General features: G+C 42.8%; 1 protein-coding gene across 1 annotated transcript; it reads right to left on the bottom strand.

Moving 5' to 3' along the window:
- Positions 1 to 31,248: 31,248 nt before the first annotated feature.
- Positions 31,249 to 33,815, bottom strand: LOC135710257 (uncharacterized). Its single transcript, XM_065232776.1, has 4 exons — positions 33,456 to 33,815; positions 32,522 to 33,377; positions 31,868 to 32,316; positions 31,249 to 31,809 (listed from the first exon to the last, which is right to left on the bottom strand). The coding sequence occupies exons 1-4, from the start codon at positions 33,813 to 33,815 to the stop codon at positions 31,249 to 31,251; spliced, it is 2,226 nt and encodes a 741-aa protein (XP_065088848.1).
- Between the last annotated feature and the right edge of the window lie 38,274 nt (positions 33,816 to 72,089).

The raw sequence follows: 72,089 nt of genomic DNA, 5'->3' as shown, positions 1-72,089 counted from the left end.
GTGTCACAACAAGCTGAAAGTCATCGTGGAGGGACTTTTCCCACAGCATGACCCAACGAACTGGCCACCTACACCATATGGCGAGGTAGATGAAGACAACGTTGAACAAGTCTCCAACGAGGAACTCATAGCAGCAGCGAAAGGGTTGAAAGCGAATAAAGCTCCCGGCCCGGATGGAATTCCCAACGTGGCGTTGAAGGCGGCGATCCAGACGTTCCCGGACATGTTCAGGATGGTGCTGCAGAAATGTCTGGACGATGGTCAGTTCCCTGATAGGTGGAAGGTACAAAAGCTTGTGCTGTTGTCGAAGCCCGGAAAACCGCCGGGGGATCCTGCATCGTATAGGCCAATATGCTTGCTGGATACTGTAGGAAAGCTCTTAGAGAGGATCATCCTCAACAGGCTGACGAAATGCACGGAGAGTGAACACGGATTGTCGGAGAGACAGTTTGGATTCCGGAAAGGGAGATCGACGGTGGATGCAATTCGGATAGTGATTGACAGAGCCGAGAAAGCTTCCAAACAGAAGCGGAGAGGAAATCGATACTGCGCCGTGATTACGATCGATGTCAAGAATGCATTCAATAGCGCCAGCTGGGAGGCCATCGCCAAGGCGCTCCATAGAATGAGGGTTCCAGGCTACCTCTGCAGGATTCTAAGTAGTTATTTCCAGAACCGGGTCCTTGTCTACGTGACAGACACGGGCAGAAATCGCTTAGAATCACGGCGGGGGTTCCCCAAGGCTCCATTCTAGGTCCCACGCTGTGGAACGGAATGTACAATGGCGTGCTGACGCTCAAGCTGCCCAAAGGAGTTGAGATCGTTGGCTTTGCGGACGATGTCGTCTTGACGGTAACCGGTGAGACGCTGGAAGAAGTGGAAATGTTGGCGGCTGAGGCGATAGATACGATTGGTAACTGGATGCAAGGAGCGAAGCTGCAGATAGCCCACCACAAAACAGAAGTGATGTTGGTCAGTAACTGCAAAGCAGTGCAGCGGGCAGAAATTACCGTTGGAGAGCACACCATTGCTTCGAAGCGCATGCTTAAGTATCTGGGAGTGATGATCGACGACCGGCTAAACTTTAATAGCCACATCGAATATGCTTGCGAGAAGGCGACGAAGGTCATCAACGCAATAGCCAGAATCATGCCGAACAATTCTGGTCCAAGCAGCAGCAAGAGACGTCTTCTGGCTAGTGTTTCCTCATCAATACTAAGGTACGGAGGTCCAGCCTGGATTGAAGCGCTGAAAACGAAGCAGAACCAAAGGAAATTGAGCAGTACGTTCCGGCTCATGGCCATGCGAGTCGTGAGTGCGTACAGAACCATTTCGATGGAGGCAGTATGCGTTATCGCCGGTATGATCCCAATCGGCATCACCTTGGCGGAGGACTACGAGTGCTATATGACGAGAGAAACCAGAGGAGTACGAAAAATGGTGAGAACGGAGTCGATGGCTAAGTGGCAGCAGGAGTGGGATACAGCAGAGAACGGTAGATGGACACACAGGCTAATACCGACTCTTTCGACCTGGGTGAACAGGAAGCATGGAGAAGTCAACTTCCACTTGACGCAGTTCCTGTCTGGTCATGGCTGCTTCAGGAAGTACCTGCATCGGTTCGGACACACAATGTCACCCTTCTGTCCGGAGTGTGGGAATGTGGAAGAATCACCAGAGCACGTGGTCTTCGAATGTCCTAGATTTGATGATGTGCGAGAGGATATGCTCGCCCTTAGCACGGAGAATGTCGTCGAAGAAATGTGTCGAGAGGAGGGCACCTTTAACGCCGTCAGCAGAGCAGTAACGCAGATCATGTCAGCGCTGCAGCGAAAATGGCGGGAAGACCAACTAGAAAGTAGTAATGTGCTCACACAAGTGCGAACTGAAAGCCGAAGCCGGGAGAACTCTCCGTCAGAGTAGGCTGTATCCACCACCAGGGATAACCGAGTAGAACGTGACGCTGGGAGATAAATGGCTCACAAATTGGAGAGACGATCAGCGAACTGGAAGCGCCAATTAGCTGAGGTAAAGTGAGGTGCGTAATGCACGGCCCCCTCCGAAGTAATACGACAAGTGGTTCCGGGGGAAAAGGGCAAGGCGTCTAAGGAGGTTTTAGTGCGGTAAGAATCCCACACACCGTGTCACCGCGACTGTGCGCCCAGTCGTCGAGCGGTGGCACGATGGCCTTTTTGAAGGTTTCCTCCTTGCCAAAAAAAAAAAAAAAAAAAAAAAAAAACACACACACACACACACACACACACACACACACACACACAGGCATGTTCCGATGTAAGAAGGGTAAAAAATCAAGATCATAGGTATAAAAATGAAACTACAATGTGTTGAATCGGAACCTACCTAACTAATAAAAACCAAAGATTTAAGTAAGCTAAAGGAGAAAAAAAATTATGCAACTCTCTAATAAGGAAAATCCCCAAAGGCTTGGTAGCCATCATAATAAAGTAATGAACTTGGGTTGTTAGCGGAATACACTGATAAAGACAGCACATTGTAGTCGAAATACGTATCTGTCATGGACACCAACATTAATTAAGTGGAATTAAATGGAAGCTAACCTTTTTTGCTGTTTTATTTAGCATTCCGCTAACAACCCAATTTCATTACTTTATTAATTTTCTCGGTATTCTTTTTGGAATTATCTTGGAGCTATCTGCAGAATTCACTAGAAATCATTCGCAGAATTTTCTTGGAATACTCCCCTTTCAGAATTCTCCTAAGAGCTCTTTTGAAATTCTTCTCAGGAGCCCACTGGAATTATAATGGGAACTCTTCATGATTTTTTCTCAGAACACCTTGGAACTGAAATTCCTTTAGATTTTCAGAAATTTTTTCTGAAGTGAACTAAAAATTATTCTCGGAATTCGCTTGAAATTTTGCTCAAAATTTAATTTTCTCGGTATTATGTTCAAAATTATCTCGTAACTATCTGCATAATGCACTAGAAATTATCCGCAGAATTTCCTTGAATTTTCCCCAGAATTATTTTGGAACTGTCTTAAGAATTCAATATCCTTGAGGTTCTTCTCGGAATATTTTGGACCTTTTTTTCTCAAAACACCTTGGAATTGAAATTTCCCTGAAGTTTCAGAAAAATTTCCTCTGCATTCACCAGAACTTCTTTTTAAGAATGAGCTTGAAATTATCCTCGAAACTCCTTTGAAATTTTCCTCAACACCCCTTTGGAATTTCATTCAAAAATTGATTCTCTCGGTATTTTTTCGAAATTATCTTGGAACTATATGCAGGATTCACTAGAAATTATTCGCAGAATTTTTATAGAATCATCCCCAGAAATCTTTTCTTTTAAAACTGTCCTCAGACTTCAATACCCTTGAGCTTTTTCTCGGAAGTCAAGTTTAAGTTGTTCGTCCATTCACCAAAACGTTGTAGTTTTTCTACCAGAAATTTTCAATAAAGCTTGCCCCTCCATTCACCAGAACTGTGCAATTTTAACACCAGGAATTTTCAATTCAGCTTGCCTCTCCATGCAGCAGATTGTTGCAAATCTTACACCAGAAATTTTCAATGCAACTTGCCCCAAGAAAATTTTACACCAGAAAATTTCATTGACCAGAACGATGCCAATTTTCCACCGTTAATGTTAAATAAAAATTGCTTCTCCAATCTTCTGATTGGTGCAGATTTCCTTTTTTCCATTTTCCACCAGACATTTTCAATATAGCTTGCTTTTCCTATCATCAGAAGGTTGCAGGTTTTCCATCAAATCAAGCTGGCCCCTATTTTCAGATTTTTCATCATAAATTTTCAGTAAAGCAGCTTCCCATCCAATCATGAGAATGGTGCAAATTTACACCAGAAATTATAATAAAAGTTTGTTTCTCTATTCAGCAGGAGGATGCAATTTTAAGACCAAAAATTTTCCCAAAAGCTTGCCCATCCGTTCACCAGAGCGGTGCAGATTTTCCACCAGAAATTTTCAATATAGCTTAATTTTAAATAAAGCTTGTGCCTTCATTTACCAGACCAGTGCAAGTTTTCCACCAGAAATGTTCTGTTCATTTCATTTGTCAGAGCGATGCAAATTTTGCACCAGAAATTTTCAATAAAGTAAGCTCCTCCATTCGCCAGAACGGTGCACCAAAAAATGTCAGTGAAGTTTGTTTCACCATGCATCTGTGTGGTGCAATTTTCAGGCTTTGCCTCTTCATGTACCAAAATGGTGCAAATTTTCCACCATAAATTTTCTAGAGGCTTGCATTTATTAGAACGATGCAAATTGTGCACCAGAAAAATGAATAAACCTTGCTTCTACATTCACCGCAGTGTAGCGAACTTTCCACCAGAAATTTTCAGTTAAATGTGCACCTCCAAATTTTTAGCATGATTCAATTTTTCCACCAGAGTGATTCATTTTGATTAGTCCCTCCATGCACCTCCTTGCTGATATTTTTACACCAGAAATATTCAATTAAAAGCTTTTTCTTCTATTTACAACCACAGAGGTGAATTTTTTCAACCTTAAATTTACCCTAGGGTTAAAACTCCATGAACCACCTTGAAAAATAAAAATTACACCAGAATTTGTTTATATTGACCAAAAATTGTCATTGAAGTTTGTCCCTTCATGCACCATTGTGGTACAATTTCCAGGCACCATTTCAAAGGAATTGCAGCAATGAAAGGTTTTCAGTGCCCTTATATTATGAAATGATCTTATTTCAACTTCAAATCAAGTTATCAAGAAATCAAGATATTTTATATCATAATTTTGTAAATGTGAAAATAAAAATCTTATTTATAAAAGGGGGGAGGCAATTGCCTCACCTTGCCCCACCCTGTGCCCGCCAGTACCTGTTGGCTAAAGCCCTTATCTTTTGAACTTGCCAGATCACTAAATTAGAACAAATGTGTTAAGCTGTGTGTAAAAAAACAACCCGGCATTTTTTACATTTTCACCAGATAATGTGCATGACGATTACGTGTTACAAATGTGAATATTCAATTCAAATTAAATGACAACTGCTAGAAAATAGCTTGAAGTTACAAGTTAAGGAAGAATTAAAATTATTAAAACTAGATTTTTAGTTTTCTAAAAGTGTAAACAATATATATTTTTTTTTTGTAAAAATCATATGTAGACTTTGCTCATTAAAATTGATATTTATGTTTTGAGTATTTTACATAACAAATTATATAAAAATTATCAGAAATTGTTTTGTGAGTATATGTTACAAAATATAAACGTTTTTATTGAAAAGCTCTACGATTTTTTTTAAATTTTTAAGTATTCTTAATTTTAAACATTTCAAATTTCAAGTTTTATTTCGGCTCCTTAAAAAAAAATTGCAAAAGGTTATTTTGAGATATTCAGATTGTTATCATTGTTTTTATTTATTCAGAGATTGGTATTTTATGACCATTTACATGGTTCGCTTGTCTCGCCATCGAAATTTCGATCACTTGCTACTTAGGTGAATCGAAACCAGCCGCGCTTTGTCGTCTCCACCACCTCCAAAATCGTCTCAATAAGGAACCCGCCATGAGGCTTGTCCCCCCGAGCGAGATCAAGCCACCCCAGTCTCACTAAATACTTACCTCATCATGCCGTTCACGTCCACTAAAGTCCGTGTAGTATTCGACGGATCCACCAAAACATCCACTGGTTATTCCCGAAATGACGTCATTCGGTATCGGAAGTATCAAATAGTCCTTGTGGCAGACTTAGCCAAAATGTACCGTCAAGTCTTGCCCCACCTAGAAGATACCCCACGGGTCCGAATGGTCTGGCGCTTTAATTCCAACTAACCGATTTCCATCTACAAGCTGCTAACGGTAACCTACGAATTGGCCCCATCGTCATTTCTTGCTACGCGTACCCTACAGCAACTTGCTTCGGACGCAGGAGATTCGTACCCACTCGGTGGGCCCGCGTTGAAGAAAGGATTCTACGTTGATGACTATCCGCCTACGCAACGAGCAAGACGAGCTACTAGCCAAGGGTGGCTTTGAGCTTAGGAAGTGGGCACCAAACAACCAAACCGTACTGGAAGGACTCGATGCTTGGAAGATTGGAACCCAACCAACTCTGAAATTAGGCCATGAGGAACCCATCAAGGCACTGGGAGTAAGCTGGGAACCCGGGACAGCGGACCACCCACGATGCGATCTATTCTGTCGGCTGCATCGAAGCACTTCGAACCGCTTGGTCTTACAGCGCCGGTCATCGTACTGGCAAAAATGCTATTGCAGGAGCTCTGGCTGTAACCCCGCGGATGGGATGAAGAAGTAAATGACACTATACGAGCAAAATGGAACACCTACTGCACCGAGCTACCCAAAATTTCGCCAGCAAGCATACGGCGCTTGCATTTATGTCCGATCCACCAATCCCGAAGGTCACATCCACGTCCAGCTTATTGCATTGAAATCGAAGGTAGCCCAAGCGATTATCCAATTCCCCGGCTGGATCTGTCGACAGAGCTTCTCGCTGTCATCCAGGTCATCCTGGCCCTGGATATGCCTATTTTGGCCTCACATTTCTGGTTAAATTCCACCGTCGTACTTGAATGGCTACGTTCACCACCGCACACCTGGAATACTTCCGTTGCGAATCGAGTATCTGAAGTTGCTGCCAAGTAGAATCCAGTGGATCTCGTCTCGAGGGGGATTGATGTTTCCAAACTAAATCGATTTTTTTTAGTTAATCCAAAACATTTTCAAGTTTTAAATCTATTGAGTTCGTTTATTATATTTATTATTTAATTTAAATTTAATCAATTTGTTCTATTCATAAAATTTTTGCTTTTAATTCTATTCATTAAATTTGATTTTATTTATTCTATTCTATTTATTTAATTTTAAGCCAGGCTTGCATCTCTAGCATTCTCTTCAAAACTCATCTGGAATTCTCATCATAATTCTCTAGCCAAAGCTTGGGAGTTTCAGAATCCTAAAATGTTGTCCAAGTCCAAAAGCTATGATTGTTCTAATCTTATATCTTTGCCATATCGCAAAGTTAAAAAAACGTAATAAATTGGCCAAGTCTCAAATTATTGGAAATTTTCTCGAATAATCTTCTAAAAATTCTCATTCCGAGAATAATTCTTAAACTCAAATGATATTCCGTGGATCCCATTGTTTTATGGGAAAAAATAGACTGAATTTTTCAATACGACCTAGTGCCATTCTAATAATTTATATGCTACATAGATAAATTTCTAATTTTGCAGACGGATTTCAAAAAGTTTTGCTTATAATGAAACCTAGGAAATTTTCAAAATTATGGAAATTCTAGGGTAATTCTTAAGAGGCTTTTATGGGGATTATGAGTAGTATTCAAGGTAACTCAAAAGTAAATCAGAAGGTATTTCAAGAAGCATCCCAAAGGAATTCGGAACGGGATACAACCATGAGGCAAACATGATTATGATATGGCTTCAATTCTGAAACTACACCTAACAGGAAATCTCTTAAATGTCGATGGATGTGAAATTCTGAGGTAAACTGCAACGAAATATGAATGGTAATTCTCAGAGACAGTGATGGAAAAGTTCGCGAAAACTCACTATGACTCGCGATTTTTTCCCTTGGAGAGCTTCGTAAAATATGGCGAACTTTTCCAACACTGCTCAGAGAATCTAGTTCTGGATATAGCCAAAAAATATCTTTGCAGAATGTATAGCTAATTTGTAGATAGTTTCAAGAGCATTCCTAAAATAAATCATAAGAATTTTGAAAAATTGGCTCAGAGAAGTGTTCCAGTAGATTTTGATGAAATTTTGAAGGGGATTCTAAGGATAGATTAAGGAGATTTCCAAAAGATCTTCCTCAACAGCATTTGAGAAGCATTTCAAGGAATTTCTGAGATGAAATCCTAGAAAATTTTGGGATAACACTTCAAAATGGTATACCACAAAATTTCCAGGAATATTCAAAGTGGAATTTGTTCTGAATATAATGGAGAGATAAAGCTATTTCTCGCGAGAAGTTTTAAGAATACAATGATAAATGTAGAGTCAATTTCAAGAGTTTGTTAAAGTCAATTCTTAATATTGAATTAAAATATTGAAATGATCCTCAGGAAATGTTTGAGAAATTTGCAAACATATCCTAAGATACATTTCAATGAAATAAAGTAGTTATGTTTTAGATTCCATACACAGAAATCTATTATCCAAGATCAACACAAATTGTCAAGATTTTGAGACTTCAGCTGAGAACAAGTTTCAAGCTCCTCGTCTAAGAACACTTTTCACGATTATGGAGTTAGATTCAAAATTGTGAGATAAATATTCGGACTTTGAATATTTATTATCATTTTTTTTTTGGTCGTTCATGACTTTTGGGATTTGGATTTCAGGTTAACTCTTGGTTCTCCCAGTGCAGTGGCCACCCTGAATGCACATTTTAATGGAAGAGAAACCTGCTGTAAAAAAAAAAAATTTTTCGTCGTTTCGGAATCTCTGCTAATTCCAAAAAATCGTTAATTGATTAAATTCTCAAATCTAAAAAAAATGCAGTGTCCTAGAGTTTTCAGTTCAACATATTGAAGAATTTTCATCGTTCCTAATTCCTAAAATGTTATGAAATCTCAGACATTTGATTCATTTCAAGATAGCAATGTTAGAAAATCTGTCGTATATTTCTTATTATTTTACCTAGTTCATTTATTTGGCAGGCTCAATTGCGTTAGCTTTACGGGGCCGATAATTCATTGTTCATTGTTTGTTACACTCACACACACATATACACTTCCCTTAGGTTTGTGTGTAGTAGGAGTTGGTTCGAATACTCGCGGCTAATCCGATGTTAGAGGGGTACATTGTCGAAGAATAGGATCAGGGGAGGAGCGTTGTCTCATCAGAACGTTGTTGCCAGTATATGAATGGTAGTGTGGCTCTAGATCCGTTGGGAGTTCGACCGGCTATAACGACCAGTGTGCGACGATGAGACGCATCGAGCCGGCGGGTTGTATACTTCTGTTAATCAACGAATTTTTTTTCCATGTCAAAATCTTGATTTTTTTTTAGTACTCAGTGCTCTTTTGGAATACACCTTGGAGTTTTTTTGGAACTATCCTCAGAACGTCCATCAAATTCTACTCTTGATTCTGCTGAAATTCTTTTTAGAGCTACATTGGATTTACCTTCAGATTTCTTTGAAACATCGTTTTAAATTCACCGGTAATTCTAGTCACGATTTGCATTCAAAATTCCTTGGCATTATGCTCAAATAATTTGTTGAATTTTCTTCAAAATGTTCTTCTCATTATGGAATTTGGCTTAGACTTAGATTGAAGCTCTCCTCTTAGCAATTATCCTCAGAGCTACCTAGGAATTTGTCCCAGGACTCCCTTGGAATTTTCCTGAGCATTGATCAGGAATCAAGAGTTCCTCAAAATCACCGTGGAAGCATTTCTTAGATTTCGCTAGAAGTTCTCCCACTGGCGTAAATAAGGGGGCCGGAATCCAGAGCTGGCTCACCCCAGAGAATTTAAAAAATAAATACCGGAGCATTCTATTTCTACATTGCATGGAGGAGTTGCTATATTTTTCCAGATTATCTAAATAAAGTCAGCTGTGGCTTTGAATTTCTTAACAAATTACCTAATTATTTGTTCCTTGATTTGATTTCCGTCGATCTTGTTTTCCGTACTGAGTACCAATGCTGTCGATGCCAGAAAGGCAGCTCCCACACCTGGACCCTACCCATCGACCCATCAACTCATGGACCGGGGAACGACTTTACCTCCCTTCCTAAGGAAAGCGTGATCAGAAATGTTATGCCTCAGAAAATCCTGACGGCGCCGACTAGAATTTAACCCTGGCCTTTTGGGGTGAGAGGCAATCACGCTTACCACTACACCATCGGTGCTGCTGCATAACATTTTCGAAACTTTTAAGAAGTTTCCCGACAATCTTCAGAGTTGTAGCTTCTATGAACTCCATTAAAAACTCAGTTCAAACATCTGAAAGAGTATACACTGTACATCTTTCTGCACCCATATTTTTTTAATGTAGAAGCAAGGAATCAAAAATATCTCCACATGACAAGCGATCAACGAGCCGAACGATAACGCTTTGCCAGAAATGGAAAGCAATAATGATATAATCTTCTTCCCTATCCATCATGACAAACTGCCTTTGCAATATAGCTCGCTCGAGCTGGTATAAGAAAACGATCAAATAGTCGGTAAGCTTCTTCAGTGCTAGGGTTTCCAAATTTCCCGGGAATCAACTTTCCGGGAATTGGTAAATTTAGCACATGTTTCCCGGGAGTTACCGGAATCTCGGGAATGAGAAAATAATAGTTAAATTTAAACATAAGAGCGGAAAAGAAAGTTTTTATTTAACAAAACAATTGTTTATAACATGGTGGCCACTGGATTTAGGAAATTAATTTCCCTGTATTTTCCGGATTTCCATCATAGTTTTCACGGTATCATATAAAAAGCTATATGTGGTAAAATAGAATCCTCACATGAATTAACTATCAGATTTTCTTTATTAGGCTCCAAGATAGTATCAAATTATCAAACCATGATCCATAGTTTAGAATTGGGATCTTGAACTGAAATTTTATATGAAGAATAACATGAGAAAATTTTCAAGATTTTTAGACGAGACCAGCTTTTAACATTTCTGAAAAATCACAAATTTAAAAATAATAATGTTTTAGACAACAATATTGGATTCTGACACTTTGAAGAATTTTGTAGAGAGTTGAGTGGAGAATTGTAGAAGAAGTTAAGAGATAATTATGAAAGAATTCCGAAGGAATTCGACTAGAAGTTCCAGGTGATTTAGAGAAGTGTTTCAAGAAAATTGTTTGAACTAAAGGTGAATGCCCATGTAGTTTAGATGAGACTATTTTGAGGATCGGGAGGAGAGTATCAGTAAAATCTAAGGAAAATTTGAAGAAATTTCATGCACAACTCTATAAGAGAAACCTTGTGACAAACTTAATGGTGGTATCACTACAACTCAGAGAAAGTTTGTCGTCGTAGTCGTAGCAAGCGTTTGGTCTGTATTGTTGTTTGCTTTATGTGTTTGGATTCGCTGTGTAGAAGTGAAGACATTTTGTCGATCTTCAATCATCGATGGTTTATGGTTTATGGCCCAACATCCTAAAGGTTGACTGAAAGTAAATTGGTACGCCCCTCGCGCGCCGCTAGCACGCCTCTAGTGTTGGGAATGGAAAATATTTGACAGTGGTTTGTTTACACCTAAGTGGAGACAACTGGCATCTTACACTTCAATCTCTATCTCTATCTCTATCCATATTGATCTCTATCTCTATCTTACGCACTTCAAATCGCCCAATCACGAACTGGTTCGTGTTTGACAGAAAAGTGGTTCGTTTTCACCCCGTATTGTCTACTCTTCTCTTAGGTTTACAGTTATATAGAGAACAACTGGCACAAGTTTGATCAAAGTAGTCGATCGCGTTCATAAATAACGTCAAATGGAACTCGAAAGAAGAAAAAAATATTGTGAACAAACACCTAGAAAATCCGGAGTGGTCCGGTTCCAAGATGGCTAAAGTGCTGAAGGATGCCGAAAACAACAGTTTGTCTAGTGCTCAAAACCTACAAAGAAACTCTGAGTGTGGAAAGGAATCAATGGGTCTACGAAAAAACTGTAACTAGGGATTGTCAGCTGCGCAGCAAGGTGTTGAGGTGCGTTAAAGCCAACCCCGGTCTTTCGATCCTAGATGAGGCCAGAAGGTACAACGTCAACTTTCAAACGGTGCAGAGTATCCTTTCCAGGGAAGGATACAAGTCGTGAAATGCCAGTAAACATCTGAACCGGCACATGAAGCAGAATTCCGTGGCTAAAAAGCTTGCAAGGCTCTTGTACGACCGTGTTTTGACGAAACACAAGGGCTGCACTTTGATCGATGACGAAACACACGTAGAAGTCGATTTTAAGCAGCTTCCCAGTCAAAACTGAACGTGAACGTGGAAGGCCATGATTTGGCAAGCGATTTTCAGTTGTGGCCTGGAAACGGAACCATTCGTCACATCCCCGACGATGACATCTCAAGTTTACATCGAAAACGGCTGAAAAAGCGTGTATTGTCGTACATCCGCAAGCAAAGGGGCAAAGTCATCATTTGGCCCAAGGTGGTTCTGCCAACAAGATCCTCCGAATTGCCCGGAATTTCGACCAATCGAAAAATACAGGGCAATTTCAAAGCAGCGACTTTGACGAAGCGGCGGGGCAGTCAAGGACGTCCAGCAAATGCGGGAAATTGGAAGAAATGCGCTGATTCCGTGTCCGTTTCCACTGTGCGGGCGCTGATGGGCTTCATCAAGAGGAAGGTTCGAGATTTCGTTCGAACTGGAGTAGTTTTTTCTCAAAACATCTGATTAGAGCACGACAATAGAAGCGTTTACCACAAGCGACTTTATTAGCTGCTCGTAATTCCACAGCAGACATACCTTGTCCAGTGATTTACGAAATTGTCGTCTTCTATGCATTAAGTTTGTTCGGTGCAAGCAGCAAAGTAACGATGAATGAGACTCCCCTTTCCGCAGGTATAGTTCACTCGTAACTGAGTCGAGTATTGAATGAAAATGTCCTGCTCATCAGCCTGATCAGCTGACTTGGCAAGCCTCCTCCGGTTGGATGGCTAGCTCCGACCCCGACCCGACCGTGACAATTACAGGGAATCGAACGCCCCTTTTCCCGGGTGCTGGTTTCAGATTCGTGTAAACAATTAAGTGAAAAGCTGATAGGAATATACTTTGCCTACAGCCACCGACTTCAGATGGGAACGGGGTGTGAATTGGGCTCTCGGTGGGGTTAGATGGATTCGCCTATCGTCGTTGTTCGCGTTTTACTAATTGGTAGGGAAATTGGATTTCCGGAAAATTTACCGCCATAACAAAACAAAGCATCAATCAAATTTAATTAGCGACGATGGGAGAAGCAGGAGAGAGGCTGTTGGTTCTGCTCTGCTCTGAACCGATATTAGAAAACTAATCGAGTTTAGGATCGTTTCTGGCGAATGGTGAGATGTTTGTTAATAATTTCGTTGGAGATAATTGATTGACTTTAATCGCCTTTAGTCGGAGAGAGGTCGTGATTCATATTATAAACATCAACCGATCGCTTCAAGCACTTTGAAACGACAAATAATGAAGAAACTTTTCCGGAATTAAACTCGTACTTGACGGCGAGAGTGCGAACGAATTGCTGAACACAAACGGTTCAAAATTTCCCTATCAAAGTGACTATCCATAATTTAAATTTTCGATTAGCACAAAAAAGACAGCCAAGACAAATGCAATCAGCCTGCTTCTTGCTCCTCGCAGGATCGAAACGGGAAACTCCTTTCGCGAGATCCGAATCAAACGCTTAAAACAATTGATAATAAAATTAATTGACGTTCCATTAAAAATTCATTAAACTGTCTTTTGTGCGACGCTCGAGCAGCAACAGCCAGCGATGGGGATGAAGCTTTTATCGTCGTTCGTCTCCCTCTCTCTCTCGCGCACTCACCCCTGACTCTTTTGGTGTGTTCTATAGAAGTGCCATTCTTTATTTATCCCCGAGTACAAACCCCGCTGATCACCCACCTTCTCCGGCATGGGATATCCACGTTTTCAAAGCAGCAACTTTTCCGCCCAAGTGCCACTTTCCAAAGAGCGAAACGCGATTTCTTAGACACCTAGCTTTACCTATTATAGAAAGCAAAAAAAAAACTGCTTTTCGTCCAATATAGGACCTTAGGAGCTGTTCGGCAGCGAAACTCATTTTCCCCATCGTCTCCGCGTGACCGTTTAATGCGATGCCAGAGCAGGACGGGGATGGGCATTAGTGCTCATTTTCCACTCTTCAGCATGACTGGAGATGCTTTCTTTTCCAGCGTCGTCGTCGTCGGCGTCGTCGGTCGTCACCGCCGTAGGATTTGCTGGCTCTCGATCCCATCATAACGTTGACTCATAATCCATTGAAAGCTGTTGGTACGAGTAAGTGAACGAGGTGCACGGATGGGGTGAGGGAGTTAGTCTAATGACAGTAAATTCTTCGCTCATTAACGGTTTAAGTTGAGAGCAGAAGAAGGAAGGATGAGGGGGGGGGGGGAGGTCAGGCATTGACGTGCTCTTAAGTTTTGATGGGCTTTTGTCGGGGAAAATGATTGCATTTGCACTCGTCATGCAGCACTACTGGCTGTGGTGTCATACATGAGAAGAGAGCTGTACCAGGGAAGAATCAATACTATGCGGTGAATTGAATGGTTTCTAGGGTAAGTTTTCCTTTCATGGACCCTTAATTGCATGTTACGTAAACATTGGAGAGATTTACCGGTAAGCTCCTCCACTTTTGACGTAGGACTACGTCTGTGATTTCTATATAAGGGTACACTATGTGAAAACCGAAAATGGAACATGTAACAAAATAATGAAAGATTTTTAACGTTACTAACTCAGCTGCCTATGGCCCTTTTTCAATAATTTTATCACCAATCGATCAGAAATATTTCTACACATCTGCTCAATTTGAGAATTTATCATTTTTTAAAATATTACTTTTGAAAATTGCACGAATGTGCAACTGTTTATACGATAATTCAAATTATAGGCTGCGAGAAGCGATTTCCCTAACACAGATTTCAAAGTTGAATTCCATCCGGTCTCACCAAACGGTGTTTATTCAATCACCGCCTACAAGCAGCGAGCTGCAGCCCACAAGGAGGAAGAAGTCGCACCGCTATTGATCGGAATCAGTAGCTCTTCTTGAGTCGCTGCGGCCATCCATATTAAGCACGTCATACTAAATAGTGTAAACAGAGAGAACCCCGCTTAAATTCCCATTCCTGCAGAAAACACAAGCTCCTGCTGCAGTTAACAAATTAGATTTTTTTATATAAGACCACGTTGTCCTACGTTGCGTACAACCCCATAGGGCTGTTCCTTGTAGTTTTTAGTTTTTCTCGTTACACTCCTGCTCTCAACAAGTTGGCAAATCTTAGCCTTTGGCAGAAAGACGCTTAACACTTTTTTCGGCAAATTTATGATCCTGTTTTTTCGTCATGGTTCTTCTCTATGTCTGTTCAGATAAATTAGTACTTCTATTTATTTTCTCTACTGCGCTAAATCAAACGAGATTTCTAAGGAGGGATGTCGGTTACGCGCTCGAATAATTCGACTATTAGGCATCCCTAGAAAATAGCGTAATTTCATGTTTTTTGGTGTTCCTTCGAAAATGTCGAACAGCAGAATTGCAACCAGCAAGTGTAACCCAAGAACCAAAAGCGGTGCGATGCTAGTTTTCATAGCTATGACGACGACTGAATTAAGGAGCTGTTAGGGATGCATCACTGCTACATTGACATGTTTCGTCTAGAAACGATTCTCTGATGACTGTGTTGGGGAAGCAGCATATGCATGTACGTAATTGGTGGATTGGTGAGTTATTTCAACTTACTTACTTACTTAAGGGTCCTGTGCACCACCAGCGGTGCAAAAAGCCAACGTGAAAGACTTCCATCCTGGGCGGCTGCTCGCTTTTACCTTGACCTGGGCCCAGGTCAGATTCCTATCGACTTGCTTAATTTCCTTATTGAGGCTCCGCCGCCATCAGCCCCTGGGTCTGCCTCTGCTGCGATGTCCTGCCGGATTCCAATCCAGCGCTTGCTTGCAAATTTCGTTTCCGCCCCGTCGAAGTGTGTGGCCGACCCACCTCCACTTTCGCTCTCGAATTTCTGTTGCTATCGGCTTCTGATGACATCGACGATGGAGCTCGGCATTCGAGATCCAGTTGTGAGGCCACGAGGCACGAATTATATACCGCAGGCATCGGTTGATGAAGACCTGCAGCTTTTGAGTGTTCTCCGCTGATACACACCACGTCTCGCTGGCGTATAACACCACAGATTTCACGTTCTAGTTGAAAATTCGGATTTTGGTGCGTTGACTTATCTGGTTGGATCTCCATACGTTTCGTAAACTCGCAAAGGCAGCCCTAGCCTTCTTGATTCGTGCACCTATGTCGCTCTTGGTCCCGCCGTTGGAAGGGTTGCCCGTGTTGATATCCAACGATTTGGTCTTGTTGACGTTGATGGTGAGACCCACCGCAGAGGAGCGTTCGGCTAGGTCATTGAGCTTACTCTGCATATCAGAGCGCCGTTGTGCTAGTAGAGCAACATCATCAGCCAAATCGAAGTCGTTGAGATGCTCCATGGTGATAGGCTGCCAAAGCAGCCCACGGTTCGGTACACGGTCAATTGCACCTACCATGATATCGTTGATTACGATGGGAAACAGTAGCGGTGATAGTACACATCCTTATCCCACACCAGCGACTACCTGGATAGGGTCGAACAAGGCTCCGTTATGCAGAACTCAGCACGTGAAAGCCTCATACTGCGCTTCGATGAGGTTGACGATTTTATCCGGGACTCCGTTGCGTCTCAGGGCGCCCCACAGATTCTCGTTATTGAGACGGTCGAAAGCTTTTTCGTAGTCAATGAATACCAAATAAAGGGACTCTTGGAATTCATTGACCTGCTCCAAGATGATGCGGAGCGTGACAATATGGTCCACACAAGATCGTCGCGTCGATCTTCTCCTGTATCCGATTCAGGATAACTTTGCACAGAACTTTGAGAACAATACACAATAACATGATGCCTCGCCAATTGTCGCACACAGTCAGATCCCTCTTCTTTGGGACCTTCACTAAGATGCCCTGCATCCAGTCGGCCGGAAAAGTCGAATACAGAATAGTTGATGCAACATTTGTGCGGATACCATGGGGTCAGCTTTGAGCATCTTCGCTGATATGCGATCGACCCCTGGAACCTTGTTGGATTTCATGCTTCGGATAGCTGCTTCAATCTCCTGCAGTGATGGGGCCTCGGAATTGACGCGAGTGATGCGCCGCACCCTAGGCGGATCATGCCGAGATGTTGATGGCTGGTTGGCCGTCGAAACTTGAAGAAGTTGTTCCAAGTGCTCAAACCAGCGTTTCAGCTGGTCAGTGGAGTCGGTAAGCAATTGTCCAGTCGTGTCCTTCACTGGCATCCTCGGGTTCATCCTTGCTCCACTCAGGCGTCGTGAGATATCGTAGAGGAAGCGTATATCGCCAGTGTTTGCGGCTTTCTCCCCTTCGTCGGCCAGGGAGTTCACCCACGCTCGCTTGTCCCGTCTGCAAGAGCGCTTGCCTTCTCTAGAGCCGAGTACTGTTGACGGGCTTCGTTCTTGGCTCCTCTGGTTCTCGCCCGCTCTATCGCGGCTTTTGCTTCTCTACGCTCCTCAATCTTCCACCAGGTTTCATTTGTGATCCACTCTTTCCTCTGGGTGCGCAGCTCACCCAAGTTGTTCTCGCTTGTTTCTATAAAGGCATTTTTGATGGCCGTCTATTGCTCTTCTACACTGCCACCTTCTGGAACGTCCGCAGCTCGAGTCTCAAGCTCTTCAACAAAAGACCTTTTTACCGCTGGATCTTCAAGTCGGCGTGTGTTGAACCGCCGCCCGAGTCTCTCCTCCCGTCGCTGGATCCACGCCATGCGTAGGCGGATTTCGTCGATTAGAAGGTGATGGTCAGACGCGATATTGGCGCTGCGTTTATTCCGGACATCAAGAAGGCTTCGTCCCCATTTTCGACTGATGCAGATGTGGTCGATCTGATTTTTGGTATGTCCATTACGGGAAACCCACGTGACTTTGTGCACTGGCCGATGAGGGAAGAGTGAGCCCCTGATTACCATGTCGTTATTGCCACAAAACTCTGCAAACAGCTCACCGTTCTCGCTCATTTCGCCGAGACCATGGCGTCCCTTTGACACGCTCATAGTCCGTGTTGTCAGAGCCGATCTTCGCATTGAAGTCGCCAGTGTAGATCTTGATGTCACCCTTTGGAACCTTATCCACGACGGCATTCAGTTGACTGTAAAAATTCTCCTTGTTCTGTAGCTCGGCAGCATCGATTGGCGCATAACATTGGAATATGGTAAGGTTACGAACCCGTGTTCTAAATCTGGCAACGATTATCCTCTCATTAACAGGCTCCCTCTTGATGAGCGCAGCACTTGCCTGGACGCTTAGTAGGAGACCAACTCCACGATGGCGGGGAGCGTTTTCACCTCGAAAGTTTGGCCAACGAACTTCACTCAGTCCCAGGATTTCTAGCTTCATGCGTCGCGCCTCGTTGGTGAATTGTAAAGGTTTCAGAGACAGTAGGTGGTTGGCCTAAGGTCTCCTATCCTAAGTTATTTCAACGCTTTTGGACAATGTTTGACATTTACAACTTTTTCAATAGTTGCTTGTTGAAACTCAACAGTCGGAAGCATTGCATCGTAGCGTAGCAATATTTCTGATCGATTGGTGATAAAATTATTGAAATTGATTCAGGGCCAGTTGACTTATTAACGTTCAAAATCTGTCATAATTTCGTTACATATTCAATTTTCACAAAGTGTGCACATAGAAATCACAGACGTAGTCCTACGTCAAAAAACAATATAATTGAAAGAATAGAGTTTTCTATCATCTGGATATCTTTTGAATAATCCCTGATCTAGCTTGCACCTTAATAGAATGCTTACGAGAAGCCATTGATTTTTTTTTATCAGTCCAAGATCTTCAGAATAATACTTGATCTACTTGAAGGCATCATATTCGAGAGTCGTCTCTTGCACTTTCAATCAGTTGGAGGTCTTCAAACTGATTCAGCTGACATAGTGTTTGGAATTATCTGATTGAATAGTAGATGAGTATAAGGCTTTCTGAATAATTTGTTACCATTGCTGGTAACATTGCTGACTTAAAAATTAAATGACGCGGAAGAGTAGGAATGTTTATATTAGGGAATTGATTTATTCCGATTTGCAACGGCAAGTTTGAATGCGCGGGCGGCTGAGATCAGAAGAGTGACCGAACAGCTAATCAGTGAGTGCTAGTGGTGGGTGGATGGAATCCACTAAACCTGAATGAAGTTGGAGCGGAAACTCTCTCAGGGGAGAGCGAGTGAGCGCATGATCGGGAGCAGAGAACGACAACGGAGCGAAGGCAGTCGGGATCCAGCTACAGAAAGGAGATCACGGAGTGAACTTTGTTCGTGGAATACACGGACGAAGAGTGTACGGACCACTTTTTGCCCACCTCGACGTCGTGGCCTCGCCTTCCCGCGAACGGTATTGGGAAAAGCCGTGTTGGATGACCTTCCGGGCCTGCTCGCTCCGCCAAGCGACATCTATCGCGTCGGTCACGCTAACGAGCACCCACACTGCCGGGAATCCGGCCCGCTTCTAGCCCCAGGCGACCAGTCATCCGCTTACACATCAGCCTCCGTCGTCGCCACCATTGTCTTGGCTATTACTAGTGCCAAGCCCTGGCCAGTGGCGCCCCCACCGGCCAGCTACCACAATAGTGTGGGTTGCTACCGAGCTACGGACGAGAAATACCACTGGTCACTGCGTCACCGAGTACCCCCTTTCCGGTGAAGTCCTACTAGCTTCGTAGCCATTGCCTCGGCCCATGTACTGGCCGCCATCACGCTCATCTCCACTTCCGAAGCTACTACCAGCAGGGACGGCGTCGTCTGGCCCATCGTCACCCCCAAAGTCTCGCCTGCATCGCCGCCCACCGCCCGCACTGTACCGGCGTCCTCTGGATCAGCGGCACCTCCGAAGTATTGCCATCGCCGCCCACCGCCCGCAATTACCGTCAAATCTAATAAACAGGTATTTAACCGTTTCTAGAGTGTTGGTTAGGTTCTACCGTGTCCGAAAAGTCTCCCACGCCTATACGCCCTGAGACCGGGAACCGTTGGTCAAGACCAGGGGGTTCCCTTCGGAAACTCAACGGTTCCGGGGCTTATAAAGAAGTCTTATAAATCAATTAATCAGAATCCTTGTAAAAATATCCAAGGGGCTTTGAAATTCTCCGAAGTTCAGTGATCGTCTCTGAATTTGCATTACGGTAAAACAAAAAGGAAGCACTAAAAAAATTTCCGTGAAATTTAGGGATGTCCAGAGAACTCAAATTTATTGATAATTTCAAAGACCTTAGGACCTATCTTTAGGGAAGTCCCAACTATCGGAAGGTTTGAAAATATTTCAATATTCTGACAACTTCGTGCATTTCTGGAAAATGTTGAAAACTTCATCGAAGGTCTAGATTAGTTTGTAGTAGAACTTAAAATTACGAGAACTTAGTTCTTAGGAGAAGTTCAAAGTAATTCTGAGGGGAACTTCAGAGTAGTTCTGAAGTGAAGTTTAAGGCAATTCTGAGCAGAACTTCAGAGTAATTCTGAGAAGAAGTTTGTTCGCACGGGATCACAATTTAACCGGAATTCGGACCTTACACTTTAATAAAGATTATGAATCGAACCGTATGAAATCACTTCTTGCGGTTATTTGCAACTGGAACGGAATATATTCTTCTTCAAAAAAGGTCACAGGAATAATGATTTGTGGATAACTAATTTATTGCCCCTATCAGCTGTTCACTCATACCGACAATCTACTCGTGGAAAAAAGATTAGCTGATAAAGAGGATCGTGAGAGGGACCTGATCGCTTTGTGTGAGAGTAGGTGAAGTACAATTTCCTGTGGAACATGTTTGGTGGTAAGGTGCTTCTATTTATGTTCAAACAAAGTTCAAAGTAGTTCTTAGGAGAACTTCAGAGTCATTCTGAGGAAATTTTCAGAGTAGTTTTGAGGAGAGTATTTCTGTGGAGAGTTTCAGAGTAAGTCTGCGGAGAACTTCAGAGTAGTTCTGATGAGACCTTCAGAGTAGTTCTGAGGAGAGTTTCGAGTAGTTCTGAAGAGAATTTCTGAGAACTGCTATTGGCCTCAGGAAAATTTCGGGAATTTCATGAAATCACCCGGAACATGTCTGGCCAGCGTGGTGCTGAGTACTTAATATGGCCACCAATGATCTTATTTTTGAATTCTGATGTAGTTTGATGTGTCGCAGGAGGGTGTTGGATCAAGCAGAATCTGATCACTTCCCCGGGGGTACCAGGAACATGTCCGGATGCGACCAACATGGTTCTGACTACTTACTACGACCCTGGATAATTATTTAGTTCACGTCTTGAAGGTTCTGGCTTTGTGAGTGATGTGACTGGCAGCAAGGCGAGCGGACGTTCAATGAAAATTAACTCTTAACCAACAATAATTTATGGTGGTCCTGAAAAGTACCGTTATGTCGTGATGGTTGAGTAATGCTATTAGGGTGCTCAACACAGATAAGGCTGGCGAGCTGTATGTTGTTCGGAACGAGGGAGACGTGCTCGGCATCGATGGCCCACAGTGGCTCACGACGAGCAACTGAATCACATCAGTAGCTGTGCGGCTTCTACCTCCTTCTTCGTAGAACCGAGGGCTCTTGAGGGCAGCCTTGATAGCTAGCTGCTTGCGGAGAACCTCTCGTTGTGTACTGGAGAAACATTTACAACGCCACGTGCTGAAAGCACTGCTGCTGCTCACCACACGCGGCGATTGAATAAGCACCGTTCGGCGAGACCGGATGGAATTCGATTTTGACATCTGTGTTAGGGAAAGCGCTTTTTGCAGACAATCGGTGATAATATGAATTTTCAGTCTTAATTTGCTATCGAAGAAGCAATTGGATATTCTGGTTGCTCAGACCACCCTGCCTAGCAACGTGTTTTCGCTAGCAACGAATTTGTTTGAGGACTAATTTTTCATTATTCCTAACGTGTAAACCGTACGAACAAGACGTGTTTCAATAAAGCTCTAATTTAGTTTAGCACAAGTAGTTCTCCCGTTTTTCTTTCGAGTCTCGTTCCAGTAACCGAGTCCCAATAGGTTATGGCACTACACAGAATGAGTTGGCGCAAGGAATTCCGCAGTTCCGCGGGAATGCAAGCGAGTTCCAAAATTGGAGTTACCGGGTGAAGCTGTACCTCGAAGCCGCTGGCGTATCGGAAGTGCTCACCGGGGTGGCCCCGGCAGTAGCAGATGAGCAAGCGAAGTTCGTCGAATTGGACCGGAAAGGAAAAGCGATACTGGTGAGTTGCATTTCGGACGATTGCCTGGAAGTCGTGCGCGAAAAAACGACCACCAAGGAGATGTGGGAGAGTCTCGAAGCTACGTACGCGAAAAAGTCCGTGACAAGCCAGACACTGATACGGAAGCAACTGGCACGACTCTGGATGAAGGAAGGAAGTAACATGCGAGGTAATTTGGTCCAGTTCGATAGCCTGGTCAGGAAGCTCAAAACGGCCGGTGCAACCATGGCCGAAGGTGATCTGGTGTCTCAACTTTTTCTGACACTGCCAGATTCATTCGACCCGTTGGTAACGGTGCTGGAGCACGTGAGCGAGGAAGATTTGACCCTCGATCTGGTGAAGCAGAGGCTACTGGCGGAGGAATCTAAACGGAGGGATCGTCAAGAGAACACCGGCGGGGATAATTCGGCTGCATTTTCTGGAAGCAGCCAAAATCAATTCAACGGAAAGTGTCACAAATGTGGCATTCGTGGGCACATGGCAAAAGATTGCCATAGCAATGGACCAAACAACGGTCGTGGCAACAGGCATAGCAACGGAAATGGGCGTGGCAGCGGGCATAGCAACCAACGTAGCAACGGGCATAACAACCAGCGTGGAAATGGTGAAGCTAACTTTGTCAAGAGGAACGCAGTAACGTTCATGGCAGACGCTGCAAAATTGACACATGAGATCCCCAAAGTGGTGTTCAAATTGGATTCTGTGAGGGATAAATCAATATTTTCCAAGGCCAAGCGATGATTGCCAAGACAATTGGGACGATTGATGCGACCAGCAACAAAGATGTCCTGTTCCACATGAAAGATGTCCTTCTCGTTCCGGACCTGAAGGAGAATTTGATGTCCGTGGAGAAGTTGTCAGCAGCCGGTATTGATGTTCTGTTCTCTGGCCACACGACGCTCTTGAAGAGAGATGGAGAACTTTTGGCAACCGGCAAGATGATTGGCAGCTTGTACGATATCGTGCTGACGTTGGAAAAAGCTTGTGCCAATGTCTGTGATGCGGATAGGCGGTTGGGGCATATTAGCCAGCACGGGATGGACGTTATGATCCGTGAAGGAATGCTGAACGGAATCAAGAAATCGACTTCAGTCGGTTTTTGTGAAGTTTGTGTTCATGGGAAGCAGTGCCGTGAGCCCTTCAACGGAACGCGTTGTCGTGCTAGTCGGCCCTTGGAACGTATCCATTCCGATGTCTGCGGCCCGATCGACCCTCCGGCCTGGGATGGTTCCAGGTACATCGTTTCGTTCATCGACGACTACAGCCACTTTGCAATGATCTCCCTTTTGAAGAAGAAATCTGGCGTGTTCGAGGTGTTCCGTGAGTATGAAGCCACAGTGACGGCAGCATTCGGGCTGTCGATTTCGAAGATGACCGTTGACCAAGGAAGAGAATACTGCTCTAACGCCCAGAAGCAGTTCTACAAGCAAAATTCGGGAGTGCCGAAAAATCTTTGGTCCGAGGCTGCGTTGGCGTGCGTGTACCTGTTAAACCGAAGCCCCACAGTCGCCCTGCCTGCTGAAATTCCACCTGCTGAAAGATGGTATGGTTCGAAGCCTAATGTGGACAAGCTGCGTGTGTTCGGCTGCAGATGCTTTGCGTGGGTCCCAAGTCAGCAGCGGAAGAAGTTGGATCCAAAGAGCCGTGAGATGATTATGATCGGTTACGCACCGAATGCCTATCGGCTGTGGGACATGCAAGCGCGCGAAGTGAAAACTGCTGGGGATGTGAAATTTGATGAAGGTTCGTTCCCGTATGCCCAGCTGAAGCCAAGCCAAGATGTCCGGTTGGTGGTGAATTTTCCGTTCGCGCAAGAGAGGGAAACTACAGAAAATGAAGCTGTTCCTGACATTCCTGATGACGAAGCTAGAAGTTCCGGTAGCAAGGAGGCTGCTCGATCGAAAACGAGAACCACTTTGAAGATTCTGCAGCAGAGCCAGCAAACGCGCTTCCTTCGCAAATAGAAAGACACGAAATCCATGATGAGTCGGTGTCGAGGCGTAGCGAACGGGAGCGCAGGCTTCCTGGTAATTTGTTCGATTTTTTCGTAAATTATAGAGCAACTTCTGGCGATTTGATTTCCTCAGATGTTCCCATGAGCTACAACGACATCATGCGACATGACGATCATCGTAAATGGCTGGGTGCAGTCCAGGACGAGCTTCAATCGATGGCAGCAAACAATGTGTGGCGCTTCGTCAAGTGCCCGGATAACGTGAAACCCCTTAAGGCCAAGTGTGTGTTCCGGATTAAGGACGATGCTGATGGAAATGCAGTACGATACAAGGCGCGAGTGGTGGCTAGAGGGTTTCTTCAAAAAGCTGGCCTGGACTACGAGGAAACACTTGCTCCAGTGGCGAAGCTTGCTACAATACGAACGGTGTTTGCAGCAGGTGTCAACCAGGGCTTCTTGTTCCACAATATGGACGTGAAGACAGCGTTCTGAAACAGGACATCTATATGGAGGTCCCATATGGCGTTGAGGCACCACCGAACACCGTATGCAGGCTGCTGAAGTCACTTTACGGCTTAAAGCAGTCTCCTAGATGCTGGAACGAGAAACTCAATGAAAATTTGCTAAATTTGGATTTCGAACGTTCCCGACACGATTATTGTCTGTATACGCGTACAGGACGGGGACGAGATATATTTAGTCCTGTACGTGGATGACCTGCTCATAAGCGGAAGGAATCTGAAGAGCATTATGAAGCTGAAGAAGCAATTGACGGCAACATTTGCAATGTCTGACTGTGGAGCAGTTGCGCACTTCCTTGGTATACGTGTGGACTACGATGTTGGACAAGGACGTATGCGACTATCACAAGCTGCAAATGTGGACAAGCTCTTGGTAAGATTCGAGATGGTGGATTGCAATCCAGTGAAGTGTCCAATGGAAAAAGAAACCCAGTTGACGAGAAAAGGAGAACTAACAAGCCAGCCCTACAGGGAACTTCTCGGATCGTTAATGTACTTGATGCTGTGTACTAGACCGGATATCTGCTATCCAGTAGGGTTCCTAGGACGGTTCCAGCAGAAGCCAACAGCACCACATTGGCAGAGTTTGAAACGTGTGGTTCGGTACATCAAGGGGACAAAAACCGAATGCTTGGAGTATCGCCGAATCGAATCTGCAGAACCGTTGGTGGGTTACGTAGATGCGGATTGGGCTTCTGATACCGAGGACCGTAAGTCGGTAAGTGGCTTTGCATTCTTCGTGTTCGGCAACTTGATCAGTTGGTCAAGCAAGAAGCAAAACACGGTTGCAACATCGTCAAGCGAAGCTGAATACATCGCCCCGAGCTCGGCGGTATCGGAAGCAGTTTGACTGTCTGGTATCCTAGAAGACTTGAAGCTGAAGACTCGTGAACCGGTCACAATCCATGAGGACAACCAAGGCTGCATTGGGATGGCCAAAAACTGTGAATCCAAACGGTCGATGCATATTGATGTGAAGCATCACTTTATCCGGGAGCACATCTCAAAAGGAAGCGTGCAGGTGGAATACGTGAGGACGGACGATCAACTGGCGGACCTCTTCACCAAACCGATGGAAGCTGGTCGCCTAGACAAACTTGGAAAACGTCTCGGAATAGCGGATTGAGAGGGGGTGTTATCGAAGAAGCAATCGGCTATTCTGGTTGCTCAGACCACCCTGCCTAGCAACGTGTTTTCCCTAGCAACGAATTTGTTTGAGGACTAATTTTTCATTATTCCTAACGTGTAAAGCATACGAACAAGACGTGTTTCAATAAAACTCTAATTTAGCTTAGCACAAGTAGTTCTTCCGTTTTTATTTCGAGTCCCGTTCCGGAAACCGAATCCCTATATAATTTTAACAGATATGTAGAAAAATGTCCAATCAATTGGCGTGTTAAGAATTAAAATCCATTATATCTGGATCATAATCAGACCACTTTCATGACGCGACCGACTTTGGTTTTTGAAATTGCACACCCAATGATGCCTTAAAAATAAATGGTATGTTAAGTGGACCCTACACGTTTGCTTTTATTGACAATAATCGTATTGTCAATACATTCTATATTGACTTCAATATATCGAGATTGACAATATTTCTGAATTCACATCATCAATATTATTGTCAATAATTCCCCTTCGCGTCAATACATTGATGCGTGTGGGGTTTGCTTTAGACTAAGAGAAAATACTCTTTAACATATTTATGGTGGGCCTGAAAAGGACCGTTTCGTCGCGATGGTTGAGTAATGCTGAGCTATTCGGGTGTTCAACACAGATGAGGCGGGCCAGTTTTATGTTGTTTGGAATGAGGGTGACGAGCTTGGCATAGATGGCCCACAGCGACTCACGAAGAGCTACTGAATCCTATCACTAGCGGTGCGGCTTCTTCTTCCATCTCTGGTGAATGGACGCCCATGAGGACTGCAGCTTGCTATTATGGGCAGCATTTCATTGTGTTCAACGCCACGCGAAGTGCTGCTGCTGATGCTGCTGACCGGACGCTTCCACACACTGTGATTGAATAAGCACCGTTCGGCGAGACCGGATGGAATTCGATTTTAAAATCTGTGTTAGGGAAAGCACTTTTCGCAGGCAATGATAATTTTGATCACCATTGCAACAGTTGGAAATTTTGGGTAATTTTCAATAGTAACCTATTGAAAATTGATGAATTGTTCTTTTGACCAGATTCGTAGAAAATTTTCCAATCAATTGGTTTGTTTAGAATTAAATTCTATCCGCTATTGACAGACTTATAAGTGGTTAAAACCTGCACAATTTTCGTATCGCGGTCGATTATGGTATTTTTAAATTGCGCTTCCAATATGTTGCCAAAAGACGTAATCCTACGTCAGCAACTTTTCCTTTTTCTTCTTCTTTTATCCCGAACAACCCGTTGGAAAATGTTAAAACTCACCATTGAAATTCCCGCTATAATTTGAAACCCACTCGATAAACAAATTAATCCGCTCCATTCTCCGACCTCATCGCAATGAACTTATTCGTTGATTGGAACACATGTGAGATAATTTCCTCGCGCGCTCCATCCCCTTTTCTTATCGCATACCTACATCGTATATTGAAAAATCATCATCATTTGAGCGCGCACAGCCACGTGTGCGGTTTTTATCAAATATGCACGAGCGCGAATCCTCCCCCGGGCGGGACATCGTGGGTGGAGGAAATTGAGTTTAAATGAGTCCCTCGCCCCACCCCACTTCTACCGCTTTTCAATCAGCATCATCTGCGATGCAAACTGCGAAATCGGGAACAGAGCGATACCTACTTTGCGTGAGCTGTAGTGTGAGATGTGTGTTAAGTATAAGCAGGAAAGGGAAGGCTTCTTGTCGTGTCGACAAGGGGATGATATTCCGTCTACTCATTTCCACTTATGTGGAGGCTTTATTGTCATCTGGGATTGAGCGGGAAAAGCGCCTTAAGTTGATTGAGAGGCTGGAAATGAGAGTGTGATGATTGGAAATATCAACTTGTGGAATTTAAATCGACTTATCGGCTTCTTAGTAGTACCTGGAACGTGTTATCAGTTCCAAACATTTGCTCAATTCCGAGAAGTGAGCTGGGCGAAAAACATCCGTGACGGATACGGAGAAATTCTTCCGCAAAGGAAATTCGACCCTCGGAACAGTTTTTACTTCAACAACGGGGAGGAAATCTAATCGGGTCAATTCGTTAGCGGAAGAAGCACACCTTAAAAGGAAAATATTGATTGTCAGTAAGCGGGTATGTTTGCCAATCCACCTTCTCCATTACTCCGTTACTGGTGGTGTTATGTGTACAATACCAAGTTTCCAATACAGAGAACTGGAAAAAGGGAAGGCTGAGATCATCGTGGGAAATTTCTGCGTACTCGTCCAAAGACGCCACCGACGACGACGACGACGATGTGACGCTAGACGTGGCGTTAAATGTTGAGCTCTTACGCTACTATGAGGGAAGTGAAATTTAATAGTACCCTCATGCCCCTTGCACTGTTTTTTTTATATCCTTGTCGGGTGTTTTTATCACTGCGACCATTTTTCTGATCTATTGTGATATATTCCCCATTTTTTTTTAGCTATATCAAAATGCCGAATCTCTATTATACTAAAAGCATTATTCCAGCAAGGTATTACACTTCGAATAAAGTGCACTACCGTACTGGGAGTTGTTCTCCAAATGTCAAAGGGTTCTATCAGCCCCTTGTCGAAGAACTTACGCTGGACAGTGGCATAGCAAATGTTCCGAATCTTCCTTTTCTATGCCACAGAAGTGACATACATCATCTTGAAGTTTTCCAATCAGCTTCAAGTGATAACGGCTTGGACAATGACCTGTTATAAGACCTGCATATATACAATAAGATCTTTCTTAGAAAGTTCCAGGATTTTGTGGGTCACAGAAATGTTTGGATTAATGAATCACTTCGACTGCCTAGCAATGGAAGTGTTCTTCCAGTTTTCCTCCACTTTTGAAGATTGCCACGCTTTTAGCTCCATTCTAAGAGAGGTAGCCGATAAGCCACAAAAAGGCTCTGGCCCTATGAAGAAAATCCGAGTCTTGCTAGTGCATCAGCTCTTTCATTTCCGTCAATCCCGCAATGACCAGGAACCCAATATAAATTGACTTGATTATGACAAGACAATTTTTGAAGGGATTAAACATACTCCCAGACAAGTTTTGATGTACATGTCGCCGATTTTAAAGCTTGACTGTTCGAGAGTGAGCCCAACAATTCAACCCTGGATTCTGTTGGTCACTCAAAGTAAATCACAACACCCCCCGCCCTTTATCTCACTCACCTCGCCCACTTTATCATCATCACGAACTCTACACTGTGGACTATGGCTACAGTACAGTGTGAGAGTATGGAGGCAATAGAGAGGACTCCTTATGCAATCGGAGGCCGATCGGAATTCGAAGACTAACCACACAGGCAAGGCCTGATTGAACAACCAGTTCAACCTGGATCCTCAATATCAACAGCCGCCGGGTAGGAGGCTCAGTACGACAAATTTTAATGTGTTAAACGTTTCTTTAAATTTTGCATAGTCCGGTATTTTGTTAATAAATATAGTATGTGTATACTAGTGTTGTGAATATTAATATAAGTGCTGCTTATTGCCTATTTTGGACGAAATCTCCAATTGGATTGACGACGAGACGGAATCCTAATGCATTCCTATCAACAAGAGAGCGAATACCTCAACACCACAGTACCAGGAAACGTTCTTCCGCTGGCTACAATTCCCTTACTGTGTTGGAGGTCGGTCGGTTTTAACCCCAACATTGACTATCGGACATTATGCATATATTTGAACTCTTATAGTTTCTATGCAAACATATAATAGAACACTCAAAAATTGCTTGGATTGCAGCTTGGAACACAGTTGGCCATCTGCCCATAGGAACCGATCTGTCTATCCCTGAGCCCGCTACTCCTGCTCCCCACTAGCGTGCACAGGAATCTTGTTAAGGAGGGGCAATTTTTTTCTATGGTGCATTTAACCTGGGGAGTACTCCAAAGTGCGTGGTGGACGGTGCTATCCACCCACCACTGTTTTCCTACTGTTCATTTTAGCTTATTTTATTTATTTTTTGCTCTGATGGTGGTTCATCTTCTTCAATGCAAACTGATTTCAGACAGCCAATGAAATTTAACAATTTAATCTCATCGACGATGTCGTTTATGATCGGTTCGTTAAATAGTTACGATAGTAGGCCTTTAACCGAAATGATACATTTGCTGCAATATTGTTGCCTTGGTGGTTGGATTCAGCTGAAGTCACGTCAGATGGTGGTAATAGCACCGACAAACCGACATGAATGACCAATAAGAATCGCATTCTCCTTTCGCATGTAAACAAAAATTTCCACGCTTCCATACTACCAACATGGGTATCACTGCGATTTTGTTTGCCCAGCAACTCGGTCGCTGTCTTCCAATTTATGAACCCTGTAAGAATCGGTTCGTCCGAAAAGACTGGCAGCGAAATGTTTGATTGTGTAGAATTGGTTCTGAAAATCCAGAATAACATTGAAAATAGTTTTTGAAGTTTCTACTATTTCTTGGAAGTTACAGGTTAAAAATATAAACCAAAGAAAATATATTCTTCAGTTACCTTTCTGAAGTTTTGTATATTTTGAAGGCATCGTTTCAGTTTATTTTTTACTATTTAAAGGTTTTGTAAGCTCTATATGCTGTTGTAGTTACACTTTACTATTACGTTTATTCTAATGTATTAACTCTAACATTCCGGCCACCTTGAAATATGGAAAATATGGAATATTTCAACTGATCTTTAATCTACTTATTTACAAAAAAAAACCATCCCTTTTCCCTGCAAGAACTGCAAGAATTCCGGCTGCTCATGATTCTCCATTTGCACGCTTAACCACGGGTTCACAGGTTGATCCTCGACGGAGACCGGGAACAAGAGAAGGAACAGGTAGATCTTACGAGGCAAGTGTAATTTATTGGACCTACAATTACCTGTGCAATGTGCAGGTGCGCATCGAGCAAATTTTCCCGGAATGGGTTGCTCTACCTGGTCACAAGGTTGATGATGATTTCATCGACGGAAGTAACGCGATTCGTGCTACGGGGCGCACGACTTCTTTAGCTGATGCTGTTCGAAGAGTCACCACTCGTACAACACCATCTTTTCCAGGATGAAGCTTGATAATTTTCCCCAACGGCCAATTTGTTGGTGGAACATTGTCTTCCTTTATAATGACAATGGCACCAACTTCGATGGTGACTGGCGGATTGCAACCCTTAGTTGCACGAGATTGTAGCCGTTGTAGATACTCCGGGTACCAGCGCGACCAGATCACCTGCAGCCGTTTCTGGGTCAATTCCCAATGGTCCAAGCGATTATTAGCAGTATCCTTCCAGTTCGGTTCAGGAACCGCTTGTAGGCTGCTTCCAACAAGGAAGTGTCCTGGCGTTAGGACTTCTAGGTCAGATGGGTCCTCGGGTATCGGCGTAAGCGGACGAGAGTTGAGGCACATCTCGACTTGTGCTAACAATGTCAACAGGTCCTCGTAGGCTAAGTTGACGTTACCAACGGTCTTCAGCAGATGAGTTTTCGCAGATTTGACAGCGGCTTCCCAGAGGCCTCCGAAGTGTGGAGCTTCCAGACGATTTCATTTTCGGAGCACCAATCGAAGATTTGCGCACGGTCAGCAGCTTCAATCTTTAGCATTCGGTAAATCCTATTCAAGGTATGCGAAGCACCTTTGAAGGCAGTAGCATTGTCAGAATGGAGCTCGACGACTTTTCCTCGGCGGGCGACTAGACGCGTAGTGCAGCTAGGAACGCAGGAGTTGACAAATCGCTCACTAACTCGATGTGAACAGCTTTGGTTGAGAAGCAAACGAATATGGCCACGTAGATTTTCGTAGGACCACGCTTTCGAACTGCTGACTTGATGTAGAACGGTCCACAGTAGTCGATACCGCACACGGAAAACGGACGCGTCGGCGAAACTCGCGATACCGGCAGATCGGCTGTGCTCTGCTGGACTAGAGTTGGCTTGCTTCTAAAACAAGTGTGGCATTGGTGGAAGACGGATTTTATGAGGTTTCTGCCGCCCAGAATCCAAAACTTCTGGCGGAGAGTTGCTAGCAGGAGTTGTGGACCTGCATGCAGTAGCTTTTGGTGGTAACTGCTAGCCAGCAGAGCAGACAGCGGATGTTTAGCGGACAGAACAATCGGGTGTTTGATTGCGTCGGATAACGCGGCGTTACGGATACGACCACCGACGCGGATGATATCGTTTTGGTCTACGAACGGGTTCAGCCATTTGAGTGAAGATGACTTAATGACACGTTCGCCATTTGCAAGATCGGAGAGCTCCTCAGCGAACAGTAACTCGTGAAACGGATGCGGCTTTATCTCCTTGAAGTACTACTAGATCAGCGAAACTGGGATCGGATTTGCGCAGGATAGAACGATCTTTCAGGCACTGTAGATAGCGTTCGCAGAATGCCAAGACTCGGCGTAGTTTGCTGTAGCTGGAGTACCGTGCGAACAAATCCTCACAGAGAGTTGCTTGTGCAGTAGTCATTGCAACAATCGGAATTTTGCGCCCTTCCTCGGACGCTGCGGGGGAGTACTCCTGATCGATGATGGTCTTGGGCCAGAGATCGCGAGTCTGCGACAACCATGGTGGGCCATGCCACCACCGATAACGGTGCAGAATATCCGTTGGATTCAGGCCACGAGAAATATCGTCCGCAGGATTCTCTAAGCCTGCGATGTGTCTCCAGTGATTGATATCCGTGGTGGTCTGGATCTTAGACACGCGATTGGCGACGAATGTCTTCCAGCGATTTGGAGACCAACCACTGAAGCACGGTACTGGAATCCAACCAAAAGAATGCCGTTGCTGAAACCTTCAAGGTCGCTTCTACTTTCTTGTAAAGTTGAGTAGCTAGATGAGCGGCACAGAGCTCAAGTCTAGCGATGGAATGATGTGTAGACAACGGGGCGACCTTAGACTTAGATGTCAAAAGGTGTACAAATACTCCTACCATTGATTCCGTGCGAACGTAGCAGCACGTACCGTATGCAATGGAGGATGCATCGGCGAAGAAATGCAGCTGGATATTGTTGACTCCGGAAGCCAACACCAATGGAGGAATACGGATATCAGCGAGAATGTGGAGGGTAGAGTGAAACTGCTTCCAATCGGCTTGAAGTTTCTCTGGTAGTGGAGAATCCCATTCACAGGAAACACCATTGCGCATCAACGTCCACAAATGTTGCATGAAGAGTTTTGCCTTGGTTGTCGTTGGACCCAATAATCCCAGTGGGTCGAATATTTGAGCTATATACGACATCACTTTCCGCTTTATAAGGATGGCAGCAGGAAGAGGTAATTCAACCTTGAACCGTAGCATATCGGCGGTTGGCTCCCAAAGTAGACCAAGTGTGGAGATTGTCTGCTCATCCTGTAGATCATGGATAGGCTGAATTGCAAGATCCTCTGGTGGAACATCCTCTAGCACTTCATGGGCATTCGACGCCCACTTCTTCAGCATGAACCCAGCGTAACTAAGCATGGCAGTGATTTCTCGGCGGAGAATAATCGCAGCTTCCACATCCGATGCTCCAGACAAAAGATCGTCGACGTAGAAATCTTCAACAACCGAGTTGACTGCAGCGGGATACAAATGCTCATGATCCTTCGCGATCTGCTGAAATGTCTTCGTTGCCAAATAAGGAGCGCTTGCTGTTCCGTAGGTGACAGTTTGTAGTTCGTATGTGGCGATTGGATCGGTAGGACTTCTACGATATCGTATGCGGAAGAATACTAGGTCGATCAGATGATGCAGCACTTGTCGATACATCTTCTCGACATCTGCTACGATGGCGACAACTCTTGTCCGGAATCTCAAATAGATCGAGTAGAGATCTTGCTAAACAACAGGTCCAACAAGCAGAGTGTCGTTCAAGGAATAGTTCGACGAAGTCTTGCATGACGCGTCGAAGACAACCCTGACGTTCGTGGTCGTACTGGATTCCTTGAATACGACGTGATGTGGAATATAGCAGTGTTGAATGTGGTCATCTACAGGCTCTTCCACCTTCTTCATGTGCCCAAGTTGCAGATACTCCTCCATGAACCTATGATACGAGTCCTTGGTCGCAGGATCTCGCTCGAGTCGACGTTCCAAGCTCAGAAAGCGTCGATCTGCTATTGATCTCGATTCTCCGAGCATGATTTCGGGATCTTCAACCCGTGGGAGACGCACAACGTACCTTCCTGATGAATCGCGCGTAGTCGTTGCAGCGTACAGCTCCTCACAACGACTTTCTTCGGTAGACTGGACCGGATCCGATGGAATTGTTTCCATTTCCCAAAACCTTTGTAGAGTGGATTCCAGCGGTTCATCTACGGTGGAGAGATAGCAGAATCGTGGAATGCAGGTAGCCGTGCGAGCTGCGGGAACAGTAACCGCCCAACCAAACGGGCTTCCTACCCGTGTGGAGTTCCCAATAAGTTTCACTGCCAATGACGAGGTCGACACTTCCGGGAATACTGAACTGAGGATCTGCTAGCCTTACATCCGGAATTTTCCATGCCGAAGTGTCAATCGGCGTTGTTTCTTCTGATTGGTGCAGATTAACTTTTTTCAATTTTCCACCATAAATTTTCAATATTGCTTGCTTCTCCTATCATCAGAAGGTGTCAGGTTTTCCATCAAATAAAGCTTGCCCCTATTTTCAGATTCTTCGTCATAAATTTTCAGTAAAGCAACTTCCTTCCAATCATTTGAATGGTGCAAATATTAAACCAGAAATTATTATTAAAATTTGTTTCTCTATTCAGCAGCAGGATGCAAATTTAAGACCAAAAATTTTCCGAAAAGCTTGCCCATCCGTTCACCACAACGGTGCAGATTTTCCACCAGAAATTTTCAATATAGCTGAATTTTAAATAAAGCTTGTGCCTTCATTTACCAGACAGTGCAAGTTCTTCACCAGGAATTTTCTGTTCATTTCATTTAACAGACCGATGCAAATTTTGCACCAGAAATTTTTAATAAAGCAAGCTTCGCCATTCACCAGAACGGTGCACCAAAAATTGTAAGTGAAGTTTGTTTTTCCAGGCACCTTTATGGTGCAATTTTCAGGCTTTGCCTCTTCATGCACCAGAATGGTGCAAATTTTCCACCATAAATTTTCAATGAAGATTGCATTCATGAGAACGATGCAAATTATGCACCAGAAAAATGAATAAACCTTGCTTTTACATTCACCACAGTGTTGCGAACTTTCCACCAGAAATTTTAAGTTAAATGTGTGCCTCCAAATTTTTAGCGTGATTCAATTTATCCACCAGAGTTATTCATTTATGTTACATCATAATTTTGAAAGTGTGGAAATAAAATTTTTGTTTACAATTGCCCCATCTTGCCCCACTCTATACACGCCAGTGCTGCTCCCACTTGATTGTTCAATCTTGAACCATCTGCATAAAAAACAATCGATCCTGGACAAAGAATCGGACCAGCAAATTGCCATGAATTACGCCCAGGGCCAAATACTTGAAAATGCGAAATGAAATTGTATCTTTTCTCCATCGAGTCTTCGTTGTTCCTTACAAGAGACTTGATACTAACAGTTTTCAGAATCCTAAGATGTCCTTTAAGGTCTCCTTCAAAGAGTTTCAGTGACCTACAATCCACACTTTTGGGCTTCTTATTGTACAAATTTACTGACTAAAGTAACAAACTGTATCAACAAATCGATCATTAGTGTCGTGTTGTGAAATAAGGGGCTGGGTGCCCTTGTAGATGACCGTTTTTGCTTACTTAGCAGAAGACTATGGGTCCAATCCTAAATCCTCCAAATCGTTTTAATCCAGTGTATCGTTTACCAAGACGAATCCTGCTGCGAATCGAACAAATGATTTAATCGTGGAATTACAGACGATTTCCCAACTTTCAACAAAGTCAGTATCAGATCAATGCATTCAAACCCATTTTCCAATATACCTGCATTCAGACGCAGCCAGCGTTGATATTGCTTGTAGTAAAGTAAGAGATCAGCAGCTTATGCTCGTTGAAGAAGAAGCATCGAAGCATCTCTGTGTAGTTAAAGATCGAAGTAGCATCCGCGGTTGGTCAATCACGCTCACGCTCATGCTCTCTCTATTTTGAAATTTGCATGGGAAAAGGTTGAAATTATCCGAAATTGCGAAACGTTGCAGCTCAACAGACCACAAGCCAGATGTTTCCCATGACAATCACTCGTAATGTTATCATACGGTAATCGCTGCAAACAATGTTTCCCACGCGAAGTGTAATTATTTTTAATAACGATCAATTAAACGGCTTCTGGCTTAATTGCATTTCGATAAATCTAATTGCAAATATCAGGATCGAAAAACGAGCCCGAACAAGTAAACCGTTACATTTACAGCAAATTCAATTTTAAAACATTTACTGTCCCGACACCCTAGTGGAAACCATCGTCACGTTGAATAAATAAAAGTGCAGGCAGGTCAAAACAACCATAATTCAGAGCCCCGATTGAACAGAAACGAACGATAGAGCGCCCCATAATTAAACCTAATTGGCAAAGCCGCCAACTCGAAATTTCCTGCACCACTTTACCAATTAAACAAGTCCCGGAAGCGCAATCAGAAATCCATCCCGGCATCAATCGGCAAAATGCGAATTCTGCGCACGGTCTAATTGAATGAAGGCTTGAAATTTTGGGAATTCGTGGTTCTCTTTCCGCCTGCGGGCTTACCCCATTGGAAACAGTTTCCGGGTCATGGTGCAGGCCAGACTGACCACTTACTGAAATTGATCGGTTCAGTGGGTGCTCTGCTTCCGGACCAAGGTGCATGATTGATAATCAGGCAGAACTAGAATTGATTTTGGATTCCAATTCGTAGCTGTTAACTGCTTTCAATATAAGCCTAAAATTTGATATCCAACCGAACCGAAGTACCGCTACTGGTGGCATTCCTCGTCGGAAAATTCCCCAGCAAACGATTCGCCCAGGATTCCAGGAAATCCAAACTTTGTTTGTTTGCTTGCACAGCGTAAAGGGTGATACGGTCAAAATTTGGTCAAGGGAAAACGCGTGTAAATCGGTGAAATCGTTTATTTAAAAAATGAAATTAAATTTCTTTTTCAAGTTCAATTAGTATAAAATTCAGGAAAAATATTTAGTTAGGCATCCGCTTTTCCAAATCCGAATTGCCGGGCCTTACGCTTGACCCCTGCCATCAGATTTTGTACAGCCACCTTGTCCACCTTCTTCGCCGCAGAAAGCCAGTTTGCCTTGAACTGCTGCTCGCCCTTAGCAGTTTTTTTTGGTCTTCTTTAGGTTCCGCTTGACAATAGCCCAGCATTTCTCAATTGGGCGGAGCTCTGGCGTGTTGGGAGGGTTCTTGTCCTTGGGAACCACCTGCACGTTGTTGGCGGCGTACCACTCCATGGTCTTTTTACCGTAATGGCAAGATGCCAAATCCGGCCAAAACAGTACGGAACAACCGTGTTTCTTCAGGAAAGGCAGCAGACGTTTATTCAAACACTCTTTCACGTAAATTTCTTGGTTGACAGTCCCGGAAGCTATGAAAATGCTGCTTTTCAAGCCACAGGTACAGATGGCTTGCCAAACCAGATATTTCTTTGCAAACTTTGACAGTTTCATGTGCTTGAAAACATCTGCTACCTTTCCCCTTCCTTTTGCCGTATAAAACTCCTGTCCCGGAAGCTGCTTGTAGTCGGCTTTGACGTAGGTTTCGTCGTCCATTACCACGCAGTCAAACGGTCAAACTTCGTCAGCATCGTCGTGTACAGCCTCCGGGATCGCGCTTTGGCCGTCGTATTTTGTTTATCATCGCGATTTGGAGTCACTACCTTCTTGTAAGTCGATAGTCCGGCTCGTTTTTTGGCTCGATGCACGGTTGTAGACGATACACCCAGCTTATTTGCGGCATCTCGGAGAGAGAGGTTAGGGTTTCGCTTGAAACTACCAGCAACTCTCTTTGTCGTCTCAGCGGCTTCTGGTTTTCGATTTCCCCCCGATCCAGACTTCCTGGCTGTCGACAAACGTTCCCCAAACACTTTAATTACATTTGTAACGGTTGATTTGGCAACTTTTAGCGATTTTGCCAACTTTGCGTGCGAGTAGCTCGGATTTTCGCGATGCGCGAGCAAAATTTTGATACGCTGCTCTTCTTGCTTGGACGGCATTTTGACAACTGAAGAGTGAATTCCAAAATCAAAATAGGAGCAACATTCTACACACACACACCTTCAAAATGAGGGGTGTTCAGGTTTTTTAAATGCAAAATTGAAAGAAATACGTCAAGTTGATATTGACCAAATTTTGACCGTATCACCCTTTACCTAAATCTAGCGGAAAACCAGCAACCAACCACTCTACTAGAATGAATCCGTTCCTGGAATCGCGTGTACCGACGAAAGCCATTTTACCGACCGTCTCGTCTCGGTCCAAATTGCGTTCGCGTGCGCTCGCATCTCCATAGTGACACTTTTTCCCATACTGGAGCGATATCCCATTCAGTCAACATTTTCCGCGAAAATCCTCCGTCTGCACGCCTTTGAAGTTTTTCCCATTTTGCCTGGAATGTCTCCGGATTCTATTTGCCGTGTGGTTCGTTGTTTGTGTTGTACCTACGCGCTCCGGTAATAAGGCTCTGGGAAAATTGACGAGGGGGTGGTAAGTAAGCCGTTTGGCCTTGTCGGTCGGTCCGTCGTCGTCGGATCACGGGTTCACTGATGATGGCACATAAAGCGACTTTTCCATGGCTGCAGGGCCCGGCAGCTACTTCCAAGAAGAAAGGAATGCGAGCACCAAACTGCCTTCGCCATGAATAAGGAGGTGACCGAGTTTTGGAACGCATCTTCCTTGCCTTGCCGCTCGGAACATCGCCATCGCCATCATCATCAGATACACATTTGGAAAATGCGCTACGATATGCTCAAGATGTTTTAGGAATGCTTTCCCCCTTTTACGCTCCGAGCAAGGATATGTGTGCGCACTTTTCTCTCTATCTTCCGCGCGCGCGATACGAAGTGAAATGATAACAACGACAACAACAACAACAACAACGAAGATTTTTCTTCCGCTGCTTTTCACCGTCGTCGTCGTCATCGTCGTCGTTGTCCTTGTCGTAAGGTTGGAGTTTGTTGTCGTTGGAGATGACAAATTCATGCCTTTATCAAAAGGCGAGCATACACACGCTGCCGTTGGAATTTCCTGTACTCTCATGAAGGTGGGGCACAACAACGGGTTGGCAGAAATATTTGCGTACCCTGAAATTCATGTTTTATCTTTTTACGGTCGACTCTTCTGAAGGAACGAGCATTTTCGGTTAAAGGATTTGCGGTCCAAGAGTAAGTGAAATTCCTGTTGTGTGTATGTTTGAGGGATACGAGAAATGTGAGTTGCGATTATCACATTTATCATACTCTGTGAGGTTGGAGGCAATGTTAAGGGGTCTGCAGGATTTCTGAGGACCAATAATGAAAAAGCGATTTTCAATTGGCTCTAAAAGCATCATTTGTCAAACATTGTCTGCACAACAAGTTGCTTTTTGTCGGGCGTTTCAGCAGATTTTTGAATCCTGATGAGGTTCGGTTGCTCAGTGGTTGACACTTCTGCTAATTGAGCAGGAAGGTCGGAAGTTTAATCCCCAGGCCTGTAACATACCTATGTCTTATTCAATCCCAATAGATTTAATACTCCGAACACGATGCCTCCGGTAAAATGTGTAGCGGCAAACTTGAAATGTTTGAAAAATCATAGCTAATATCAAATCTATTGGCGTCATTTGAAATTACATGCTTGAAAGATTTATTCGGTATCAATAGATTCAAAATCCATCGATAAATTGCTGAGCATTCAGTTTTTTGAAACATTGTCAAACATTGTTACACATTTTACCGGAGGCATCGTGTTCGGAGTGTTAAACAAAACTCGACAATCTAAGTTCAAACCTCAACCAGAGATAGGGTTTAATAACAAACGATCAAACTGTCGTTTGTCACAAAACCAAATCTTGATATCCGATCCAGGTTGGATCTGCGTAATAAACGAATTCGCTATCAGTCGAGTGTTTGGCCATGGCGGTCCAGATTCACTGTTCGCTCCGTCACAGTAAACCGTTTATAGTACAAAACCAAAGTTATCAGTAAGAATTATTCTAGACAAGTGCAATAACATCGGTAAAACACCTCGTCTTAGTCCAGGATCTGATAGCAAGACTTGGATGAAGTTCAAACTTAGGAATGCCTGGGCCCAGGAGTGGGCCAGCAAAAGGGAACCGTTCCTCCGTAAAATCAAACGGGAAACCACCAAATGGCAAGATTCCCCAAACCGTCATGACCAACTCGTCGTTCTTTCTCGTCTCCGCTCAGGACATACTCGGACGACCCACAATATGGGAAGTGCGACTTCGTTCCGAAAACACTGTGATATTTGCAACACAACGATGACTGTAGAGCACCTCTTAGTGAATTGTCCAGGTTTTCAGGGAAAATCAGAAACGCTTTGGCCAATGAACCTGCGACCGAAGCTGTTATATGTTTCATCAAGGACGCCAACATGTTTAAGAACATCTGACCTAACTCACTGACAAGAACCAACCATAACGGACTCTGAATACACAGTGAGCGCTCAACTTCCGAGCTGAACAGACGCGCTTTTGTTAACGTTCTGTGGAAGTCGAACACAAGCTAGTTACCAGTGCCAACTGTATTTTTTTTTTTCTTTTTCTCTCTCTGCTCATCGCTGAGCCGTTCCGTGTCGCTCCGCGTTCAAACGACTTCGCGATGGGCCGTCGAGAAAAAACCCTTTTGCATAGATTTTGCGAACGTTCCGAAGAAACCGGATAATGCCAAAGTGCACAAGTTCTGTGCGACCATATTAGGTCTGAAGCAAGGTGAAGTGCTACGAATCCAAAACAGTAGAACCCTCGGTGTTTCCTTCGTGAAAGTTGCCGACCTAGCATTGGCGCAACGAATTTGCGAGGAACACGACAACAAGCACGAGATTACAGTCGACGGGAAAAAGTATCCGTTGAGAATCACACTGGAGGAGGGAGCAGTGGAGGTGAGGCTGTACGATTTGTCGTTGAAAGGAACATTGAGTCGTGGGTCACGATAGACGGGGAGATGACACTAGTGTCGTATTTCGGGCATCCTCAAACTTGCCGACACTGCCGTGAATACATCCACGTAGGAGCTACCTATGTGCAGAGCAGTGCAGAAGACGTATGCCGATGCCGCAAAGCAGATGAGTCCATCACCTAAGATTTCACAAACAACGAAGCAAACCGCATCCACTGCGAACCCAACGAACACAATATTAAACTTAGTCACTCCTGGTGCCAACCAAACCAACACAAACTTGGCAAGTATGCAGCCGCCGAAACAAATTCCCCAACGAAAACAACAGAGGTTGTTACCACCACCGGTCGTCACTGATGAAAATTTTCCAACGTTAGCCTCTACCTCGGCTTCGCTTCACCCATCGGATAGCGGGCCGTTGATCCTCTCTACAGGTCAACAGCCCCCTGCTAGTGGCGGAGTGGATCGCAAAACTGCTAGTGGTAAGTCCGATGGAAACGAGACAGATTCATCTCCAGCTCCAAAAGGCATCTCCGCACTCGTCCACCAGGCAAGAAGCCTCGAGTGGAGAACGACGACGATACGCGAGATGGGAGTAACCGACCGTCCTAATGGCTGAGTTCTCCAGTTATAACCTCGCAACTATCAACATCAACAACATCACGAACGCAACGAAGATCGACGCACTTCGGTCTTTCGTACGAATGCTGCAGCTGGACATCGTTTTCCTTCAGGAGGTGGAGAATGAGCAGCTCTCTCTCCCTGTCCCTGGTTTCAACGTCGTCTGTAATGTGAATCACGCGAGGCGGGGAACGGCAATCGCGCTAAAAGACCACATACAATTCTCGCATGTCGAGAAAAGCCTGGATGGCCGCCTCATTGCTTTGAGGGTGCAAAATACGACTCTCTGCAACGTCTACGCACCATCGGGGACAGCTTTTCGTGCGGAAAGAGAGAGGTTTTTCAACGGCACGATCGCTTACTACCTTCGCTTCAACACGCAACAAGTCATCCTTGCCGGTGATTTCAACTGCGTGCTACGTCCGAGTGACTCTACGAGTGCCAACTCAAGTCCAGCTCTCCAGGCGACCGTACGGCAGCTGCAGCTACACGACATATGGTTAAAACTGTACCCCACATCCCCCGCACCCACGTACGTCACTCACAATGCGGCATCCAAGCTCGACCGTATGTATGTCAGCGCTGGGCTATGCGAGCATCTGCGAAGCGCTGCCACGCACGTATGTTCATTTTCAGACCACAAGGCTCTAACAACACGAATTTGCCTTCCCGACCTCGGCCGCAAACAAGGAAGTGGTTTTTGGTCCCTCCGCCCTCACCTTTTGACTGCCGCAAACATTGACGATTTTCAAGTTCGGTGGCAGTTTTGGACCCCCCAACGGAGGAATTTCCCCAGCTGGATGGCATGGTGGCTTTCATACGCAAAGCCAAAAATCAAGTCATTTTTCCGCTGGAAGTCGAGCGAAGCATTCAGCATCTATAACGCTGAACACCAACGTCTGTACACGCAGCTACGACTCGCATATGATGCGTACTATCAGAATCCCACCATGCTGGTGACTATAAACCGCGTCAAAGCGCAAATGCTGATGTTGCAGCGACGTTTTGCACAAAATTTTATCCGCCTCAACGAGACGTTCGTTGCGGGCGAGAGCTTATCCACCTTCCAGCTGGGCGACAGACGAAGGAACAAAACAACTATAACAGAACTGCAGAACGAGCGAGGAGAACAAATACAAGGCTCCCTGGAGATCGAACAACACATGTTCCGATACTTCAGGGACCTGTATGCGGCTGGAGAGGCGAGGCAGGTTGGGGAAGAAACGTTGGAACGCGTGCTGCAGATACATCGAGTTCTGAGTGACGCTCAAAAATGCGCCAACACCGACCGCTCTATTTTTCAAGCTACACTCTTGCTCAAGGATAGTGTGGCCCAGCTTATCGCAAGAAAACAGAAAGGGAAGCTGATCTCGTTCGACCTAGATCACGCGTTTGATCGGGTCTCTCATGAGTTTCTTCATCGAACCCTTCTCTCTCTGGGTATCAATCATGATTTCGTCGGCTGGCTCTCTCGAGTGGCCGATACCTCTTCATCACGACTGTTAGTGAATGGGCACCTTTCACAGTCGTTCCGCATAGAACGATCCGTACGTCAGGGAGATCCGATGTCGATGCTGCTCTTTGTGATCTACCTCCATCCCCTCCTCACACGGGTGGAGCGTGTGTGTGGCGGTGATCTTTGCGTTACGTACGCTGACGATATCACGGTGATAGCAACATCAACGCAAACAATTGAACGGATCTTTCTGCTGTTCGACTGCTTTGAAGTCGTTGCCGGGGCAAAACTAAATCGCCATAAAACAGTGGCAATCGATGTCGGATTCATCAATGGGGATCCACTGTTGATACCAGGACTATAGAATACAGAGAAGGTGAAGGTTCTGGGTGTTATTTTTGCGAATTTAGGGCGGCTGATGGTGAAGCTAAAGTAGAATACGCTAGTCAACAAAATTCGGCAGCTTATATGGATGCATAACATGCGCTCCCTTACCCTGCAGCAAAAGGTAATATTACTTAACACCTTCATCACAGCGAAGGTGTGGTATCTCTCTTCCATAATACCACCGCAATGTATCCACACGGCAAAGCTGACAGTGACAATGGGGACTTTCCTGTTTGGAGGATTGGCAGCACGTGTCCCAATGCAGCAGCTGGCGCGCAGTAAAGAGCATGGAGGACTAAAACTTCTCGTCAATCGCCATCTTCAAGAGATCGATTCCCTTCCACACTATCAGTCCCTTCTCGCCCAAAATATTCCTTTCCCTGCCGATCTTCCCTGCCTAAAATTCCTCTGTCAGCAATTTTCCTTGTATCCCCACCACATCCAACAAAACCCCACCAGCGATCAAATTCACCGCTTCTATCTGGAGCAAACCGAGATACCAAAAGTGGAACGGAACCAGCCAGGCCTGAACTGGAAGAAGATATGGGCAAACATTTCATCAAGAAGACTGTCATCGAGCCAGCGCAGCGATCTCTACTTGTTAGTGAACGAAAAAACGGAGCACCGCAGACTGATGAACATCATCGGCCGTGCAAACGGCCCACATTGTCAGCACTGCATGGTGGTCACCGAATCTTTGCAACACAAGTTCAGTGAGTGCCCCCGAGTAACCGTGGCATGGGCATACGTGCAACGAAGGACCTTCTACGCTCGATCCTGGGTACAATTGCAACAGAGACAAGAATCAATTTACTTAAAATTTTCATAAAATACATCAACTTTATTGATGCCAATATTAATAGTAGAATCGATGTAGGTGAGCTAGAGTTTGTACTAAATCTAGAAGAATAATTTAATTTTTTATCTGTTTGAATGTGTTATTTATTATTAAAAACTAAATAAACAATACTTTTACAAAAAAAAAAAAAAAAAAAAACAATACACCACCATAACAATTAGCCGACCAAATGCACCAAACCGAGAACATTTACTAACTACGACAGCACCTCGACAGCCAACTCTGATAAACAAAGACTGTGTAACTAGGGAGGTGTCTTCTGGACTGTCCACTCCTCTTAATTAGTGGGTTTCTTCTGGATACCCCACCTCATTAACTCTATAACTAGGGGGTCCCTTCTGGCTCCCCACCGCTATTTCAAACTCTGTCACTAGGAGGGACCCCTAGGAGAATGCCAAATGAGTTTTGAAGATAATTGTAGAAGAATTCTAGGGAAATTAAAAAAAAAGTGTAATCTGAACAGATGTTCAATGGAATTTGACTTCAAATTTCAGCATATTTTAAGAAGTAGTTCAAGAAAATTGTAAGGAGAAGTAAGGAGAATTCTAGGGTAGTTCTCAAGAGACCATTATGGTGATTTCGAGTTGTATTCTAGGGAACACTAAGGCAAAATGGAAGGAATTTCAAAGATCATCCCAAAGGGTATTCAGATTGGGATTCAAAGTTAATTTAAAAGGCAAACTCATTAATGAACTGACTACAATCAAATAATTCTACGTCCGAATCTCTTAAATCTTGATCGATCAATTTTGGCCGATGCTAATATGATTTTCATTCTATGTCCTACATCAGTGGTGCTCATTCAAAAGCCCACTGAATTCTTTCAGTCTGTGGAATGTATGATTTTTTTATCAAATTAAGATTCCCTTTGAATTCATATTAATGTTCTTTTGGAACTCTTTTTGCAACTTCTTCTTTTTCATGCTCAGAATTATCGGTATTTTATGAATTTCTATAAAATTACAACATGTTTATAAATAATGTTTCCAGGGTGTCTTCAAGTTTCAAGGCGTATTAAAATTAAGTAAGTGTTAAGTCTTACAATCATCTGATCATGAGATCATTTTAATTTGCCTAGAAACCCCTCACAACATTTTTTTTTTAATTTTCCCAAGAATTTTCTAAGTAACAAGATTCAAGTTATCTCATTCAAATTATTGATAAAAATCTCGGAAATCATGCTCATTAGGAAGAAAACCAGAATTAACAATTAACCAGGGTGGAAAAGCAATAAATTGGTTTTACAAATTGTTCAAGGAATCTAAAGCTTACAAGAAATTAAGATCAACATATTTGATTTTTCAAGGTAACGAACTTATGTTTTGCTCGATATCTGAATTCTATTTTCACCAGACATTGAAAGATTTTTAAAATTCAGATATTAAAGGATCATAACCTTGCAAAAATTTTGTCCATATAATCAACTATCCAAGCTAAGCTAGCAAAGCTATCCAAACTCGGTGCGTCGGACCGTTTGACTTCGTGGTTGTGCTCCTACTTGACTGACAGGTCTCTGCGAGTGATACTCGATTCCAGTACTTCCTCGTATTTCACGAACTCGTCAGGTGTACCACAGGGTAGCAATCTTGGCCCGTTGCTGTTTGTGTTGTACATCAACGACGCACTTCTTCTATTTGGAGATGGCTGTAAGCTGGCGTATGCCGATGACCTAAAGCTGTACTTCGTGGTGCGGTACTGCTGAGGATTGCATTCGTCTTCAATCGGTATTGGATCTGTTCGTTGATTGGTGTCGTCGGAATAAGCTTACCCTCAGCATTCCTAAATGTATGGTAATGTCGTATTACCGCATCAGGCAGCCGATTGTTTTTGACTATGCCATCAACGGTGTGGTTCTTCAAAGAACTGACCAGTTCAGCAATCTTGGTGTTCTACTGGACCATAAGTTGACGTTCAACCTCCACCGCTCTGCTCTGATCACAAAGGCGAATCGCCAGCTAGGTTTTGTGTCGAAAATATCGAAAGACTTCATTGACCCACACTGCCTGAAAGCTCTCTATTGCTCACTTTTGCGACCAATCCTGGAAAATGCCTCCTTGGTCTGGTTTCCTCATCAGTTGACTTGGAGCTTGAGGATCGAAAGTGTTCAGCGCAAGTTTATCAGGATAGCATTACGTAATCTACCATGGCGTGATCCGCAAAATCTCCCGCCGTATTCTGATCGCTGCAATCTGCTGAGCTTGGATACTCTGGAATGCCGACGGAAAAATCGTTGCCAAGCTATTGAATGGTGAGGTCGACTGCTCGAGGCTTCTCTCGCTGTTGGATATCCGAGTACCACCGAGAACATTACGAAGTGGTACCCTTCTCCAACCGCGGTACCATCGGTTACAACGAACCACTAACAACTATGATGCGTACGTTTACGGCTGTCGAAGAATTATTCGAATTTGAGGAATCTTCATCTCGCTTTTTGGCACGGATTAGAAACACTTGAATTGTTTTAGCTTTAAGGTTGTTTCATGTAGACAATAGTCCGATGAATAAAATTAAATAATAATAATAATAATAATAATAATAATAATAACTCTAAGCAATAATTTTGTAACTCCGACAATTGAGCAAAGCAAAATGATGAATATTGTTTAGTATCCCTAATTTATTAAAATTTTCAATAAACGTATAATTATAAAGCGCATTTTTTGCATGAAAAGGATTTTAATATTTTACAAATTGGTGAACGTTCGATACCTAAAGATTTCTTATTTTATCGAAGACATTCCCAATTCCTCATCTCATGTCATCTATTTATCTTTAATAACTTACAAAATTATGTTTGAAAACTTTGTCTTGGTAGAGATCTACCTTTTTATTCGATAACAGTTTTTCAATAATCATCATTAACTTCAACATTTGTTAGAAACATTTTAATTTAGATTTTTCTTATACCGTTCCGATTCAAATTTCGGACACTTTCATTTTTAATTAAATATTACATCCAGTTAGAAACAAAGTAATAATGTTAGATGATCGTGGAGGGCACTAGTCAAAAAATTTAAAATTTACAAGACATGTGGATCATATTCGACCGAGATAATCAACTTTTAAAAGTGTCCGAAATTCGAGTTTAAGTGTCCGAAATTTGAATTGGCACGGTAGTATAGGTATAATAAGTAAAATTTCTGAAACACTAGAAGAAAAAAAAATGATTCTAATTGGAATTCCCTTCAAACTTTCAACATCTACTGAATTGTGTGAAGTTCACTCTACAGTATTGTTGGTATTTTCATGAAACCTCACACTTCAGTTTATTCTATGTATAAAATACTCTTGTTATATTCATTACAGTTCCTTTGGTAATTTCTTCAGATTTACCTATAGGCATTTTTCAGAAACCTTTTGAAATTCACCTCCGACCTGCCATTGAAGTTTGCTAATAATTCCTGAAAATTTCCTCAAAAATTTGTTAAAATTCTTCTTGGAATGTTGCAAGGGTTCTCCTTAAAATTCCCTAATATTTATTAGGAACCCATTGAACTTATCCCTTGAGCTAATTTTTTTTTAGAATTCTAGCCAACATTGTCAATCTTTGAAGTGCCAGTCTGTTGAAAAATAAGAACTTTGAATATATTTCAATATATCAGATTCTTGGGAAAGTCATTGGAGTTTCATGGAAGAGAAAAAAATCTAAGTTACAAAATGGATTTAAAGAACAAAATATTTTAAAATTTTAAAATCTGAATAATTATTCTCAGTTCTTCAATAAAAATCAAGAATCATGAGGATTTTCGTAGTCTGTAATTATCAAGAAAGAAAAAAACATTGTTGATTTTTTCGAGTTTACTGAAATAATGAATCTAACTTCTGTCTGATTCAGAAACTCAAACAAATGTGGGAGATAAACACTTAAAAAAAAAGCTGACAAAAGCTAGTTAAACTAAAAATTTAATTTTTTTAGGAGGTCAGCTTAACGTAGTGGTTTACATCCATACCTCGCACGCCAAAGTCACGAGTTAAAATCTCATACCCGGACAAGTCACGAATGACCCAAGAGTGTTAAAGTGACTATAATAATAATAATAATAATAATAATAACCCGTAGCTTCCGGGAAAGAAGCAACACTAACATGGAGTTGAGAACAAGAAGATTAAGACCAATGCAATCGTCCGAGGACGGAGCCCCTACTGGAGCTGGTCCTGGGACGGGGGACAGAGCGAGCGGCCAGCGGCTGGAGGAAGATGAGGTGCAAGAGCGGCCCTTCAGTCAACGGGCTCAGCCCGTAACACACACGCGAGGCCGAACAGGCAGCAATAGACAACACCAAGGCAATGCTGCACCTGCTCATGATGCTGTGGTTGACCGGCGTCAATCGCTCACTTTAGCAGGCCGCCAAAGGCAGCGGATCATGTGGACGAGGGACATGAACCAGTACGTTATGCGCTGCTACTACGTTTGCACGATGCATATCCAAAACACGGATATGTCCAGCAGATCAAGGATGCTGGATATGTTCAATAAGCGGTTCCCTCGATTTTCCAACCAGCTTGACCGAAACAAGTTGCATACTAGGCAACGAGCAATCATGTCACACAACTTGCTCGAACCGGCCGAGGTAGAGTGCATCAAGCTGGAAGTGCGGAGGGAACTATAGAGGGAAGGGAATGGATCGAGCGATACGTCAAGAAGGAGTTCTGTTGGGCTGAATGCGTCACTTGCGAGTGAGAGACGTAAGTCGATTGCAGCGGTAAACACGTTAACGGAGGAGCCAACCGCTCCTGGACAAGTTGTAGACCAGCAACGACAGCAACTACGGGATGAGCTAGCTTTTCGAATGGACGCAGCGGCTACACAGTTTCAAGGGACGGACCCCATGTCCCGGCACAGGATACCAAAACTGCAGTATTCCTACCGACTAACGAGTGCAGTAAGCATTCTCAACGAGGATATTTTGCCACAGCACTTGGAAGCCGTTGAGAACCTTGAAGACCTGCAGTTCATAGTATACTGTGCAGCTATGGCCGTGGTACACTGAAATTTTTTATTTGTAGACTCTCTTTTGCTCATTTCGTAAAAACGGGTTTCGTAGATAAAACAATTATTTCGTTTGATCTGCGAAACATTCGTACTGCATGTCATCAGGTAAAATGTCAACATTACGCTTAATTCGTAAAATACACGAACTGAATTTCGTACGGATATTAAAACTACTTGTCGGTCGTCAGTGCAAATCAGTTTATAGCTTAGAATTTGGTTCCTGGACAGCTAGAAGAATTCGACCTTTATCATGAGACAACAAAATAAAAACGGTAAGTACATTGATGTGTTGATGATACAATTTCGGGTAATAATCCAATTGATAATTTGCAGGATACGGTTCCCGTATGGCATCCGGTTTGGAGCTAATCCAGTTGAATTTCATTTTAAATTCCTTCAGCGCAGGAATAAACTGTATGCATCGATGTTTGTGCTGCCCACGGTGGATGGATGCAAGTGACGAAACGAATTTACCCAATGGATTTGTGCTCAATTAATCAGCGTTAGCGGAAATCCAGCGACAAAACAACCCACGGAATTTAAAACGTGCTGAGTGATGGTGCCCCGAATATGAATTAAAAATGGTTGTACGATGCGTATCAGCGGGTTTGTTCAACGCTGAGTGATAGTGTGACAAATAAAGAAGTAAAATTGTAATGATTGGGGTTTGCTTTTTTGTATTTTTGATGATGATCGTTTGTTGCACCAGTACTCTGCTGTTTTCCTCCCAGGTATTATTGTTGTTTCTGCTGGCACTGATTGTTGAACAGATGAAAATGTACTAACTTTTTTGTACATACAACAATGGCTAGAAAGTCACTCTTACTTCTCAACGAAACTTTCGTAAGTATGTATTATTTATCGTACAATGTATGAATGCTGTTTTATGGGTCTACGAATGATTCGTACTCTTTTTCATCATTGGCATTTTTACATACGAATAATTCGTAGCGATTCGTAAAATGCAAGAATGCTACGAAATCAATTAGGTTGGTACATTAAACGAATCTCGCTTCATACATAGTACGAATATATTTCGTTGCAGATAACAACGAATGAATTCGTGGCACAAACTAACGTTTTCGTAGTATAAACGAAATTTTATTTTCAGTGTAGAAAAGTTGGGGTTGCGCACAAAAACCCGCATGGAGGGCCGAATCGTCGCACTTCGGACTAAGATTGGTCGGTTGACACAGTACAAGAGAGGAAACCGATCATCGAGGCTAGTTCCTCACGTTGCTGAAATTGTCAAGCCCGCAGAGTTCCATGACCTCACTGAAACCGATATTACTGACGTGCTCGACACCCATGTACAGCGGTTGAGTGCTCTTGCTAAACGGATGCGACGTTATGGAGAAATTTCGAAGCGGAAGAAGGAAAATCGAATGTTCAACACTAACGAAAGGGAGTTCTACAACCACATCCGCACGCTATGTCTGAAGGCACTTTTTTTGCAATATTCATGTACCTCCGTTTTTTCTTCACAGGATGTTAGTATTGATCCTAACAATCAACTCTGTGATGGTTTGAAAATATTTCATCTTGGGTTTTTTGAGAAATGGTGTTTTGAAGCTTACAACGCCGATAACGAAGGCGTATATTGGCCTGTTGACGATACAAAACCATTGCGAATTGAACAAATGTAGTTAAATCAGGTTCAAAAGTTGATTGAATTAATCCAAATGGCATTAAAGAGTTCTCTTTGACTCTCAAGCAAGATGCGTATTGATTACGTCGACTTTGCGCAAAATCAATTAATATTTGTTACTAGAACAACTTCTTGTTTAATGTCTCTTCCCTCATAAGAGTAAAAGAGAAATAAACGAGCAGGATAGTCCAAGACAGCCACGTAATCATAGTAGGCATTGATTTTCTGCCTGTTTCGAGTGTTTTTTGAATCTCTCGAAGAAAATAGAGAGTTCGCTTGTTGTGCTTCAAAAAGCAATTGTCAAAAAAAAAAAAAAAAAAAAATCACGCCACTTTAGTAGTGACGTTTGCTTAAAGATTTTTATCAGAGTTCAATAAAAGAGTTAGTAGGTATCTGAAATGTTTGTGTCCCGTACTCAGCTGGTGACGAAGGTGGCATTTACAACCCTGAGGGATAGAAAATTAGTTTGGATTTTTGGAACCCATGACGAAGTTGTTTGAAAATCGGTTAACAGATAATGCCGATAATACAGGAATGAAACTCACATGATATTAGCTGCTCTTGCCCAGTGAGTTTAGGTAGCCTTCACCTTTAACTACTACAGAATTGCTAGAGTTTCATTGCAGTTCCCATATTTTGTCTAAGGAAACTTTCAGGAAGGCTCAGCGACTTTCTAGGAAATTCTGCGAACTATAGAGAACTGTAGTAAATTTTAGAAAAGTTAAAGACGTTCCTCAAAAAAATCAGAGAAGCTTAACAGCCTTCAGAGAAGTGCATTGATCTCAGTTCAGCAAAATTCTTCAAACTTTAAAGATGTGCTTCGATCTTCAGAGAAGCCCTATAAACCTCAGGAAAATTCTGCCAACTTCAGGGACGTTTTGTGAGCTTCAGGGGAGTTCAATGTCCTTCTGATAAGTTCTGCGACTCACAAGACTCAGAGACGTTCTGAGAACTTAAAAAAAGTTCTAAGAACATCAGAAAAAATTGAAGAATTTCATCGAAGTTCAACGAAATCAAGGAAAAACCAAATGGACAGGGATATGAATTTGAATGTATTTAACTTCTATAAGCTGTCTCATCGGGTCGTTGGTGGAACAACTCCCACTCCATGTCTTAGAAAACAGGTATGATAGAGAGAATTTGTTGCGATATCTCTTTCTCTTTTACACTTCCTTTATAAAATGTGATCAACGGCATGAGCAGGGTGGCAGCAGGGGCGGGATGTGCTGTCAAATCGGCATACTGAAAGTCCATCAAAGAGATGTAAATATGGTAAAAAATCTCTCACGAAGATTTACTCAGCTTTAAGAAAGATCTTAATCCGAGTGTTAATAAGGTCAGTATGTACATAACTTTACACTATATTTGTATTAAAGGGTGATACGGTCAAAATTTGGTCAAGGGAAAACGCGTGTAAATCGGTGAAATCGTTTATTTAAAAAATCAAATTAAATTTCTTTTTCAAGTTCAATTAGTATAAAATTCAGGAAAAATATTCAGTTAGGCTTCCGCTTTTCCAAATCCGAATTGCCGGGCCTTACGCTTGACCCCTGCCATCAGATTTTGTACAGCCACCTTGTCCACCTTCTTCGCCGCAGAAAGCCAGTTTGCCTTGAACTGCTGCTCGCCCTTAGCAGTTTTTTTGGTCTTCTTTAGGTTCCGCTTGACAATAGCCCAGTATTTCTCAATTGGGCGGAGCTCTGGCGTGTTGGGAGGGTTCTTGTCCTTGGGAACCACCTGCACGTTGTCGGCGGCGTACCACTCCATGGCCTTTTTACCGTAATGGCAAGATGCCAAATCCGGCCAAAACAGTACGGAACAACCGTGTTTCTTCAGGAAAGGCAGCAGACGTTTATTCAAACACTCTTTCACGTAAATTTCTTGGTTGACAGTCCCGGAAGCTATGAAAATGCTGCTTTTCAAGCCACAGGTACAGATGGCTTGCCAAACCAGATATTTCTTTGCGAACTTTGACAGTTTCATGTGCTTGAAAACATCTGCTACCTTTCCCCTTCCTTTTGCCGTATAAAACTCCTGTCCCGGAAGCTGCTTGTAGTCGGCTTTGACGTAGGTTTCGTCGTCCATTACCACGCAGTCAAACTTCGTCAGCATCGTCGTGTACAGCCTCCGGGATCGCGCTTTGGCCGTCGTATTTTGTTTATCATCGCGATTTGGAGTCACTACCTTCTTGTAAGTCGATAGTCCGGCTCGTTTTTGGCTCGATGCACGGTTGTAGACGATACACCCAGCTTATTTGCGGCATCTCGGAGAGAGAGGTTAGGGTTTCGTTTGAAACTACCGGCAACTCTCTTTGTCGTCTCAGCGGCTTCCGGTTTTCGATTTCCCCCCGATCCAGACTTCCTGGCTGTCGACAAACGTTCCCCAAACACTTTAATTACATTTGTAACAGTTGATTTGGCAACTTTTAGCGATTTTGCCAACTTTGCGTGCGAGTAGCTCGGATTTTCGCGATGCGCGAGCAAAATTTTGATACGCTGCTCTTCTTGCTTGGACGGCATTTTGACAACTGAAGAGTGAATTCCAAAATCAAAATAGGAGCAACATTCTACACACACACACCTTCAAAATGAGGGGTGTTCAGGTTTTTTAAATGCAAAATTGAAAGAAATACGTCAAGTTTATATTGACCAAATTTTGACCGTATCACCCTTTATGTTACATACGCTAAAATTGGCTCAACGTATGAGACATACCGACTGTCAAACTATCCAGCCCGGTCTCAAATCTGCTATGACGAAAGACAACGCGGCCAATAATGATCTCAATAACGCTTCAAATTCTGTGGCTGCTGCAAATGCGACTCATCATGCGCAATTTGGATTCGCTGGTCGCCATTGTAGGTGCTTGATAAACGTGTAGTTTTGGCAGGATGCAATTTTGATCATCAGCTAATGGTTTTGGATAATATGGATGTCATTATGAGACATTGTTTTGGTGATGAACTCATGGATGAGTGCATAGGTCTTTTTTGTGAAAGTTGGTCTACCGAAACCTTCCGGTAGCCCCAAAATTCAATATTGTAAAATATCACATTATACATTTTTGCAAGAGTACAGGAAAAGTCTTAGCTTGATTCACGGAAAAAACAAACGAAGCTGTTCATAATGATTTTTCCCAAACATGGAGTATCTATAAAGCAGTGGAAAATAATTTCAGATACGACAAAAGCTTGATGAAAGCGGTTGTATCGTATAGTAGTGCTCATTTGAAGTTATCTCCTTATCTTGGCAGCTCCAAGTTTATTTTATCATTCTGTTTAGATATTTATGTAAGCATTGATAAGAATGGATGAAACAGATGGAACTGATAATTATAGTAAATTAAGTTTATTCTCTCCATTGGAAATTATTTCATCATTTTAAACATTATGAGTTCACGACAAAGTTACGACATCTTACGGTTCCGAAAAGGAAATCTTACTATACCATTGAAACGAAGTATTTAGACTACCTCAATCTCCAACAATCATATTCAGCTGTATTTGTTTCGATCCGTAACAGTTTTGTATCGTCAATGGTCCATATACGCCTTCATAAACGACTTAGTATACTTCAAAATACTTTTTCTCAAAAAACCCAAGATGAAATATTTTAAAACCATCACTGATTTGATTGTTAAGATCCATTATAACTTCCTGTGATGAAAAAACTGAGGTACATTAATGTTGCAAAAAAAGTGCCTTCAGACATAGCGTGATCCGTAGCAACAAAACCGACTATAGTGAAGAACTCCCGGAGATTGGCAATGTAACACAGTTTTGGGCCGATCTGTGGGAGAATCCTGTTCAACATAACAGTGATGGGATGTGTTTGGCAGTGGAAGAGGATAGGAGTAATGGAATTGTAACCGCTCAAGATATTCGGGAGGCTACCCGGTATACCAGGAGTTGGGCTGCACCAGGACCAGGATTAAATATATAAAAAGTTCACCTCAATCCATGGGCGGATGGCGGAATGCTTCAATATTGTACTAGAAAACCCCCAACAGCTACCAGAATTCATTACCAGAGGGGTATCCTATCTTCTGCCCAAGGACCAAAACACGGCTAATCCAGCCAAGTACAGGCCAATAACATGTATCTCGAGCCTGAACAAAGTAGTTTCATCAGTAATAAATCGGAAGATACGGAACCGTTGCAATGTAAACAACGTTATGGCCTAAGAACAGAAGGGCTGCCGGCAAAACACCCAAGGCTGCAAAGATCAGGTCATCATCGATGCAGTTATTGTCGGTCAGGTGAGCTAGAAAAAGAGAAACCTGAGCATGGCGTACATCGACTAAAGGGCGAACATGAAATTATTGCGACACATTCAACAGGGCATAACTTTTTTGCCATTGGGTAAAAATCAACCAAATTTTGCACACTTTCTCATTGATGTGTATTGTGTACATGCTGTCAAACTCGAAGTCGTGTTTTTCGATTCAACGAAAATGGAGGTGAACCAACGCGAGTTGAGAGAACAAATTCTTTCCAAACACCTGGAATTTCCTGACCTGTCACACCGGCAGTTGGGAAAAAAGTTGAACATTCACCATTCAACCAACAATCAATACGAAACTAACGATTTAAATTGGCTCACCACTTTAGTAGCCTATTGGTCCCAAGCAAACGATTAACGTACCCTATTCTAGTTGAAATTCTATTACTACACTATGTTTGTTTTGATTCGCTATGAAAGTTTGACAGATAACATCAGGGGTGTGTGGATTCATGCAGAACATGCAGGGGTGAGTGAAATAGCTTGGGACTGCTTGGGACCGTTGTTCTGGTACTGAGTGAGCCAAAAATAATAATGATTTTCTTCGGGACCCAGTGGTCTTAGAGTTACCTCTATGATTCAACCGTCTCCAGAGTGTTGAAGCGGTTCCAGGAGCGGTTGACGTTGGACCACGGCAAAGGAGCTGGAAGAAAACCGGGACCGGAGAACAGAAAGACGGAGGGAAAGGTGAAGCGGATGATTAAAGCAAATCCCAACGTCTCAAGCCGTGATTTGGCTAAAAAGATCGGCATGTCGCAGAGCTACGTCCAGAATGCAAAGAAGAGAGCTGGACTACATACATACAAGGTACAGAACTTCCCAAACCGCGATGAGCGGCAACAATCGACGGCTAAAACTCGGGCACGGAAGCTCTACGAGAAGATGCTGACAAAATATGGCTGCTGTGTGATGGACGACGAAACGTATATAAAAGCCGATTTTAAGCAAATTCCGGGGTTGGAGTTTTTCACCGGCAAGAGCAAGTTCGATGTGGACGACAAATTTAAGAAGAAGAAAATGTCGAAGTTCGCCTCCAAATATCTCATTTGGCAGGCCATCTGCTCTTGCGGACTGAGGAGTGAGCCTTTCGTGACAAAGGGCACAGTAAATGGCGAGATCTACAAATCTGAGTGCCTCGAGAAGCGCCTTTTGCCTTTCTTGCAGCAGCACGACGAAGCTCCACTATTTTGGCCAGATTTGGCATCATGCCACTATTCTAAAAGTGTCCTGGAGTGGTATGAGGCCAATTCTGTCCATTTTGTTCCAAAGGACATGAATCCGCCAAACTGTCCGGAGCTGCGCCCGGTGGAGCAGTACTGGGCAATAATGAAGCGGGAACTTCGGAAGAGCAAGAAGACAGTCAAAGACGAGAAGGACATGTTAAGAAAATGGAAAAAAAAAACTGAGAAACTGGTACCGGATGACACTGTAAAGACTTTGATGGAGGGCATCAAGCGAAAATGCGTTGAATTTTACACTCAAGGCTCCATCGATTAGCTTTTCTTTTGATTTTTGAAGTAAATATATGTATAAAACTACCCTTAAATTTTGGTTTGATTCTAAACATTATAAGAAAATTGGCATGACATTTTCGGTGTCGCAATAATTTCGTGTTCGCCCTTTACAAGAAGGCGTATGACTCAGTACCGCACTCGTACCTTCTCAAGGTACTGCAGTTGTACAAGGTGGACGGTGGAGTCATCAGGCTTATGCAGCACGCAATGGGAATGTGGAGCACATCTCTCCACGTTACTGACGGAGCAGTGGTGTTACGGTCCAGAACTCTCAGCATATGAAGGGGGATTTTCCAAGGCGATACCTTTAGTCCACTATGGTTCTGCCTTGCGATGAACCCCCTGAGCAGAGCACTCAATCAATGCAACTATGGCTACCATTTGAAAAGTGGAGGAAGAAGCACAAATGTTACCTACATTTTCTACATGGATGACTTGAAGCTGTTTGCGGAAACAGTGGAGAAGCTCCACCGTCTCTTGCAGCTTGTAATGGTGTTCAGTAATGACATCCGGATTGAGTTTGGAGTCGATAAATGTTGAACAGTCAATATCCGTCGGGGTCAAGTAGTTGATACTGGCAGTTTTCGCATCAACGAACAGGAGGAGATTCGGAATATGGTTGAAGGCGAAACCTACAAGTACCTGGGCTTCCTGCAACTGAAAGGGATCGCCATACAACGATCAAGAAGGAGCTGCAGGAAAAGTTCTTGTATCGAATCAATTGTGTTCTGAGGTCGTTCCTGTCGGCCGGCAACAAGATAAAGGCGATACACACGTTTACCGTGCACCTGTTGACCTACAGCTTTGGGGTGATCAAGTTGACCAAAACAGACTTGGAGGCGATAGAACGAGCAGTAAGAGTGGCGTTCATTAAGCATCGCATGCATCACCCAAAGTTGGCCGTCGAGAGAGTCACCTTGCCACGTAATGAAGGAGGAAGAGGCATCACTGATATCAAAGCGCTATGTTTTACCCAGATTCAGCAGTTGCGAAGCTACTTCGTAGAAAGCCAGAATCGTCACGAAGTCTACTGTGCTGTTTGTAAGGCAGACCACGGGTTCAGCGCCCTGCATCTGGCGCAGGAAGACTACCAGTTGAAGTGCGACCTAAAAACTGTCGAAGATAAAGTCGCATCGTGGAAGCTGAAGCAGCTGCATGGGACGCATCTCCATCAGTTGGAACAAGCGCATGTCAACAAACTGGCGTCGAATACGTGGCTGGTGCGAAGTGAACTCTTATCAGAGACTGAAGGTTTCATGGTAGCCACCCAGGATCGGGTTATCGCGACGAAGAACTACCGTAGGTACATATTGCACGAAGAAGTAGAAGACCGATGTAGACAGTGCAATGCAGTAGGGGAGACGATCGAACATGTTATTGCTGGTTGCCAAGCGTTGGCAGAAGTAGCGTATCTCGGCCGTCACAACGATTGTTGTACCTGGGGTCTGGTTCTTCCTCCTTGGGTGGTATAGGAAGGATCCTCCAATTCCACCCAAGGAGGAAGAACCAGACCCCAGGTACAACATTTGGTCCTTCGAGCCGGATTGCTCTTCCAACATTACCACCACAAACTCATGCACGCTGGACCACAGCTGCTTATAGCAAACTTAAGGCCTGTACCGTAGCCTTAAGTTTGCTATAAGCAGCTGTGGTCCAGCGTGCATGAGTTTGTGGTGGGAATGTTGGAAGAGCAATCTGGTCAGAGGATGCCTTGCTGGAAGTATGATTCGATATCGCCCACGCATACACAACCATACATCAGTGTTCAAAGAGGAATAGAAAGTGCCAAATGTAGTTTCGGTAATGGTCCAGCATCGGCTGGTCATATACTAATTAGTGCGATAAGTGTTATTTTTTAACTGACCTGTGCAACTAATTCCGTCGCGTGATGACCAGAGGTGCAATGCGATGCATTCGCGAGTGTTGTTGGTGGTGTTGAATCTCGTGATGATGGTGAAAGCGAACTTGACCACGGTTTTTTTCGAAACAGCAACGAAACCGGTCAGAGTCGACCGCGGATGAGTGGTTTGTTCAAGATCCCGAAAGTGCCAGCCAACGCCGGCAGTGGCGGTGAAGGGGGACCGGCAGCGCCAGCAGCAGCCCGCCCTCGGGTCGGCATTTCTGGGCATGCTTTTTCCGGCCGAAGAGATGCCTTCGGTTCGACCCAGCGGTTCTACGCTCCGCAGTCGAAGCCGGTTGAACAATCAAAGAAGGTCGGCGGAGTTGTTGGCAATTCCACCCGAAACCTGATGGACATGGACGACACCCTGCTGAATGCGGTCGATTTGGATGGGATCGAGCAACGTATGAGTGGTGCAGAAAGGGAGGAGGCAATTAATAGGAATAAGACCGTAATGAAAGAAAAACGTCATAACATGTTGCCGCCGATTATGGAAGCTCCCAAGCGGAAGAAATCGCGTCTTTCGAATATAACAGTGCTGCAAATGGACACAGTTCAGGAAGAGGGCCCCAGTAGTTCCAAGTCCAAACCGACCAGCGTAGGAAGGGACATATACCGATTGGACCAAACCCGGACGATGTCCTCAATCTCTGCTCCTGTTTCGAGTATACCGTGGTCAAGTTCGGTCGTAGTTCACGATCGGCGGCCGGTAATTTCTCCCGCTAGTACGAAAATTCCAAAAGAGGTGACGGTGGATCTGTTCGATTGGGAATCGCAAGCCTTCAGAGAAGAAGTCGAAAAGATCATCAAAGATAAGCTGCAAGTGACAGAGGAAGAAGATGAACCGATTCCCTGCTATCAGCAGTCAGACGTTGAACGGAAGAGAGTTGACTCAGATGGCAGTCTGGAGCCAGACGATGGAGAATTGATGAGTAGTAGTCAACTGTTCTTGGAAGAAGTCGACCGGATGAGAAACCGACCGCTGACCCAACGGAAAATGACAAATAGTCACACATGCTCGCGGTACATCCGGTTGGAGCGAACGATGGTGGAGGAAAACCAGATCAACTTGGCTGACGATCAGGTCGACAGCCAGCTGGCAAGGGAGTTTGACTGCAGCCAGCACTGGAGGGAAATGAATATGTCTAGGAGTGTACTACGCACGGAAAATACCATCGGCTGTCCCCATAGATCTCGCATACAGTGGCAGCACAACATGTTCCACAATCCTTGCTGCATTGATCAAGGGGACAGCCGATGGTATTTTCCGTGCGTAGTACACTCCTAGACAACGATGTCGCTAAGATTGTGTACCAACAGCTTGCACTGAAGCACAACTTGGTGAACCAGTACGTACCCTACTACAAGTACCTGCCAGACCCGGTACTGGAAAATAGTTGCATTGTCATTTTTGGAAAAAAAAATATTAAAAAAATCGATTTTTTTGACCATTCTAACATTATTTTTCGATAAGGAACAAACCTACCAATTGTTTCGGAATTTTGAGAACCACTATATCGTTTTGCTATGGAATGGCTGCTATTCTTTCAGGGTAGTTTAAAGATCTTGAAGAATTCGTTCATATAAATTTAGAGCAGTTCCATGCATTTGAATACATTTTCTAGAACTTCAATGATAATCTAAGAACCACGTAAATTATTTGGATTACAAAATTTAAGGGAAGTTTAGCTTATAAAAGTTCTGCTAATTTCAGGGAACTTCAAATAAGTGCAACATAGTTAAAAAAAAAAAAAATATTAGGGAGCTTCACAAAAGTCCAACGTAGAACTCCAGAAAGATAACGGGAGCATCAGATGAGATTCATGAATATTAGGAAAATCGTGGCAACTGAAGGAAAGCTCTTAAAAATATCTAGTCAATTTTGGAAACTTCTGTTTATAGATTGTATGGGAAATTCCGTTAGCATACTTCAGGAGGGATCAAAGAAGTTCATCATTGTTCTATTAACCACAGGAACATTGTGGAAACTTTTAAGAAGTTCTGTAGAACTCAGGGAAATCCAGAGAATTATGGCAGTTTTAAGTAAAATCATTTCGTTCCAGCTACAACTTGCACACAATTAAAAGTTAGTTTAATTTTATTTATTTTTATTTATATTTGTTCCAAACTCGGTTCAAATCGATTTACAATCATGTTTTAACCTAAGTTCTTCAGTTTCGAAAGTAACTTACCAATCTTAATTGTTATGTTATATGTATATATATTGGTGAGTTTACATTGTGCATGCCTTAGCAGTTCAGTACTTTGAACAGGTTTTCTGCGTGTTGCTTAGTTATGATTCTTGTTGTTATAATAAGACTAAATTGTATAGAATTTTTTAATATTAAAAGTTAACTGAAAATGTAAACGAATTTACAATTCAGTTGATAGAAGCATTACGACGCTTCCTTCGCAATTTCAAGAACACAAATCTCTAGATTTAAGAGGGTTTTAGTTCTGTGCATTTCTGATATTAAATACTGTACTTGAAAAAAATGCAACAGACTAAAATGATCATCAAAAACTCATTTAGTCGGATATTTTTGAAACTCTCAGGGAATAAATAAACACATATTAGCTATGTTTTTGCAAAGTTGGTTTATTCAATGTCCTCTCCTAGGCTAAAGGCCCGCACCTTGAACTTAACGTTACCAATAAAATCCTGTGCAACACTTGCACAATCTTTCACTTTTATCCACTCTTTCATCATGTCATCATGTCGTTTTTGAAGAATTTCCCTGTTTTCCGGAGCTTGACCTTCATAATCGCCCAGAATTTTTGGTTCTGGGCGAAGTTCTGGCGTATTTGGCGGATTTGCCTCCTTCGCCACAAAAACAACATCAATGACTTCGTACCACTCCATCACCAGTTTCGCGTAATGGCGCGATGGTAGATCCAGCCAAAACAGAGTGTCACTTTCGTGGGACCGGAGGAAGGACAGCAGGCGCTTCTGGAGGCATTCTTAAAGAAGATATATTTGATCGTTGATGGTGCCGGTCGTTATGTATGGCTTGCTGAGTGTGTCAGATCGCCTGCCACACTAAGTACTTCTTGACAAATTTGTCGATCTTCTTCTTCCGAAACTTCTCCGAAACATCCAGGCGGGACTTGCCGTCGAAAAACTCCAGACCGGGAACTGCTTGGCGTCCGCTTTCATGTACGTCTCGTCGTTCATAACGATGCATTTCGGCTGCATCAACCACTCGCGCTACAGCTTCCTGGCGCGGGATTTGGTCACCGTATTCTGTTTATCGGTTTGGTTAGGCACCTCCCTTACCTTAAAAACGTGAAGTCCAGCCCGTTTCGTTGTCTGCTGGACGAAATATATGGAAGAATTGTCCTTCTTGGCCACGTCCCGAATCGAAGTTCGAATTGCGCTTGAAGTAATCCCTCACCTTCTTTGCGTTCACGGGGTCGGTCGTCTTCGCTTTTCTTCCGCTGCCAGCTCGCCGCTGGGTCGTCTGGGTCTCTTTGAACGATTTTACCACACGGGACACGGTCGATTCCAAACTGTTTCGCGATCCACCTGTGGGACTGGCCTGGATTTTCCACGAACGGTCCTATAATGTTTTGTCGAAGCACTTCTTGCTTGGAAGCCATTTCGATAACCACTTGACAGATCGTGAAGAGATTTTGCATTTGTAAACATCACACTCTGAAATAGTTTGACGAATTCAATCAATTTTTACTAATGCAATAAAAAGTTACATACAAAATAAGGTGCTGCATTTTTCTCCGCAGCAAACAGCAAGAAGTTGATTTAGCTATGTGTATTACCGAAAACCTTAGTATTTTGGTTAGTGAAATTGCAAAATGCAAAGGATCCCACAAAGAATCATTTTAAAATAAATTATTTTCTCAAAACACTATTTCTAAAACCCAGGACACCCAGGAAAAATCCAGGAATTTCAAAACGGAATTTCACTTGCCACCTAGTAGATTGGGTAAACTATTGGTCGATTTTTCTCATACTCAAACAGCTTTTCCCAGAAAAGAGACGAAATTTTCTCTAGTAGGTTGCTAAGTAATCCCAATTTTTCCAATTTTGAGTTGAATTCGCCTCAGTTACTGAGTCACTCTCATCGGCCGTGTGAAGCCAAAAATGCAACGTCATCAGCAAAAACTGAAATTCGCAAGCCACCAGAACGCTGCTGATGACTTTCATTCGGTTTAAGTGCGATGGGACATCCTCTCCATCACCGAGTGGCCAGTGTGACAGTTACATGTGAAAATAAGGACACTCGCAAAAAAAAAATGAAACGACTAAAGGAAATTTGAAGCCCACGATGGAATGGGTTTCATCTCGGGCATTTTTTTCATCTTCTTACTTTGTTGTGGCCCGTTCATTTGGATATCACTATCTGCAGTGGCCTCTGGTGTCCGTTTATGGAATGGCATCATCATCGTGATTTGAGGTTGAGTTCAAATAGGATGGCAAAAAAAACACTCGGAAAATGGCCCCCTCTTGCTCTTGCTCCCTTGAAGAGGTTCAAAATGATGAAATAGGTCATTCCGTAGATGAAAAGCTTCCATTGTGTTGGATTTAATTTTACACCCGGATTGTCCTGGAACGATGGAGGAAATTTGGTTCAACCAAAACGGGACGATGGTGCGATCAGAGCGTTTCGCTCAACAGAAGTACACATGTGACAGAAATGTCCAAATTACCGTTCTGAAACATCAACAACCATCGAAACTAACGAGCTTTGAGCAGTCGTCTCAATTTTTTCAGTTTACAAACCGAGTCATGAACTGCCAAATAGGCTTCCGCAACCACGACCATTCAACTCGCTGGCTGCTACAAAAGGAACCCAATAAAAGTACCAATCCGGGCTTGTTTCTTCCTTCGGCTTTTCATTCTCCGATCTCTAAGCCTATTTGTACACAATAAAACCACCCCATTCAGGATGATGGCGATGGTGGTGTGTCTATATGCTTAACGACTTGCTGCTTGCTGCTGGATGTGGGGAGGGGGGGGGGGGGCGAGCGAATCATGGTTTGTTTGCCGCTGAGTTGTCGTCATCGGAGGTACAGAGCAAGCCATGTCGCCATAATTGGATTTACAATGTGGGCTCACAATAAAAGTTAATGTCTTGAATGAATGTTCGTTTCAATTGCTGCTACTGCCGCTCTTGCACCACCCAACGGAGGAGGGCAGTAAATGGAGTTGCACGGTACTTTACAATCAATTTTCGTCGGCAACGTGTTTTGAATGCGAAAAGGGAGCGCCGTGACGTGGAACAGGTGCGTTGGCAGTAATCCCCAACATGCAGCAGTCAAGTGGGGTGTGGTCCATTAAGAGGCTTATTCTTTTACGACATTGATTCCGATATTGAGATCCTGATTTTATTGCGCTTCTTTGTCATGAGAGAACGACGCGAGTTTCCTGGCATTGAAATAATTACCCGAATCGGGTGTCCCACATTAAGCGGAGAGGTCAACCGGAAAGCCCTAATGACCACTCGTTTTCAATTTAATCTAACTCATTATTATATTTGCTTCCATCATCATATGTTTGTCCGAATGCAACCCGTTGCGGCCGACGGATGTCCTGTCAGCTGCGCACTTATTTTTTTTTTCGGGCTGCCATTACCACTTTCCTCTCCCGCCGGATTGCAGTTTCGACCGATGACAGCAACCAGGAACGAAAGCTAGCTCAAGCATATGTGCAATACTTACACACACATACACACAGGAGGGAAACTGAGCTCGTCGTCCTGGTGTCGCAGCCGCCCTTTTCAACTTTTGCAAACATCCCGCATAATTATTTCCCATTTGTGTCACCGTAAATGTATTTTTATTTAATAAAAGTCATGATGGTGATTAATTGAATCGAATCGCACTGTCACTGTTTGGTGCGGTGGCTGTGGCGGCTGCTCGATGGATCCGTTGGTTGCACATGCTGGGATACAAAAGGATCTCATTATTGATCAAAAATTAATTCTTAACATGAAGAACATATGCCTTCACTTTAATGTTTACAACCGCCAAAATGAGGACTTATCAATAATTGTGACTTACTCCGCTGGTTTAAAATATATTAATTACTCGGTGTGGTTTGAGGATTATTTTTCATTTAAAATTTTAAATAGGGCTGTGAACTTATGGTTGTTGCATTTTTGCAATTTGGGCAAAACTAACTTAAATAAAAAGGTATTTCGATGATTTTGAGCCCATTAGAAATTCAACTTCCAACGGGTGTTTTTACATTCCTGAGTTGAACTGAGATACATATCCATTTCCGTAGATGCTAGACGCTGTTAATTGTTGCAAAATTGAAGCTGATAATGGGTGTATGTGTGTCTCTTAATAGATGTACACCTAATTGCGTCTGATAAAAATTTAACCTTCGAGTACATTGGTGCGTCTGCTTCGATCCAGCTGTGTCCAACAAAAATCAATCCCTTGAGCAATGCGCAAAGGCAATGCGGAGCGTCTTTGAGTATATGCAAGAATGGTTAGGAGTTAAACTGGGTTTAGACAAGGCAAGTCATTGATCAATTCAGTTGAATTCATTTGGTTTGCTGAGTTTAGACTGGTTCAACCTTTTTCACTTCGAGTGAGTTGATCAAGTCTGTTGAATGGCATGGTTTCAACTGAGTTAATCAATTGACTTGCCGAGTCTAAACCCTGCTTCAAGAGACGATCATGATTTTTTTTTCTGAATACTTCTTGTTATTGTTCCTTATTGAGTTCCTAACACCTCGATTAGCTCAGAGAACTAACTAAATGAGAATTTAGGATAATGGACTTGCTTAAAGTAGCACTTTTATGATTGAATATACGTTGAAAAGCATTGCCTTGACAGCATAAAGTGGCTTTATTGAGTATTCTAGGCCTACATTAGAAACCTGGTGAGGTCGTAAAATTAGCTTCTCAGCGAAGTTTTAGTGTTGCACTGTTGCTCCTTTTGCAATTTAGATGGGATTAGCTTATATAATTGTGGAGGTTTAAGCGCTCTTTTTACAATTTCCCACTGGAGGAATCCACCTACGAATTAACTCTTGATCAAGCGTAGTATCCGGAATAATTTCCTTGCGAAGCTGGGTCTCAAAATGTGATCAAGACAAAACAATTATAATGGGATTAAAAACAAGTCTTTATTATGAATTGACAAATTATGTATCGTGACGAAGTTTGTAACGGATTATTTGGTATGGATAGCTGTCAAAACGACTTTTTTTTTTAAATAATTATTGTAAAACTGCAAAAAACTAAGCGGTGGTACCATCATCATCACTTTAGTTTTAAAACAAAGGCCAGAAAACTTCAAAGAAGATGAGATTTACAATTTACAGGAATACTAAACATTCCTGAAATTTTCGTAGTATTCCGTAATTTTCCGGAACTGCTTAAACTTACTTTTTTCTTTGTTAAAAAGACTTTCAGCCTTGGACTGGTTCGTCTCTCGCTGTTTGTAAGTTCTCCTTAGATGTTCCTTAAAATACTTGGAACATCCCTGAAAATAATGAAACTGCTAAGGTCTCTGAAAATCTCGGAACTTTGCTAAAAATTTTGGAAATTCCTTGAATTTCTCGGAATTATGAAAAGTTAATTTCCTTGAAGGCCCTGAGGTTCCAAGATTTTCGCGAAGCAACCCTGATCTTCTCGCAATTCACATTGTATGGTATATGATAGTATAGTATAGTATATTGTATAGTGCTTGGTACTGCCCCTAATGCTATTGTCATAAACATCTCTGAACTTCCCTGAAAATATTTGGACTTCAGTGAAATTCCTAAAATTTGCTTAAATTTTTCTCAAATTTTCATTTTTGCTTATCGCATATTAGCATATTGCGTGCTCTCAACTTAGCGTGCTAGATGCACTTCCAAAGTTACTAATTGAGAGTCTTCGATGCCTGTATCATTTGTGCATTAGTATAATTGTGTGGCAAGTACAATCATACTATGGCCAGTGAAGTCAAGAAATTTTCCAACCCGAAAAAATCCTAGACCGAACCTGGAATCAAACCCAGCACCCTCGAGCATTGTCTTGCTTTGTAGCTGCGCCTTTACGACTGAGCTAAAAGAGATTTTCAAACATCCTGGAGAGTCTGAACGTTCCTGAAGTATTTGTGACAGCCCTTAAGATTTATGTGCTCCCCTGATAATCACCCGTATTCTTGTCTTCGTTCGAACCGTATTTTCCATACAAAAAAAAAAAGTTTTTTTGTATGGAAAATACGGTTCGAACGAAAACAAGAATATGCGTGAATCTCTACACGGCGATTGAGAATGACCCAAATTGGAGTTTAGTTAACTCATAAATCACCCAAAGAGCAGGAACTCAGCGATGAATAAATTTACTCATCGCCAAGTTCCTGCACTTTTGGCGACTATGAGTGCACTAAACTCAAATTTGGGTCGTTCTCATTGGCCGTGTAAACCTAGCTTTCATGAGGCTCTTGGAACTTCTTTGAAGTTTCCATAATTTTCCATAAAGTTCTACGAACTTCTCTGAAGTTTTCTTGACTTACCTTAAGTTCTATGGGTATCCTTGATTTCCAAGAACTTGTTTTATGTTCCTACAGTTTCCATGAAAGTTCTCGATTATCATAAGTTTCCTTAATATTCCGCAGTCTGTTAATGAAACTTCTCCAAAATCCTCGGCGTTTCCATTCATTCCTCTGAACATCTTCAAAGTTTCTACAGTTTTTAATGACTGCCTTGAAGTTCTCTAATCTTTCTTGGAGATCTCGCTACTCTTCTGGTGATTTTCCTGGAATTTCTTCGAAATTAATAAAACTGGTTCATTGCGGGTGGAAAATAGCGGGGTAACTTCTGAACTGCCTGCTGGCACTGCTGCAGGCCCGCCGGGATACCAATGGCGTTGCACTCTACAGGTTGCCGGTGATGATGTTAATTGGGCTGGGATTTAGCGACAGCGATGCAATCTTAAAAATGCCAGCGACTATGATGAACTGGTAAATCGGGAGGCGACGGCGGTGCGGTTGCCGTACTGCCAGCGACGATGGTGAACTGGACAGCGGGGTGGCGACAACGGTGCGGATTTGGGGATACCAACAATGGGTTGGAAATTCACGATGGCGGTCGGCAGCGGCGTTTAGTGCTTTGAACAAAGGAAATCGGCGTGGCTTACAAAATGGCGGCCGGTATTTGTGCTCCGCACAAAGGATGCTGGCATGAACAATGCCGGGACTGTCAACCGTGATGACTGGTGGACGTTATCGGTGGTCTGCCGACGAGTATGACGCCACGTGCATTCGCCCGTTACTGTGATGTTCCTTACGCCGTTTGCCGCTCACGCCAATCGTCCACGTACACAGAAAAAAATTCTGAATTTTAACTATCGCGTTAAATCTCCCTTCGTTTAATTTTGAGCCATACTTGACATAAACAGCGAAATCGTTTACAAGCTTGCTTACAATATTGCTTATTTATGCTATTTTACGCCTAAATTTACACGAAATATCGCGTAAATGCAGCGTTAATTTTATGTGCACTATATCTCGCAGAAATTAACATGAATTTTTCGACCGGTGTACTTCTGCTTATACTGCCAAAGAATCCCAAATAGAAAGAAAAAAGGCCCACTTCCTTTTCTTTATGTTTCTCCCCAACAAACAATTCAAAGTCACAAATAAGCATACACATTGAATAAATGCTGTATAACAGTGTACAATGCTGAATAAAACAGGATGTCGAATTATGTGCTGAAAAAAGCTCATTGAGATCGATAGATGCGCTTTTATTCCGTCGTTTGCTCTGATATGATTAATTTCCTTATTAAAAGCTTTATAAACGTTGACTGTTTTCCTTATTCAGAACCAGAAGGTTGATCTAATAACAAACTGAATAAGTGTTATTTGCACATACATTGTCGCTTTTATTCGACTGTTTTCAATTGATTGAATAAAATGCTTTTTTAAACGTTTTATTAATGTTTTCTAGCTCCATTATTAGATTTCTTTGCAGGGGCGACCCAGGCGTAGAGGTTAAGATCCATACCTCTCACGCCAAAGTCACGAGTTCAAATCTGACCCCCGGACAAGTCACGAATGACCCAAGAGCGTTAAAGTGACTATAATAATGAAAAAAAAAGATTTCTTTGCATTGTTTTACAATATTGCTGTATAAAGGTGAATACACTCAGCAAAATAGCTCTTATACCACCCAACAAACAATTCAAAGTCACAAATAAGCATATATATTGAATAAATGCTGTATAACAGTGTACAATGCTGAATAAAAAGAGTTTTCGAATTATGTGCTGAAAAGGCTCATTGTTCCACTCTGATCCCCTGATTACTGATTAAAAGCTGTAAAAGTGTTAAATGTCTTCCCAATTCAACGCCAGAAGTTCGTTCTAATAACAAACTGAATAAGTGTAATTTGTACATACATTGACCCTTTAATTCGACTGTTTTCAATTGATTTAAAAAAATGCTTTATTAGACGTCTAATAAATGTTCTCCAGCTCCTTTATTAGATTTCATTGCATTACTTTACAATATTGCTGAATAAAGGTGAATACAGTCAGCATAATAGCTCTTCTACAACTATGCGTCCATGTTGTAATCACATGATTTGTAAATGCTTTATAAACGACGTATTAGATTCATTATTCGACAACACTGATTCAGTCTTACAACAAGGCGAAATCAGTAGAGTAGTGGTTACCGTTTCCGTTTTCCAATTAGAAGGTCGTGAGTTCAATCCCAAGCTCAACCTTTTTTTTTATTTGTGTAGAACATAATTAATTTAAATAGAAATATCGATCACATGATAATGAATGCATTGATCTAGTTTAAAATTTAACCGAGCATCCTTTCTTTCGACTTGGAGATGTGAAGAGGCAACATTGGTCTCATTTAAAACAACGACGAATGAATCGGGAGTGCTGATAGGTATCTACTTTCATGCAAGTTTTTATAGATTATTGAGTTACCCATATGATGAATTCTAGGATAGCTCAGATGACAAGGCAAGCGGCTGGTGATCGGAAGGTACATGGTTCGAATCCCATACAATGGCATGTATAAGTGTTTAATAAATGTTCTAATATCTGTGTGGTGCGAGCCACGTCAGAAATATTGAAACACAATACACTTAAGAAACACAAAACACCCTTCCTTGTCGCCTGTCCTCTTATTTTCGGGTTAATTTTCCCACAGTTGAATAATCGTTTAATAAATGTATAATAATGTCTAATTAAACGTTACTTCACATGAGAATCAAGCGTATACAGAGCATCACTGTTTTCAGGAAGCAGTGATGTCTAATAAACACTGAATATTCAAAAATGTTATCGTATAAACTCTGTTACAACTCATATAAGTCAAATAAAAGCTTCTTGAGATACCTTATAACAACACCAGTAGTTTAATGTTGAGGTTGAATAAATTCTCCAGATTTGTGTGAACAAAGCCTGAACAGAAGTTATTATTAAAAATAGTAGAAGTACTTTTAAGCATGCAGTTGAATAAAATGGCCAAGAAGTCGTTTCTTCCATAGACGATTGTTTGTTGGGTCTACTTCTATTCGTAGGATTCCTGTTTCTCTCCTTTTTTTAATCTAGTTTCACAAAAAATTTACACAAAAAACTAATCTTCTCCTACCAATAGAACAAAGAAAACTTCTTTGTTGCTTTGACCACCTGCTTGAGATGGAGCACAATGGTCACACCACTTTCACCGAGGTTTATTTTCTACGTACCTCAAAATAATTATTTTGACTCACGCGCGCACGATCGCAGTGCCATCTGTTGAGTGCACATTGAAACTGTTGGGAGTTCCCCGCGAACTTCACCACCTGGGCTCAATAACTGACAGATGTCAGCATGATAGATGTCAATAGAGTTCTCCAGATGCACAAAAGTGTGCGTGAGACCGCGCGCTACCTTTTTAAGTAGTTGTGATATCGCGATACCTTTTTGTTTCTTCTTCTTCTTCGTTTTTACGTATGGATGTTGGATTTTAGTGTTCGTGAGATTGTGCTTGGAGATCTCTATGCGAACGTTGATGATCAGCCGAGAAAAGAGGACGATATCATCCTCGAAGTCATCATCATTATATTGCCATAGCAAGATTCTTACTTCTTTGTGATTGTTCCGATTTTCAATCATTGCCACTTTATACGCAACAGAAATACTTGATAAAACAATCACACATCCAAGCACGCATCATGATGTGCTTGTTTTGCTTTCGAGCGAAAGAGTTTTCTTCCAACACTGCAGTTCAACGTTGTCTCGTCAAAAACCGTTTGGCGCTGTTATCTGTCTCTAAAAAATCCAAAGAGTGAAGCGGCCCTCTTCTTTTGGATTTTCAGTTCTTTAGAACTGCTTTTTGGCACAACAGAACCGATGAAATGCCGAAGTTTGACATTTCAGCATGGTTGGTTCATTCTTTTTACTAATGCGCCACCTGTGATTGAGCTAAACAATTGGGCGGGGAAGTATTTCGTCCGTTCGTTCAAACTACTTGACACTTGCAACCAGCGTTGCCAGATATACCGATTCATCGGTATTTATACCGATTTTCGAACTAGATACCGATATACAGATAAGGTTGCTCAGAATACCGATTTCTGAGATATTATACCGATTTGCACCGATTTTTTTTTAAATAATCAAAATTATTATTGCCTGCCCACGCTCGAATTTCGGAGAAAATTTTTGTGAGAGACTTGTATTTTTTTGATACCTCATATTTCTTGAGTATTCAAAATTCTAAACAATCAACCCTAAAGATGCCAATATTGGTTTTATGAGGGTTCTGTAGACCATGAATTGGTCTACCCTAAAGATGCCAATATTGGTTTTATGAGGGTTCTGTAGACCATGAATTGGATTTGTAGAACGCTTTAAAACCATGATAAAACTTGCAGTGTTACTTGGGTTATGCTTGATCTCTTTCGACTAATGTTTGCATTTCCTCACCGTTTTTGGCTACCCATCAATGGAGAAATAGTTGATGGCTCTTTCCGGTAATTCCTAGGGAATCGAGAAATATTTTTTAAACAATAATTAAGTTCCGGAAGTTTTTATTCCTTTTTAAACTTCCTGAAGTTTCCTCCAACTTTCCCTGGAATTTTTATCCACCTTACCTTGGAAGCTTCTTAGGCCTTCGCATCTTCTCCAGCAAGTTTTTTTTTTTAACTTTCCCGGAACTTCAAGGATGCTATCAGATGTTTATTGCGGATCCACACTAGCTGCAGGAACATTTAAGAAGTTCTGAAACTTCAGAAAAATCCAGACTTTTGTGTTGACTTTTAGTTTCGATAAATTAAAGACAGTTTCATTAACCTCTGTTAATATTCGAAAACTCGGAAATTTCAGAAAAGTCCAGCGAACTCCAGTGAGCTTAAGGAAACATCATAAATATTTTTGAAACTTCACAAGTCCAAAGAACTTCAGGGAAATTTAATGGTTTTCAGGCAGTTTAGTGAAGCTCAGAGAACGTCAGGACAGATCAATTAATTTCAATGAAATTGCTGAAATTATAAAGGAGTTCCGAGAAACATTAGAACATTGTGAGAACATTTTGAGAACATTTAATGAGAAGTTCTATGGTTTTTAATAGCAGTGTCGATAATTTTTAAAAATTAAAAAAATCGGGAAGATCAGAGAACTTCAATGCTGATGTTACAATAAATTCAAGAAAATTGTGAGAGCACTTAGAAGATTTCGTAATCTCCAAGAAAGTCCAGAGACCTTCAAAGATTATTAGAGATATTCCGGTAGTCTTATTATAATCAGGGAAGTTCCGAGCGCTTCGAGGATGACCAGAGAACTCCGAAACAGCCCCTAATTTCAGGAAAATTACAAGAACTTTTAAGGAATTTCGAGGAATTATGGAATATTCCTCAGTGCATTTCAGGAATGTTCCAAAAA

The sequence above is a fragment of the Ochlerotatus camptorhynchus genome, unplaced genomic scaffold (assembly GCF_037179485.1).
Source record: "Ochlerotatus camptorhynchus isolate MF236.1 unplaced genomic scaffold, CSIRO-AGI_Acam_v1.1 ptg000374l, whole genome shotgun sequence".
In the NCBI taxonomy this organism is placed as follows: Eukaryota; Metazoa; Arthropoda; class Insecta; order Diptera; family Culicidae; genus Ochlerotatus; species Ochlerotatus camptorhynchus.
Note: the sequence above shows the minus strand (reverse complement) of the source record. Positions and strands in the feature narration are given on the sequence as shown.

Excerpts from the sequence above, each read along its gene's own strand:
- LOC135710257 (XM_065232776.1), bottom strand. The coding sequence starts at position 33,815 with ATGGAAACAATTCCATCGGATCCGGTCCAGTCTACCGAAGAAAGTCGT. Across the intron at positions 32,317-32,521 it reads TGCATCCTCCATTGCATACG|TACCGTGCTTCAGTGGTTGG; the intron begins GTACGTGCTGCT and ends GTTGGATTCCAG. Across the intron at positions 31,810-31,867 it reads ATCCCAGTTTCGCTGATCTA|CTCTCCGATCTTGCAAATGG; the intron begins GTAGTACTTCAA and ends TTCGCTGAGGAG.